Genomic DNA, 72,089 nt, shown 5'->3' with positions numbered 1-72,089 from the left:
TTTTGGATGTGTACCTAGAGTTTAAAGCAGAAAAACAGGAACTTTTAGAATTTTCATTTTTTGACCAAAACGACAGCCCCGGGAGTTATAAAAATGTTGATATATATGTGATTTTTTTTTCTGACTGCGGTTTCAAAACCATGCACCAGAATCCACTTCTTTCAACTCAGTAATACATTTTGGATGTGTACCTAGAGTTTAAAGCAGAAAAACAGGAACTTTTAGAATTTTCATTTTTTGACCAAAACGACAGCCCCGGGGGTTATAAACATGTTGATATGGATGTGATTTTTTTTCTGACTGCGGTTTCAAAACCATGCACCAGAATCCACTTCTTTCAAGTCAGTAATACATTTTAAATGTGTACCTAGAGTTTAAAGCAGAAAAACAGGAACTTTTAGAATTTTCATTTTTTGACCAGAACGACAGCCCCGGGGGTTATAAACATGTTGATATGGATGTGATTTTTTTTCTGACTGCGGTTTCAAAACCATGCACCAGAATCCACTTCTTTCAACTCAGTAATACATTTTGGATGTGTACCTAGAGTTTAAAGCAGAAAAACAGGAACTTTTAGAATTTTCATTTTTTGACCAAAACGACAGCCCCGGGAGTTATAAAAATGTTGATATATATGTGATTTTTTTTTCTGACTGCGGTTTCAAAACCATGCACCAGAATCCACTTCTTTCAACTCAGTAATACATTTTGGATGTGTACCTAGAGTTTAAAGCAGAAAAACAGGAACTTTTAGAATTTTCATTTTTTGACCAAAACGACAGCCCCGGGGGTTATAAACATGTTGATATGGATGTGATTTTTTTTCTGACTGCGGTTTCAAAACCATGCACCAGAATGCACTTCTTTCAAGTCAGTAATACATTTTGGATGTGTACCTAGAGTTTAAAGCAGAAAAACAGGAACTTTTAGAATTTTCATTTTTTGACCAGAACGACAGCCCCGGGGGTTATAAACATGTTGATATGGATGTGATTTTTTTTCTGACTGCGGTTTCAAAACCATGCACCAGAATCCACTTCTTTCAACTCAGTAATACATTTTGGATGTGTACCTAGAGTTTAAAGCAGAAAAACAGGAACTTTTAGAATTTTTATTTTTTGACCAAAACGACAGCCCCGGGAGTTATAAAAATGTTGATATATATGTGATTTTTTTTTCTGACTGCGGTTTCAAAACCATGCACCAGAATCCACTTCTTTCAAGTCAGTAATACATTTCGGATGTGTACCTAGAGTTTAAAGCAGAAAAAACTGAACTTTTAGAATTTTCATTTTTTGACCAAAACGACAGCCCCGGGGGTTATAAACATGTTGATATGGTTGTGATTTTTTTTCTGACTGCGGTTTCAAAACCATGCACCAGAATGCACTTCTTTCAAGTCAGTAATACATTTTGGATGTGTACCTAGAGTTTAAAGCAGAATAACAGGAACTTTTAGAATTTTCATTTTTTGACCAGAACGACAGCCCCGGGGGTTATAAACATGTTGATATGGATGTGATTTTTTTTCTGACTGCGGTTTCAAAACCATGCACCAGAATCCACTTCTTTCAACTCAGTAATACATTTTGGATGTGTACCTAGAGTTTAAAGCAGAAAAACAGGAACTTTTAGAATTTTCATTTTTTGACCAAAACGACAGCCCCGGGAGTTATAAAAATGTTGATATATATGTGATTTTTTTTTCTGACTGCGGTTTCAAAACCATGCACCAGAATCCACTTCTTTCAAGTCAGTAATACATTTTGGATGTGTACCTAGAGTTTAAAGCAGAAAAAATTGAACTTTTAGAATTTTCATTTTTTGACCAGAACGACAGCCCCGGGGGTTATAAACATGTTGATATGGATGTGATTTTTTTTCTGACTGCGGTTTCAAAACCATGCACCAGAATCCACTTCTTTCAAGTCAGTAATACATTTTGGATGTGTACCAAGAGTTTAAAGCAGAAAAACAGGAACTTTTAGAATTTTCATTTTTTGACCAGAACGACAGCCCCGGGGGTTATAAACATGTTGATATGGATGTGATTTTTTTTCTGACTGCGGTTTCAAAACCATGCACCAGAATGCACTTCTTTCAAGTCAGTAATACATTTTGGACGTGTACCTAGAGTTTAAAGCAGAAAAACAGGAACTTTTAGAATTTTCATTTTTTGACCAGAACGACAGCCCCGGGGGTTATAAACATGTTGATATGGATGTGATTTTTTTTCTGACTGCGGTTTCAAAACCATGCACCAGAATCCACTTCTTTCAACTCAGTAATACATTTTGGATGTGTACCTAGAGTTTAAAGCAGAAAAACAGGAACTTTTAGAATTTTCATTTTTTGACCAAAACGACAGCCCCGGGAGTTATAAAAATGTTGATATATATGTGATTTTTTTTTCTGACTGCGGTTTCAAAACCATGCACCAGAATCCACTTCTTTCAAGTCAGTAATACATTTTGGATGTGTACCTAGAGTTTAAAGCAGAAAAAATTGAACTTTTAGAATTTTCATTTTTTGACCAAAACGACAGCCCCGGGGATTATAAACATGTTGATATGGTTGTGATTTTTTTTCTGACTGCGGTTTCAAAACCATGCACCAGAATGCACTTCTTTCAAGTCAGTAATATATTTTGGATGTGTACCTAGAGTTTAAAGCAGAAAAACAGGAACTTTTAGAATTTTCATTTTTTGACCAAAACGACAGCCCCGGGAGTTATAAAAATGTTGATATATATGTGATTTTTTTTCTGACTGCGGTTTCAAAACCATGCACCAGAATCCACTTCTTTCAAGTCAGTAATACATTTCGGATGTGTACCTAGAGTTTAAAGCAGAAAAAACTGAACTTTTAGAATTTTCATTTTTTGACCAAATTGACAGCCCCGGGGGTTATAAACATGTTGATATGGTTGTGATTTTTTTTCTGACTGCGGTTTCAAAACCATGCACCAGAATGCACTTCTTTCAAGTCAGTAATACATTTTGGATGTGTACCTAGAGTTTAAAGCAGAAAGACAGGAACTTTTAGAATTTTCATTTTTTGACCAGAACGACAGCCCCGGGGGTTATAAACATGTTGATATGGATGTGATTTTTTTTCTGACTGCGGTTTCAAAACCATGCACCAGAATCCACTTCTTTCAACTCAGTAATACATTTTGGATGTGTACCTAGAGTTTAAAGCAGAAAAACAGGAACTTTTAGAATTTTCATTTTTTGACCAAAACGACAGCCCCGGGGGTTATAGACATGTTGATATGGATGTGATTTTTTTTCTGACTGCGGTTTCAAAACCATGCACCAGAATGCACTTCTTTCAACTCAGTAATACATTTTGGATGTGTACCTAGAGTTTAAAGCAGAAAAACAGGAACTTTTAGAATTTTCATTTTTTGACCAAAACGACAGCCCCGGGAGTTATAAAAATGTTGATATATATGTGATTTTTTTTTCTGACTGCGGTTTCAAAACCATGCACCAGAATCCACTTCTTTCAACTCAGTAATACATTTTGGATGTGTACCTAGAGTTTAAAGCAGAAAAACAGGAACTTTTAGAATTTTCATTTTTTGACCAAAACGACAGCCCCGGGGGTTATAAACATGTTGATATGGATGTGATTTTTTTTCTGACTGCGGTTTCAAAACCATGCACCAGAATCCACTTCTTTCAAGTCAGTAATACATTTTAAATGTGTACCTAGAGTTTAAAGCAGAAAAACAGGAACTTTTAGAATTTTCATTTTTTGACCAAAACGACAGCCCCGGGGGTTATAAACATGTTGATATGGTTGTGATTTTTTTTCTGACTGCGGTTTCAAAACCATGCACCAGAATGCACTTCTTTCAAGTCAGTAATACATTTTGGATGTGTACCTAGAGTTTAAAGCAGAAAAACAGGAACTTTTAGAGTTTTCATTTTTTGACCAGAACGACAGCCCCGGGGGTTATAAACATGTTGATATGGATGTGATTTTTTTTCTGACTGCGATTTCAAAACCATGCACCAGAATCCACTTCTTTCAACTCAGTAATACATTTTGGATGTGTACCTAGAGTTTAAAGCAGAAAAACAGGAACTTTTAGAATTTTCATTTTTTGACCAAAACGACAGCCCCGTTTATAAACATGTTATAAACATGTTGATATGGATGTGATTTTTTTTCTGACTGCGGTTTCAAAACCATGCACCAGAATCCACTTCTTTCAACTCAGTAATACATTTTGGATGTGTACCTAGAGTTTAAAGCAGAAAAACAGGAACTTTTAGAATTTTCATTTTTTGACCAAAACGACAGCCCCGGGAGTTATAAAAATGTTGATATATATGTGATTTTTTTTTCTGACTGCGGTTTCAAAACCATGCACCAGAATCCACTTCTTTCAAGTCAGTAATACATTTTGGATGTGTACCTAGAGTTTAAAGCAGTAAAACAGGAACTTTTAGAATTTTCATTTTTTGACCAAAACGACAGCCCGGGGGTTATAAACATGTTGATATGGATGTGATTTTTTTTCTGACTGCAGTTTCAAAACCATGCACCAGAATCCACTTCTTTCAACTCAGTAATACATTTTGGATGTGTACCTAGAGTTTAAAGCAGAAAAACAGGAACTTTTAGAATTTTCATTTTTTGACCAAAACGACAGCCCCGGGGGTTATAGACATGTTGATATGGATGTGATTTTTTTTCTGACTGCGGTTTCAAAACCATGCACCAGAATCCACTTCTTTCAACTCAGTAATACAGGCCCTTATTCTGGTTGGTGCGGCCAGAGCCGCACACGGGGCTCCGGCCGCACAAACCAATCCCCGCCCACCCTACGGATCGCCACGGCCGTCCGTACACGGACGGCTGGCGATCCGCATAAAAATGGTGGAGGCGTACGCCTCCACCATGGTGGGAGCTGCCCCCTGCATTCGATGGTCGTCGACCATCGAAGGCAGGTCCGCACGCCCCGGCAGCTCCCGCAAGCTGAGACCACACGGACAATCGTCCGTGTGGTAGCTTGTATGGGGGCTGAAAGTTGACATCCGGCGACGTCAGCTTTCCGCCCCCATGAGTTGCGTCATGCCCTCATTACCATGCGTACGCCCCGCGTTTGCATGGGAACGCCCATGAAACGCGGGGCGTATACATAGGGAAATGAGGGCATGAAGCCCCTCACTCCCCTATACGCCCCCTTTGCGGCGTACTAACGTTATGTGCGGCGAATTCGCCTGCACATGCGCAGATTGACCTCTGCGCATGTGCAGACGGAAAACATCGGCGGTACGGCCGCACGCGGGCCGTACCGCTCGAAACAGAATAAGGGCCACATTTTGGATGTGTACCTAGAGTTTAAAGCAGAAAAACAGGAACTTTTAGAATTTTCATTTTTTGACCAAAACGACAGCCCCGGGAGTTATAAAAATGTTGATATATATGTGATTTTTTTTTCTGACTGCGGTTTCAAAACCATGCACCAGAATCCACTTCTTTCAAGTCAGTAATACATTTTGGATGTGTACCTAGAGTTTAAAGCAGAAAAACAGGAACTTTTAGAATTTTAATTTTTTGACCAAAACGACAGCCCCGGGGGTTATAAACATGTTGATATGGATGTGATTTTTTTTCTGACTGCGGTTTCAAAACCATGCACCAGAATCCACTTCTTTCAAGTCAGTAATACATTTTGGATGTGTACCTAGAGTTTAAAGCAGAAAAACAGGAACTTTTAGAATTTTCATTTTTTGACCAAAACGACAGCCCCGGGAGTTATAAAAATGTTGATATATATGTGATTTTTTTTTCTGACTGCGGTTTCAAAACCATGCACCAGAATCCACTTCTTTCAAGTCAGTAATACATTTCGGATGTGTACCTAGAGTTTAAAGCAGAAAAAACTGAACTTTTAGAATTTTCATTTTTTGACCAAAACGACAGCCCTGGGGGTTATAAACATGTTGATATGGATGTGATTTTTTTTCTGACTGCGGTTTCAAAACCATGCACCAGAATGCACTTCTTTCAACTCAGTAATACATTTTGGATGTGTACCTAGAGTTTAAAGCAGAAAAACAGGAACTTTTAGAATTTTCATTTTTTGACCAAAACGACAGCCCCGGGGGTTATAAACATGTTGATATGGATGTGATTTTTTTTTCTGACTGCGGTTTCAAAACCATGCACCAGAATCCACTTCTTTCAACTCAGTAATACATTTTGGATGTGTACCTAGAGTTTAAAGCAGAAAAACAGGAACTTTTAGAATTTTCATTTTTTGACCAAAACGACAGCCCCGGGAGTTATAAAAATGTTGATATATATGTGATTTTTTTTTCTGACTGCGGTTTCAAAAGCATGCACCAGAATCCACTTCTTTCAAGTCAGTAATACATTTTGGATGTGTACCTAGAGTTTAAAGCAGAAAAAATTGAACTTTTAGAATTTTCATTTTTTGACCAGAACGACAGCCCCGGGGGTTATAAACATGTTGATATGGATGTGATTTTTTTTCTGACTGCGGTTTCAAAACCATGCACCAGAATGCACTTCTTTCAAGTCAGTAATACATTTTGGATGTGTACCAAGAGTTTAAAGCAGAAAAACAGGAACTTTTAGAATTTTCATTTTTTGACCAGAACGACAGCCCCGGGGGTTATAAACATGTTGATATGGATGTGATTTTTTTTCTGACTGCGGTTTCAAAACCATGCACCAGAATGCACTTCTTTCAAGTCAGTAATACATTTTGGACGTGTACCTAGAGTTTAAAGCAGAAAAACAGGAACTTTTAGAATTTTCATTTTTTGACCAGAACGACAGCCCCGGGGGTTATAAACATGTTGATATGGATGTGATTTTTTTTCTGACTGCGGTTTCAAAACCATGCACCAGAATCCACTTCTTTCAACTCAGTAATACATTTTGGATGTGTACCTAGAGTTTAAAGCAGAAAAACAGGAACTTTTAGAATTTTCATTTTTTGACCAAAACGACAGCCCCGGGGGTTATAAACATGTTGATATGGATGTGATTTTTTTTCTGACTGCGGTTTCAAAACCATGCACCAGAATCCACTTCTTTCAACTCAGTAATACATTTTGGATGTGTACCTAGAGTTTAAAGCAGAAAAACAGGAACTTTTAGAATTTTCATTTTTTGACCAAAACGACAGCCCCGGGAGTTATAAAAATGTTGATATATATGTGATTTTTTTTTCTGACTGCGGTTTCAAAACCATGCACTAGAATCCACTTCTTTCAAGTCAGTAATACATTTTGGATGTGTACCTAGAGTTTAAAGCAGAAAAATTGAACTTTTAGAATTTTCATTTTTTGACCAAAACGACAGCCCCGGGGGTTATAAACATGTTGATATGGTTGTGATTTTTTTTCTGACTGCGGTTTCAAAACCATGCACCAGAATGCACTTCTTTCAAGTCAGTAATACATTTTGGATGTGTACCTAGAGTTTAAAGCAGAAAAACAGGAACTTTTAGAATTTTCATTTTTTGACCAGAACGACAGCCCCGGGGGTTATAAACATGTTGATATGGATGTGATTTTTTTTCTGACTGCGGTTTCAAAACCATGCACCAGAATCCACTTCTTTCAACTCAGTAATACATTTTGGATGTGTACCTAGAGTTTAAAGCAGAAAAACAGGAACTTTTAGAATTCTCATTTTTTGACCAAAACGACAGCCCCGGGAGTTATAAAAATGTTGATATATATGTGATTTTTTTCTGACTGCGGTTTCAAAACCATGCACCAGAATCCACTTCTTTCAAGTCAGTAATACATTTCGGATGTGTACCTAGAGTTTAAAGCAGAAAAAATGAACTTTTAGAATTTTCATTTTTTGACCAAAACGACAGCCCCGGGAGTTATAAAAATGTTGATATATATGTGATTTTTTTCTGACTGCGGTTTCAAAACCATGCACCAGAATCCACTTCTTTCAAGTCAGTAATACATTTCGGATGTGTACCTAGAGTTTAAAGCAGAAAAAATGAACTTTTAGAATTTTCATTTTTTGACCAAAACGACAGCCCCGGGGGTTATAAACATGTTGATATGGTTGTGATTTTTTTTCTGACTGCGGTTTCAAAACCATGCACCAGAATGCACTTCTTTCAAGTCAGTAATACATTTTGGATGTGTACCTAGAGTTTAAAGCAGAAAAACAGGAACTTTTAGAATTTTCATTTTTTTGACCAGAACGACAGCCCCAGGGGTTATAAACATGTTGATATGGATGTGATTTTTTTTCTGACTGCGGTTTCAAAACCATGCACCAAAATCCACTTCTTTCAACTCAGTAATACATTTTGGATGTGTACCTAGAGTTTAAAGCAGAAAAACAGGAACTTTTAGAATTTTCATTTTTTGACCAAAACGACAGCCCCGGCAGTTATAAAAATGTTGATATATATGTGATTTTTTTTCTGACTGCGGTTTCAAAACCATGCACCAGAATCCACTTCTTTCAAGTCAGTAATACATTTCGGATGTGTACCTAGAGTTTAAAGCAGAAAAAACTGAACTTTTAGAATTTTCATTTTTTGACCAAAACGACAGCCCCGGGGGTTATAAACATGTTGATATGGTTGTGATTTTTTTTCTGACTGCGGTTTCAAAACCATGCACCAGAATGCACTTCTTTCAAGTCAGTAATACATTTTGGATGTGTACCTAGAGTTTAAAGCAGAAAAACAGGAACTTTTAGAATTTTCATTTTTTGACCAAAACGACAGCCCCGGGGGTTATAAACATGTTGATATGGATGTGATTTTTTTTTCTGACTGCGGTTTCAAAACCATGCACCAGAATCCACTTCTTTCAAGTCAGTAATACATTTTGAATGTGTACCTAGAGTTTAAAGCAGAAAAACAGGAACTTTTAGAATTTTCATTTTTTGACCAAAACGACAGCCCCGGGGGTTATAAACATGTTGATATGGTTGTGATTTTTTTTCTGACTGCGGTTTCAAAACCATGCACCAGAATGCACTTCTTTCAAGTCAGTAATACATTTTGGATGTGTACCTAGAGTTTAAAGCAGAAAAACAGGAACTTTTAGAATTTTCATTTTTTGACCAAAACGACAGCCCCGGGGGTTATAAACATGTTGATATGGATGTGATTTTTTTTCTGACTGCGGTTTCAAAACCATGCACCAGAATGCACTTCTTTCAAGTCAGTAATACATTTTGGATGTGTACCTAGAGTTTAAAGCAGAAAAACAGGAACTTTTAGAATTTTCATTTTTTGACCAAAACGACAGCCCCGGGAGTTATAAAAATGTTGATATATATGTGATTTTTTTTTCTGACTGCGGTTTCAAAACCATGCACCAGAATCCACTTCTTTCAAGTCAGTAATACATTTCGGATGTGTACCTAGAGTTTAAAGCAGAAAAAACTGAACTTTTAGAATTTTCATTTTTTGACCAAAACGACAGCCCTGGGGGTTATAAACATGTTGATATGGATGTGATTTTTTTTCTGACTGCGGTTTCAAAACCATGCACCAGAATGCACTTCTTTCAACTCAGTAATACATTTTGGATGTGTACCTAGAGTTTAAAGCAGAAAAACAGGAACTTTTAGAATTTTCATTTTTTGACCAAAACGACAGCCCCGGGGGTTATAAACATGTTGATATGGATGTGATTTTTTTTTCTGACTGCGGTTTCAAAACCATGCACCAGAATCCACTTCTTTCAACTCAGTAATACATTTTGGATGTGTACCTAGAGTTTAAAGCAGAAAAACAGGAACTTTTAGAATTTTCATTTTTTGACCAAAACGACAGCCCCGGGAGTTATAAAAATGTTGATATATATGTGATTTTTTTTTCTGACTGCGGTTTCAAAACCATGCACCAGAATCCACTTCTTTCAAGTCAGTAATACATTTTGGATGTGTACCTAGAGTTTAAAGCAGAAAAAATTGAACTTTTAGAATTTTCATTTTTTGACCAGAACGACAGCCCCGGGGGTTATAAACATGTTGATATGGATGTGATTTTTTTTCTGACTGCGGTTTCAAAACCATGCACCAGAATGCACTTCTTTCAAGTCAGTAATACATTTTGGATGTGTACCAAGAGTTTAAAGCAGAAAAACAGGAACTTTTAGAATTTTCATTTTTTGACCAGAACGACAGCCCCGGGGGTTATAAACATGTTGATATGGATGTGATTTTTTTTCTGACTGCGGTTTCAAAACCATGCACCAGAATGCATTTCTTTCAAGTCAGTAATACATTTTGGACGTGTACCTAGAGTTTAAAGCAGAAAAACAGGAACTTTTAGAATTTTCATTTTTTGACCAGAACGACAGCCCCGGGGGTTATAAACATGTTGATATGGATGTGATTTTTTTTCTGACTGCGGTTTCAAAACCATGCACCAGAATCCACTTCTTTCAACTCAGTAATACATTTTGGATGTGTACCTAGAGTTTAAAGCAGAAAAACAGGAACTTTTAGAATTTTCATTTTTTGACCAAAACGACAGCCCCGGGGGTTATAAACATGTTGCTATGGATGTGATTTTTTTTCTGACTGCGGTTTCAAAACCATGCACCAGAATCCACTTCTTTCAACTCAGTAATACATTTTGGATGTGTACCTAGAGTTTAAAGCAGAAAAACAGGAACTTTTAGAATTTTCATTTTTTGACCAAAACGACAGCCCCGGGAGTTATAAAAATGTTGATATATATGTGATTTTTTTTTCTGACTGCGGTTTCAAAACCATGCACCAGAATCCACTTCTTTCAAGTCAGTAATACATTTTGGATGTGTACCTAGAGTTTAAAGCAGAAAAATTGAACTTTTAGAATTTTCATTTTTTGACCAAAACGACAGCCCCGGGGGTTATAAACATGTTGATATGGTTGTGATTTTTTTTCTGACTGCGGTTTCAAAACCATGCACCAGAATCCACTTCTTTCAAGTCAGTAATACATTTTGGATGTGTACCTAGAGTTTAAAGCAGAAAAACAGGAACTTTTAGAATTTTCATTTTTTTGACCAGAACGACAGCCCCGGGGGTTATAAACATGTTGATATGGATGTGATTTTTTTTCTGACTGCGGTTTCAAAACCATGCACCAGAATGCACTTCTTTCAAGTCAGTAATACATTTTGGATGTGTACCTAGAGTTTAAAGCAGAAAAACAGGAACTTTTAGAATTTTCATTTTTTGACCAGAACGACAGCCCCGGGGGTTATAAACATGTTGATATGGATGTGATTTTTTTTCTGACTGCGGTTTCAAAACCATGCACCAGAATCCACTTCTTTCAACTCAGTAATACATTTTGGATGTGTACCTAGAGTTTAAAGCAGAAAAACAGGAACTTTTAGAATTTTCATTTTTTGACCAAAACGACAGCCCCGGGAGTTATAAAAATGTTGATATATATGTGATTTTTTTTCTGACTGCGGTTTCAAAACCATGCACCAGAATCCACTTCTTTCAAGTCAGTAATACATTTCGGATGTGTACCTAGAGTTTAAAGCAGAAAAAACTGAACTTTTAGAATTTTCATTTTTTGACCAAAACGACAGCCCCGGGGGTTATAAACATGTTGATATGGTTGTGATTTTTTTTCTGACTGCGGTTTCAAAACCATGCACCAGAATGCACTTCTTTCAAGTCAGTAATACATTTTGGATGTGTACCTAGAGTTTAAAGCAGAAAAACAGGAACTTTTAGAATTTTCATTTTTTGACCAAAACGACAGCCCCGGGGGTTATAGACATGTTGATATGGATGTGATTTTTTTTCTGACTGCGGTTTCAAAACCATGCACCAGAATCCACTTCTTTCAACTCAGTAATACATTTTGGATGTGTACCTAGAGTTTAAAGCAGAAAAACAGGAACTTTTAGAATTTTCATTTTTTGACCAAAACAACAGCCCCGGGAGTTATAAAAATGTTGATATATATGTGATTTTTTTTTCTGACTGCGGTTTCAAAACCATGCACCAGAATCCACTTCTTTCAAGTCAGTAATACATTTTGGATGTGTACCTAGAGTTTAAAGCAGAAAAACAGGAACTTTTAGAATTTTCATTTTTTGACCAGAACGACAGCCCCGGGGGTTATAAACATGTTGATATGGATGTGATTTTTTTTCTGACTGCGGTTTCAAAACCATGCACCAGAATGCACTTCTTTCAAGTCAGTAATACATTTTGGATGTGTACCTAGAGTTTAAAGCAGAAAAACAGGAACTTTTAGAATTTTCATTTTTTGACCAAAACGACAGCCCCGGGGGTTACAAACATGTTGATATGGATGTGATTTTTTTTCTGACTGCGGTTTCAAAACCATGCACCAGAATCCACTTCTTTCAACTCAGTAATACATTTTGGATGTGTACCTAGAGTTTAAAGCAGAAAAACAGGAACTTTTAGAATTTTCATTTTTTGACCAAAACGACAGCCCCGGGGGTTATAAACATGTTGATATGGATGTGATTTTTTTTCTGACTGCAGTTTCAAAACCATGCACCATAATCCACTTCTTTCAACTCAGTAATACATTTTGGATGTGTACCTAGAGTTTAAAGCAGAAAAACAGGAACTTTTAGAATTTTCATTTTTTGACCAAAACGACAGCCCCGGGGGTTATAGACATGTTGATATGGATGTGATTTTTTTTCTGACTGCGGTTTCAAAACCATGCACCAGAATCCACTTCTTTCAACTCAGTAATACATTTTGGATGTGTACCTAGAGTTTAAAGCAGAAAAACAGGAACTTTTAGAATTTTCATTTTTTGACCAAAACGACAGCCCCGGGAGTTATAAAAATGTTGATATATATGTGATTTTTTTTTCTGACTGCGGTTTCAAAACCATGCACCAGAATCCACTTCTTTCAAGTCAGTAATACATTTTGGATGTGTACCTAGAGTTTAAAGCAGAAAAACAGGAACTTTTAGAATTTTCATTTTTTGACCAAAACGACAGCCCCGAGGGTTATAAACATGTTGATATGGATGTGATTTTTTTTCTGACTGCGGTTTCAAAACCATGCACCAGAATGCACTTCTTTCAAGTCAGTAATACATTTTGGATGTGTACCTAGAGTTTAAAGCAGAAAAAACAGGAACTTTTATAATTTTCATTTTTTGACCAAAACAACAGCCCCGGGGGTTATAAGCATGTTGATATGGATGTGATTTTTTTTCTGACTGCGGTTTCAAAACCATGCACCAGAATGCACTTCTTTCAAGTCAGTAATACATTTTGGATGTGTACCTAGAGTTTAAAGCAGAAAAACAGGAAGTTTTAGAATTTTCATTTTTTGACCAAAACGACAGCCCCGGGAGTTATAAAAATGTTGATATATATGTGATTTTTTTTTCTGACTGCGGTTTCAAAACCATGCACCAGAATCCACTTCTTTCAAGTCAGTAATACATTTCGGATGTGTACCTAGAGTTTAAAGCAGAAAAAACTGAACTTTTAGAATTTTCATTTTTTGACCAAAACGACAGCCCCGGGGGTTATAAACATGTTGATATGGTTGTGATTTTTTTTCTGACTTCGGTTTCAAAACCATGCACCAGAATGCACTTCTTTCAAGTCAGTAATACATTTCGGATGTGTACCTAGAGTTTAAAGCAGAAAAACAGGAACTTTTAGAATTTTCATTTTTTGACCAGAACGACAGCCCCGGGGGTTATAAACATGTTGATATGGATGTGATTTTTTTTTCTGACTGCGGTTTCAAAACCATGCACCAGAATCCACTTCTTTCAACTCAGTAATACATTTTGGATGTGTACCTAGAGTTTAAAGCAGAAAAACAGGAACTTTTAGAATTTTCATTTTTTGACCAAAACGACAGCCCCGGGAGTTATAAAAATGTTGATATATATGTGATTTTTTTTTCTGACTGCGGTTTCAAAACCATGCACCAGAATCCACTTCTTTCAAGTCAGTAATACATTTTGGATGTGTACCTAGAGTTTAAAGCAGAAAAAATTGAACTTTTAGAATTTTCATTTTTTGACCAGAACGACAGCCCCGGGGGTTATAAACATGTTGATATGGATGTGATTTTTTTTCTGACTGCGGTTTCAAAACCATGCACCAGAATGCACTTCTTTCAAGTCAGTAATACATTTTGGATGTGTACCAAGAGTTTAAAGCAGAAAAACAGGAACTTTTAGAATTTTCATTTTTTGACCAAAACGACAGCCCCGGGATTTATAAAAATGTTGATATATATGTGATTTTTTTTTCTGACTGCGGTTTCAAAACCATGCACCAGAATCCACTTCTTTCAAGTCAGTAATACATTTTGGATGTGTACCAAGAGTTTAAAGCAGAAAAACAGGAACTTTTAGAATTTTCATTTTTTGACCGGAACGACAGCCCCGCGGGTTATAAACATGTTGATATGGATGTGATTTTTTTCTGACTGCGGTTTCAAAACCATGCACCAGAATCCACTTCTTTCAACTCAGTAATACATTTTGGATGTGTACCTAGAGTTTAAAGCAGAAAAACAGGAACTTTTAGAATTTTCATTTTTTGACCAAAACGACAGCCCCGGGAGTTATAAAAATGTTGATATATATGTGATTTTTTTTTCTGACTGCGGTTTCAAAACCATGCACCAGAATCCACTTCTTTCAAGTCAGTAATACATTTCGGATGTGTACCTAGAGTTTAAAGCAGAAAAAACTGAACTTTTAGAATTTTCATTTTTTGACCAAAACGACAGCCCCGGGGGTTATAAACATGTTGATATGGTTGTGATTTTTTTTCTGACTTCGGTTTCAAAACCATGCACCAGAATGCACTTCTTTCAAGTCAGTAATACATTTTGGATGTGTACCTAGAGTTTAAAGCAGAAAAACAGGAACTTTTAGAATTTTCATTTTTTGACCAAAACGACAGCCCCGGGGGTTATAAACATGTTGATATGGATGTGATTTTTTTTTCTGACTGCGGTTTCAAAACCATGCACCAGAATCCACTTCTTTCAACTCAGTAATACATTTTGGATGTGTACCTAGAGTTTAAAGCAGAAAAACAGGAACTTTTAGAATTTTCATTTTTTGACCAAAACGACAGCCCCGGGAGTTATAAAAATGTTGATATATATGTGATTTTTTTTTCTGACTGCGGTTTCAAAACCATGCACCAGAATCCACTTCTTTCAAGTCAGAAATACATTTTGGATGTGTACCTAGAGTTTAAAGCAGAAAAAATTGAACTTTTAGAATTTTCATTTTTTGACCAGAACGACAGCCCCGGGGGTTATAAACATGTTGATATGGATGTGATTTTTTTTCTGACTGCGGTTTCAAAACCATGCACCAGAATCCACTTCTTTCAACTCAGTAATACATTTTGGATGTGTACCTAGAGTTTAAAGCAGAAAAACAGGAACTTTTAGAATTTTCATTTTTTGACCAGAACGACAGCCCCGGGGGTTATAAACATGTTGATATGGATGTGATTTTTTTTCTGACTGCGGTTTCAAAACCATGCACCAGAATCCACTTCTTTCAACTCAGTAATACATTTTGGATGTGTACCTAGAGTTTAAAGCAGAAAAACAGGAACTTTTAGAATTTTCATTTTTTGACCAAAACGACAGCCCCGGGAGTTATAAAAATGTTGATATATATGTGATTTTTTTTCTGACTGCGGTTTCAAAACCATGCACCAGAATCCACTTCTTTCAAGTCAGTAATACATTTCGGATGTGTACCTAGAGTTTAAAGCAGAAAAAACTGAACTTTTAGAATTTTCATTTTTTGACCAGAACGACAGCCCCGGGTTATAAACATGTTGATATGGATGTGATTTTTTTTCTGACTGCGGTTTCAAAACCATGCACCAGAATCCACTTCTTTCAACTCAGTAATACATTTTGGATGTGTACCTAGAGTTTAAAGCAGAAAAACAGGAACTTTTAGAATTTTCATTTTTTGACCAAAACGACAGCCCCGGGAGTTATAAAAATGTTGATATATATGTGATTTTTTTTCTGACTGCGGTTTCAAAACCATGCACCAGAATCCACTTCTTTCAAGTCAGTAATACATTTCGGATGTGTACCTAGAGTTTAAAGCAGAAAAAACTGAACTTTTAGAATTTTCATTTTTTGACCAAAACGACAGCCCCGGGGGTTATAAACATGTTGATATGGTTGTGATTTTTTTTCTGACTGCGGTTTCAAAACCATGCACCAGAATGCACTTCTTTCAAGTCAGTAATACATTTTGGATGTGTACCTAGAGTTTAAAGCAGAAAAACAGGAACTTTTAGAATTTTCATTTTTTGACCAAAACGACAGCCCCGGGGGTTATAGACATGTTGATATGGATGTGATTTTTTTTCTGACTGCGGTTTCAAAACCATGCACCAGAATCCACTTCTTTCAACTCAGTAATACGTTTTGGATGTGTACCTAGAGTTTAAAGCAGAAAAACAGGAACTTTTAGAATTTTCATTTTTTGACCAAAACGACAGCCCCGGGAGTTATAAAAATGTTGATATATATGTGATTTTTTTTTCTGACTGCGGTTTCAAAACCATGCACCAGAATCCACTTCTTTCAAGTCAGTAATACATTTTGGATGTGTACCTAGAGTTTAAAGCAGAAAAACAGGAACTTTTAGAATTTTCATTTTTTGACCAGAACGACAGCCCCGGGGGTTATAAACATGTTGATATGGATGTGATTTTTTTTCTGACTGCGGTTTCAAAACCATGCACCAGAATGCACTTCTTTCAAGTCAGTAATACATTTTGGATGTGTACCTAGAGTTTAAAGCAGAAAAACAGGAACTTTTAGAATTTTCATTTTTTGACCAAAACGACAGCCCCGGGGGTTACAAACATGTTGATATGGATGTGATTTTTTTTCTGACTGCGGTTTCAAAACCATGCACCAGAATCCACTTCTTTCAACTCAGTAATACATTTTGGATGTGTACCTAGAGTTTAAAGCAGAAAAACAGGAACTTTTAGAATTTTCATTTTTTGACCAAAACGACAGCCCCGGGGGTTATAAACATGTTGATATGGATGTGATTTTTTTTCTGACTGCAGTTTCAAAACCATGCACCATAATCCACTTCTTTCAACTCAGTAATACATTTTGGATGTGTACCTAGAGTTTAAAGCAGAAAAACAGGAACTTTTAGAATTTTCATTTTTTGACCAAAACGACAGCCCCGGGGGTTATAGACATGTTGATATGGATGTGATTTTTTTTCTGACTGCGGTTTCAAAACCATGCACCAGAATCCACTTCTTTCAACTCAGTGATACATTTTGGATGTGTACCTAGAGTTTAAAGCAGAAAAACAGGAACTTTTAGAATTTTCATTTTTTGACCAAAACGACAGCCCCGGGAGTTATAAAAATGTTGATATATATGTGATTTTTTTTTCTGACTGCGGTTTCAAAACCATGCACCAGAATCCACTTCTTTCAAGTCAGTAATACATTTTGGATGTGTACCTAGAGTTTAAAGCAGAAAAACAGGAACTTTTAGAATTTTCATTTTTTGACCAAAACGACAGCCCCGAGGGTTATAAACATGTTGATATGGATGTGATTTTTTTTCTGACTGCGGTTTCAAAACCATGCACCAGAATGCACTTCTTTCAAGTCAGTAATACATTTTGGATGTGTACCTAGAGTTTAAAGCAGAAAAACAGGAACTTTTAGAATTTTCATTTTTTGACCAAAACGACAGCCCCGGGGGTTATAAACATGTTGATATGGATGTGATTTTTTTTCTGACTGCGGTTTCAAAACCATGCACCAGAATGCACTTCTTTCAAGTCAGCAATACATTTTGGATGTGTACCTAGAGTTTAAAGCAGAAAAACAGGAACTTTTAGAATTTTCATTTTTTGACCAAAACGACAGCCCCGGGAGTTATAAAAATGTTGATATATATGTGATTTTTTTTTCTGACTGCGGTTTCAAAACCATGCACCAGAATCCACTTTTTTCAAGTCAGTAATACATTTTGGATGTGTACCTAGAGTTTAAAGCAGAAAAAATTGAACTTTTAGAATTTTCATTTTTTGACCAGAACGACAGCCCCGGGGGTTATAAACATGTTGATATGGATGTGATTTTTTTTCTGACTGCGGTTTCAAAACCATGCACCAGAATGCACTTCTTTCAAGTCAGTAATACATTTTGGATGTGTACCAAGAGTTTAAAGCAGAAAAACAGGAACTTTTAGAATTTTCATTTTTTGACCAAAACGACAGCCCCGGGAGTTATAAAAATGTTGATATATATGTGATTTTTTTTTCTGACTGCGGTTTCAAAACCATGCACCAGAATGCACTTCTTTCAAGTCAGTAATACATTTTGGATGTGTACCAAGAGTTTAAAGCAGAAAAACAGGAACTTTTAGAATTTTCATTTTTTGACCAAAACGACAGCCCCGGGAGTTATAAAAATGTTGATATATATGTGATTTTTTTTTCTGACTGCGGTTTCAAAACCATGCACCAGAATCCACTTCTTTCAAGTCAGTAATACATTTTGGATGTGTACCAAGAGTTTAAAGCAGAAAAACAGGAACTTTTAGAATTTTCATTTTTTGACCGGAACGACAGCCCCGCGGGTTATAAACATGTTGATATGGATGTGATTTTTTTCTGACTGCGGTTTCAAAACCATGCACCAGAATCCACTTCTTTCAACTCAGTAATACATTTTGGATGTGTACCTAGAGTTCAAAGCAGAAAAACAGGAACTTTTAGAATTTTCATTTTTTGACCAAAACGACAGCCCCGGGAGTTATAAAAATGTTGATATATATGTGATTTTTTTTTCTGACTGCGGTTTCAAAACCATGCACCAGAATCCACTTCTTTCAAGTCAGTAATACATTTCGGATGTGTACCTAGAGTTTAAAGCAGAAAAAACTGAACTTTTAGAATTTTCATTTTTTGACCAAAACGACAGCCCCGGGGGTTATAAACATGTTGATATGGTTGTGATTTTTTTTCTGACTTCGGTTTCAAAACCATGCACCAGAATGCACTTCTTTCAAGTCAGTAATACATTTTGGATGTGTACCTAGAGTTTAAAGCAGAAAAACAGGAACTTTTAGAATTTTCATTTTTTGACCAAAACGACAGCCCCGGGGGTTATAAACATGTTGATATGGATGTGATTTTTTTTTCTGACTGCGGTTTCAAAACCATGCACCAGAATCCACTTCTTTCAACTCAGTAATACATTTTGGATGTGTACCTAGAGTTTAAAGCAGAAAAACAGGAACTTTTAGAATTTTCATTTTTTGACCAAAACGACAGCCCCGGGAGTTATAAAAATGTTGATATATATGTGATTTTTTTTTCTGACTGCGGTTTCAAAACCATGCACCAGAATCCACTTCTTTCAAGTCAGTAATACATTTTGGATGTGTACCTAGAGTTTAAAGCAGAAAAAATTGAACTTTTAGAATTTTCATTTTTTGACCAGAACGACAGCCCCGGGGGTTATAAACATGTTGATATGGATGTGATTTTTTTTCTGACTGCGGTTTCAAAACCATGCACCAGAATCCACTTCTTTCAACTCAGTAATACATTTTGGATGTGTACCTAGAGTTTAAAGCAGAAAAACAGGAACTTTTAGAATTTTTATTTTTTGACCAGAACGACAGCCCCGGGGGTTATAAACATGTTGATATGGATGTGATTTTTTTTCTGACTGCGGTTTCAAAACCATGCACCAGAATCCACTTCTTTCAAGTCAGTAATACATTTTGGATGTGTACCTAGAGTTTAAAGCAGAAAAACAGGAACTTTTAGAATTTTCATTTTTTGACCAAAACGACAGCCCCGGGAGTTATAAAAATGTTGATATATATGTGATTTTTTTTCTGACTGCGGTTTCAAAACCATGCACCAGAATCCACTTCTTTCAAGTCAGTAATACATTTCGGATGTGTACCTAGAGTTTAAAGCAGAAAAAACTGAACTTTTAGAATTTTCATTTTTTGACCAAAACGACAGCCCCGGGGTTTATAAACATGTTGATATGGTTGTGATTTTTTTTCTGACTGCGGTTTCAAAACCATGCACCAGAATGCACTTCTTTCAAGTCAGTAATACATTTTGGATGTGTACCTAGAGTTTAAAGCAGAAAAACAGGAACTTTTAGAATTTTCATTTTTTGACCAGAACGACAGCCCCGGGTTATAAACATGTTGATATGGATGTGATTTTTTTTCTGACTGCGGTTTCAAAACCATGCACCAGAATCCACTTCTTTCAACTCAGTAATACATTTTGGATGTGTACCTAGAGTTTAAAGCAGAAAAACAGGAACTTTTAGAATTTTCATTTTTTGACCAAAACGACAGCCCCGGGAGTTATAAAAATGTTGATATATATGTGATTTTTTTTCTGACTGCGGTTTCAAAACCATGCACCAGAATCCACTTCTTTCAAGTCAGTAATACATTTCGGATGTGTACCTAGAGTTTAAAGCAGAAAAAACTGAACTTTTAGAATTTTCATTTTTTGACCAAAACGACAGCCCCGGGGGTTATAAACATGTTGATATGGTTGTGATTTTTTTTCTAACTGCGGTTTCAAAACCATGCACCAGAATGCACTTCTTTCAAGTCAGTAATACATTTTGGATGTGTACCTAGAGTTTAAAGCAGAAAAACAGGAACTTTTAGAATTTTCATTTTTTGACCAAAACGACAGCCCCGGGAGTTATAAAAATGTTGATATATATGTGATTTTTTTTCTGACTGCGGTTTCAAAACCATGCACCAGAATCCACTTCTTTCAAGTCAGTAATACGTTTTGGATGTGTACCTAGAGTTTAAAGCAGAAAAACAGGAACTTTTAGAATTTTCATTTTTTGACCAAAACGACAGCCCCGGGAGTTATAAAAATGTTGATATATATGTGATTTTTTTTTCTGACTGCGGTTTCAAAACCATGCACCAGAATCCACTTCTTTCAAGTCAGTAATACATTTTGGATGTGTACCTAGAGTTTAAAGCAGAAAAACAGGAACTTTTAGAATTTTCATTTTTTGACCAGAACGACAGCCCCGGGGGTTATAAACATGTTGATATGGATGTGATTTTTTTTCTGACTGCGGTTTCAAAACCATGCACCAGAATGCACTTCTTTCAAGTCAGTAATACATTTTGGATGTGTACCTAGAGTTTAAAGCAGAAAAACAGGAACTTTTAGAATTTTCATTTTTTGACCAAAACGACAGCCCCGGGGGTTACAAACATGTTGATATGGATGTGATTTTTTTTCTGACTGCGGTTTCAAAACCATGCACCAGAATCCACTTCTTTCAACTCAGTAATACATTTTGGATGTGTACCTAGAGTTTAAAGCAGAAAAACAGGAACTTTTAGAATTTTCCTTTTTTGACCAAAACGACAGCCCCGGGGGTTATAGACATGTTGATATGGATGTGATTTTTTTTCTGACTGCGGTTTCAAAACCATGCACCAGAATCCACTTCTTTCAACTCAGTAATACATTTTGGATGTGTACCTAGAGTTTAAAGCAGAAAAACAGGAACTTTTAGAATTTTCATTTTTTGACCAAAACGACAGCCCCGGGAGTTATAAAAATGTTGATATATATGTGATTTTTTTTTCTGACTGCGGTTTCAAAACCATGCACCAGAATCCACTTCTTTCAAGTCAGTAATACATTTTGGATGTGTACCTAGAGTTTAAAGCAGAAAAACAGGAACTTTTAGAATTTTAATTTTTTGACCAAAACGACAGCCCCGAGGGTTATAAACATGTTGATATGGATGTGATTTTTTTTCTGACTGCGGTTTCAAAACCATGCACCAGAATGCACTTCTTTCAAGTCAGTAATACATTTTGGATGTGTACCTAGAGTTTAAAGCAGAAAAACAGGAACTTTTAGAATTTTCATTTTTTGACCAAAACGACAGCCCCGGGGGTTATAAACATGTTGATATGGATGTGATTTTTTTTCTGACTGCGGTTTCAAAACCATGCACCAGAATGCACTTCTTTCAAGTCAGTAATACATTTTGGATGTGTACCTAGAGTTTAAAGCAGAAAAACAGGAACTTTTAGAATTTTCATTTTTTGACCAAAACGACAGCCCCGGGAGTTATAAAAATGTTGATATATATGTGATTTTTTTTTCTGACTGCGGTTTCAAAACCATGCACCAGAATCCACTTCTTTCAAGTCAGTAATACATTTCGGATGTGTACCTAGAGTTTAAAGCAGAAAAAACTGAACTTTTAGAATTTTCATTTTTTGACCAAAACGACAGCCCCGGGGGTTATAAACATGTTGATATGGATGTGATTTTTTTTCTGACTGCGGTTTCAAAACCATGCACCAGAATGCACTTCTTTCAAGTCAGTAATACATTTTGGATGTGTACCTAGAGTTTAAAGCAGAAAAACAGGAACTTTTAGAATTTTCATTTTTTGACCAAAACGACAGCCCCGGGAGTTATAAAAATGTTGATATATATGTGATTTTTTTTTCTGACTGCGGTTTCAAAACCATGCACCAGAATCCACTTCTTTCAAGTCAGTAATACATTTCGGATGTGTACCTAGAGTTTAAAGCAGAAAAAACTGAACTTTTAGAATTTTCATTTTTTGACCAAAACGACAGCCCCGGGGGTTATAAACATGTTGATATGGTTGTGATTTTTTTTCTGACTTCGGTTTCAAAACCATGCACCAGAATGCACTTCTTTCAAGTCAGTAATACATTTCGGATGTGTACCTAGAGTTTAAAGCAGAAAAACAGGAACTTTTAGAATTTTCATTTTTTGACCAGAACGACAGCCCCGGGGGTTATAAACATGTTGATATGGATGTGATTTTTTTTCTGACTGCGGTTTCAAAACCATGCACCAGAATGCACTTCTTTCAACTCAGTAATACATTTTGGATGTGTACCTAGAGTTTAAAGCAGAAAAACAGGAACTTTTAGAATTTTCATTTTTTGACCAAAACGACAGCCCCGGGGGTTATAAACATGTTGATATGGATGTGATTTTTTTTTCTGACTGCGGTTTCAAAACCATGCACCAGAATCCACTTCTTTCAACTCAGTAATACATTTTGGATGTGTACCTAGAGTTTAAAGCAGAAAAACAGGAACTTTTAGAATTTTCATTTTTTGACCAAAACGACAGCCCCGGGAGTTATAAAAATGTTGATATATATGTGATTTTTTTTTCTGACTGCGGTTTCAAAACCATGCACCAGAATCCACTTCTTTCAAGTCAGTAATACATTTTGGATGTGTACCTAGAGTTTAAAGCAGAAAAAATTGAACTTTTAGAATTTTCATTTTTTGACCAGAACGACAGCCCCGGGGGTTATAAACATGTTGATATGGATGTGATTTTTTTTCTGACTGCGGTTTCAAAACCATGCACCAGAATGCACTTCTTTCAAGTCAGTAATACATTTTGGATGTGTACCAAGAGTTTAAAGCAGAAAAACAGGAACTTTTAGAATTTTCATTTTTTGACCAAAACGACAGCCCCGGGAGTTATAAAAATGTTGATATATATGTGATTTTTTTTTCTGACTGCGGTTTCAAAACCATGCACCAGAATCCACTTCTTTCAAGTCAGTAATACATTTTGGATGTGTACCTAGAGTTTAAAGCAGAAAAACAGGAACTTTTAGAATTTTCATTTTTTGACCAGAACGACAGCCCCGGGGGTTATAAACATGTTGATATGGATGTGATTTTTTTTCTGACTGCGGTTTCAAAACCATGCACCAGAATGCACTTCTTTCAAGTCAGTAATACATTTTGGATGTGTACCAAGAGTTTAAAGCAGAAAAACAGGAACTTTTAGAATTTTCATTTTTTGACCAAAACGACAGCCCCGGGAGTTATAAAAATGTTGATATATATGTGATTTTTTTTTCTGACTGCGGTTTCAAAACCATGCACCAGAATCCACTTCTTTCAAGTCAGTAATACATTTTGGATGTGTACCTAGAGTTTAAAGCAGAAAAACAGGAACTTTTAGAATTTTCATTTTTTGACCAAAACGACAGCCCCGGGGGTTATAAACATGTTGATATGGATGTGATTTTTTTTCTGACTGCGGTTTCAAAACCATGCACCAGAATGCACTTCTTTCAAGTCAGTAATACATTTTGGATGTGTACCTAGAGTTTAAAGCAGAAAAACAGGAACTTTTAGAATTTTCATTTTTTGACCAAAACGACAGCCCCGGGGGTTATAAACATGTTGATATGGATGTGATTTTTTTTCTGACTGCGGTTTCAAAACCATGCACCAGAATGCACTTCTTTCAAGTCAGTAATACATTTTGGATGTGTACCTAGAGTTTAAAGCAGAAAAACAGGAACTTTTAGAATTTTCATTTTTTGACCGGAACGACAGCCCCGGGGGTTATAAACATGTTGATATGGATGTGATTTTTTTCTGACTGCGGTTTCAAAACCATGCACCAGAATCCACTTCTTTCAACTCAGTAATACATTTTGGATGTGTACCTAGAGTTTAAAGCAGAAAAACAGGAACTTTTAGAATTTTCATTTTTTGACCAAAACGACAGCCCCGGGAGTTATAAAAATGTTGATATATATGTGATTTTTTTTTCTGACTGCGGTTTCAAAACCATGCACCAGAATCCACTTCTTTCAAGTCAGTAATACATTTCGGATGTGTACCTAGAGTTTAAAGCAGAAAAAACTGAACTTTTAGAATTTTCATTTTTTGACCAAAACGACAGCCCCGGGGGTTATAAACATGTTGATATGGTTGTGATTTTTTTTCTGACTTCGGTTTCAAAACCATGCACCAGAATGCACTTCTTTCAAGTCAGTAATACATTTTGGATGTGTACCTAGAGTTTAAAGCAGAAAAACAGGAACTTTTAGAATTTTCATTTTTTGACCAAAACGACAGCCCCGGGGGTTATAAACATGTTGATATGGATGTGATTTTTTTTTCTGACTGCGGTTTCAAAACCATGCACCAGAATCCACTTCTTTCAACTCAGTAATACATTTTGGATGTGTACCTAGAGTTTAAAGCAGAAAAACAGGAACTTTTAGAATTTTCATTTTTTGACCAAAACGACAGCCCCGGGAGTTATAAAAATGTTGATATATATGTGATTTTTTTTTCTGACTGCGGTTTCAAAACCATGCACCAGAATCCACTTCTTTCAAGTCAGTAATACATTTTGGATGTGTACCTAGAGTTTAAAGCAGAAAAAATTGAACTTTTAGAATTTTCATTTTTTGACCAGAACGACAGCCCCGGGGGTTATAAACATGTTGATATGGATGTGATTTTTTTTCTGACTGCGGTTTCAAAACCATGCACCAGAATGCACTTCTTTCAAGTCAGTAATACATTTTGGATGTGTACCTAGAGTTTAAAGCAGAAAAACAGGAACTTTTAGAATTTTCATTTTTTGACCAGAACGACAGCCCCGGGGGTTATAAACATGTTGATATGGATGTGATTTTTTTTCTGACTGCGGTTTCAAAACCATGCACCAGAATCCACTTCTTTCAACTCAGTAATACATTTTGGATGTGTACCTAGAGTTTAAAGCAGAAAAACAGGAACTTTTAGAATTTTCATTTTTTGACCAAAACGACAGCCCCGGGAGTTATAAAAATGTTGATATATATGTGATTTTTTTTCTGACTGTGGTTTCAAAACCATGCACCAGAATCCACTTCTTTCAAGTCAGTAATACATTTCGGATGTGTACCTAGAGTTTAAAGCAGAAAAAACTGAACTTTTAGAATTTTCATTTTTTGACCAAAACGACAGCCCCGGGGTTTATAAACATGTTGATATGGTTGTGATTTTTTTTCTGACTGCGGTTTCAAAACCATGCACCAGAATGCACTTCTTTCAAGTCAGTAATACATTTTGGATGTGTACCTAGAGTTTAAAGCAGAAAAACAGGAACTTTTAGAATTTTCATTTTTTGACCAGAACGACAGCCCCGGGTTATAAACATGTTGATATGGATGTGATTTTTTTTCTGACTGCGGTTTCAAAACCATGCACCAGAATCCACTTCTTTCAACTCAGTAATACATTTTGGATGTGTACCTAGAGTTTAAAGCAGAAAAACAGGAACTTTTAGAATTTTCATTTTTTGACCAAAACGACAGCCCCGGGGGTTATAGACATGTTGATATGGATGTGATTTTTTTTCTGACTGCGGTTTCAAAACCATGCACCAGAATCCACTTCTTTCAACTCAGTAATACATTTTGGAGGTGTACCTAGAGTTTAAAGCAGAAAAACAGGAACTTTTAGAATTTTCATTTTTTGACCAAAACGACAGCCCCGGGAGTTATAAAAATGTTGATATATATGTGATTTTTTTTCTGACTGCGGTTTCAAAACCATGCACCAGAATCCACTTCTTTCAAGTCAGTAATACATTTCGGATGTGTACCTAGAGTTTAAAGCAGAAAAAACTGAACTTTTAGAATTTTCATTTTTTGACCAAAACGACAGCCCCGGGGTTTATAAACATGTTGATATGGATGTGATTTTTTTTCTGACTGCGGTTTCAAAACAATGCACCAGAATCCACTTCTTTCAAGTCAGTAATACATTTTGAATGTGTACCTAGAGTTTAAAGCAGAAAAACAGGAACTTTTAGAATTTTCATTTTTTGACCAAAACGACAGCCCCGGGGGTTATAAACATGTTGATATGGTTGTGATTTTTTTTCTGACTGCGGTTTCAAAACCATGCACCAGAATGCACTTCTTTCAAGTCAGTAATACGTTTTGGATGTGTACCTAGAGTTTAAAGCAGAAAAACAGGAACTTTTAGAATTTTTATTTTTTGACCAGAACGACAGCCCCGGGGGTTATAAACATGTTGATATGGATGTGATTTTTTTTCTGACTGCGATTTCAAAACCATGCACCAGAATCCACTTCTTTCAACTCAGTAATACATTTTGGATGTGTACCTAGAGTTTAAAGCAGAAAAACAGGAACTTTTAGAATTTTCATTTTTTGACCAAAACGACAGCCCCGGGGGTTATAAACATGTTGATATGGATGTGATTTTTTTTCTGACTGCGGTTTCAAAACCATGCACCAGAATCCACTTCTTTCAACTCAGTAATACATTTTGGATGTGTACCTAGAGTTTAAAGCAGAAAAACAGGAACTTTTAGAATTTTCATTTTTTGACCAAAACGACAGCCCCGGGAGTTATAAAAATGTTGATATATATGTGATTTTTTTTTCTGACTGCGGTTTCAAAACCATGCACCAGAATCCACTTCTTTCAAGTCAGTAATACATTTTGGATGTGTACCTAGAGTTTAAAGCAGTAAAACAGGAACTTTTAGAATTTTCATTTTTTGACCAAAACGACAGCCCCGGGTGTTATAAACATGTTGATATGGATGTGATTTTTTTTCTGACTGCAGTTTCAAAACCATGCACCAGAATCCACTTCTTTCAACTCAGTAATACATTTTGGATGTGTACCTAGAGTTTAAAGCAGAAAAACAGGAACTTTTAGAATTTTCATTTTTTGACCAAAACGACAGCACCGGGGGTTATAGACATGTTGATATGGATGTGATTTTTTTTCTGACTGCGGTTTCAAAACCATGCACCAGAATCCACTTCTTTCAACTCAGTAATACATTTTGGATGTGTACCTAGAGTTTAAAGCAGAAAAACAGGAACTTTTAGAATTTTCATTTTTTGACCAAAACGACAGCCCCGGGAGTTATAAAAATGTTGATATATATGTGATTTTTTTTTCTGACTGCGGTTTCAAAACCATGCACCAGAATCCACTTCTTTCAAGTCAGTAATACATTTTGGATGTGTACCTAGAGTTTAAAGCAGAAAAACACTAACTTTTAGAATTTTCATTTTTTGACCAAAACGACAGCCCCGGGGGTTATAAACATGTTGATATGGATGTGATTTTTTTTCTGACTGCGGTTTCAAAACCATGCACCAGAATCCACTTCTTTCAAGTCAGTAATACATTTTGAATGTGTACCTAGAGTTTAAAGCAGAAAAACAGGAACTTTTAGAATTTTCATTTTTTGACCAAAACGACAGCCCCGGGGGTTATAAACATGTTGATATGGTTGTGATTTTTTTTCTGACTGCGGTTTCAAAACCATGCACCAGAATGCACTTCTTTCAAGTCAGTAATACATTTTGGATGTGTACCTAGAGTTTAAAGCAGAAAAACAGGAACTTTTAGAATTTTCATTTTTTGACCAGAACGACAGCCCCGGGGGTTATAAACATGTTGATATGGATGTGATTTTTTTTCTGACTGCGATTTCAAAACCATGCACCAGAATCCACTTCTTTCAACTCAGTAATACATTTTGGATGTGTACCTAGAGTTTAAAGCAGAAAAACAGGAACTTTTAGAATTTTCATTTTTTGACCAAAACGACAGCCCCGGGGGTTATAAACATGTTGATATGGATGTGATTTTTTTTCTGACTGCGGTTTCAAAACCATGCACCAGAATCCACTTCTTTCAACTCAGTAATACATTTTGGATGTGTACCTAGAGTTTAAAGCAGAAAAACAGGAACTTTTAGAATTTTCATTTTTTGACCAAAACGACAGCCCCGGGAGTTATAAAAATGTTGATATATATGTGATTTTTTTTTCTGACTGCGGTTTCAAAACCATGCACCAGAATCCACTTCTTTCAAGTCAGTAATACATTTTGGATGTGTACCTAGAGTTTAAAGCAGTAAAACAGGAACTTTTAGAATTTTCATTTTTTGACCAAAACGACAGCCCCGGGGGTTATAAACATGTTGATATGGATGTGATTTTTTTTCTGACTGCAGTTTCAAAACCATGCACCAGAATCCACTTCTTTCAACTCAGTAATACATTTTGGATGTGTACCTAGAGTTTAAAGCAGAAAAACAGGAACTTTTAGAATTTTCATTTTTTGACCAAAACGACAGCCCCGGGGGTTATAGACATGTTGATATGGATGTGATTTTTTTTCTGACTGCGGTTTCAAAACCATGCACCAGAATCCACTTCTTTCAACTCAGTAATACATTTTGGATGTGTACCTAGAGTTTAAAGCAGAAAAACAGGAACTTTTAGAATTTTCATTTTTTGACCAAAACGACAGCCCCGGGAGTTATAAAAATGTTGATATATATGTGATTTTTTTTTCTGACTGCGGTTTCAAAACCATGCACCAGAATCCACTTCTTTCAACTCAGTAATACATTTTGGATGTGTACCTAGAGTTTAAAGCAGAAAAACAGGAACTTTTAGAATTTTCATTTTTTGACCAAAACGACAGCCCCGGGGGTTATAAACATGTTGATATGGATGTGATTTTTTTTCTGACTGCAGTTTCAAAACCATGCACCAGAATCCACTTCTTTCAACTCAGTAATACATTTTGGATGTGTACCTAGAGTTTAAAGCAGAAAAACAGGAACTTTTAGAATTTTCATTTTTTGACCAAAACGACAGCCCCGGGGGTTATAGACATGTTGATATGGATGTGATTTTTTTTCTGACTGCGGTTTCAAAACCATGCACCAGAATCCACTTCTTTCAACTCAGTAATACATTTTGGATGTGTACCTAGAGTTTAAAGCAGAAAAACAGGAACTTTTAGAATTTTCATTTTTTGACCAAAACGACAGCCCCGGGAGTTATAAAAATGTTGATATATATGTGATTTTTTTTTCTGACTGCGGTTTCAAAACCATGCACCAGAATCCACTTCTTTCAACTCAGTAATACATTTTGGATGTGTACCTAGAGTTTAAAGCAGAAAAACAGGAACTTTTAGAATTTTCATTTTTTGACCAAAACGACAGCCCCGGGGGTTATAAACATGTTGATATGGATGTGATTTTTTTTCTGACTGCGGTTTCAAAACCATGCACCAGAATCCACTTCTTTCAAGTCAGTAATACATTTTGAATGTGTACCTAGAGTTTAAAGCAGAAAAACAGGAACTTTTAGAATTTTCATTTTTTGACCAAAACGACAGCCCCGGGGGTTAAAAACATGTTGATATGGTTGTGATGTTTTTTCTGACTGCGGTTTCAAAACCATGCACCAGAATGCACTTCTTTCAACTCAGTAATACATTTTGGATGTGTACTTAGAGTTTAAAGCAGAAAAACAGGAACTTTTAGAATTTTATTTTTTTGACCAAAACGACAGGTCTTGAGCTTATAAAAATGTTGATATGGATGTAATTCTTTTTCTGACTGCGGTTTCAAAACCATGCAACAGAATTCACTTCTTTAAACTCAGTAATACATTTTGGATGTCTACCTAGAGTTTAAAGCAGAAAAAACAGGAACTTTTAAAATTTTCATTTTTTTACCAAAACGACAGTTCCGGGGCTTATAAAAATGTTGATATGGATGTGATTTTTTTTCTGACTGCGGTTTCAAAACCATGCAACACAATCAACTTCTTTCAACTCAGTAATACATTTTGTATGTGCACTTAGAATTTAAAGCAGAAAAACAGGAACTTTTAGAATTTTCATTTTTTGACCAAAACGACAGGTCCAGGGCTTATAAAAATGTTGATATGGATGTTATTATTTTTCTGACTTCGGTTTCAAAACTATGCACCAGAATCCACTTCTTTCAACTCAGTAGTACATTTTGGATGTGTACCTAAAGTTTAAAGCAGAAAAATGATGGCATAATATGTAAAAAGGAATATGAATATCTTTATGTAGAAAAAAACAGATTCCTATCTTTTTTTTTTAATTCAGTGTTTTCAATCAATTTTCTGTAAATAACAAAATGCCTTAAACTACATTAGACATACTTTACATAGACAACATGCTGCAGTACAACGTATGAACAACATATTTCATACAGGCATTAGATATAGATTATAGTCAGGAGTTGTGGAGTATCCTCATGTCAAGGAGATAAAAACCAAAAGACCCGAAGGCGCCATTGGGGCACAGTTAGTTATATATAAGCTGGAGTGTATATAACAAAGATTGTTGGTGCATCAAATATAATAAATAGCCTGTAACAAATAGGAATAAAAAAGCAACCTCCCCATAACCCCTCAAAACAAACCTACCACATAACCCCCCCACCCTGTACAATCCACCCCCAACTCAGGCGTACTTGGATCCCATAAAGAAACCTTCCTAGAGGATAAAGTAAATTAATGGCCCTTAGCTTCTATGGTAGCTAATTGTGCCAAAAAAACTAACCTACCCCTTCGATACTACCCACCATTAATATACTAACTACACTAATGCTAATCTAACCTACCCCTTCCCTTCCCACCCACCCAAGTTCTAAAGGATATATATATGGATATCTGACAGGGGCTGAAATAAGACTAATGGCCTTAACAAGGCTAGGAGCAGCTCTCCCACAGCATTAGGAGGTAAAGTATCATAACCCTCAAAGTCAAAATTTTAGAATGCTGACCTGGCGCAAATTTTAGCCCTTTGTTTAATATCTGGGCTTGTTATTTTGATAATTCCTTTTTTGAAAGATTGATGAATCCTGTATTGTCTGATCTCTCTGGAATAATGCCCTCATTCTCTTTTTTGGGGAGTTTTCTACTCTCCACTGCCACCCCACACTTTTTTGCTGTCCTGCTCACACCATGGCAGGGGGCCCAGGTGCGAGCAGGACAGCAAAAAAGTAGTTCCCCGTGCTTGCTCGCACCGTGCATCTGCACATGCACAGATGCAAAACATCGGTCCCTTGTGTGAAAGCGCGGGGGCACAAACCAATAACCAATAACTAAAAACCCCCTCTATGTGTGTAAGCAGCACTACGCCTGTGCACACTAAAAAGTGCTTCTCCTGTGGCCATTATGTGTAGGAGGTGCTCCTACTGTTGGTATAATGTGCACAAGCTGCTCTACTCCTGTGGGCATTATGTACGTCTAAATGACAATTGGGGGAGGGGGTACAGAAACATATACTTGCTTTGGGCACCATATCCCCTAGCTACAGGTCTGATTAAAAGGTAACTTACATAGTAACATCATAACATAGTAATTTAGGCTGAAAAAATACGTTAGTCCATCGAGTTCAACCTATCTAACCTGTAACTACTGACTTGAGTAAGTCATATCTATAGGATTCCCTTAGTGGCCAAAAATACATCCAGTTTTGATCTAAATTCATTAATAGTAGTTGCTGTAACCACCCCCCACCACCCCCACCCCCACCACCGGCAATGAGTTCCAGAATGTTACTGCTCTAATGGTGATGAATCCTTCTTAATTCAGTTCGGAATTTATTTTCCTCGAGCCTCAGTACATGCCGGCGTGTCTTAAGTATAGACCTGTTATTAAACAATCATCTTCCAGTTCCATATGATTCCCAATCCTTTATTTGAACATACTAATAATATCACCTCTCAACCTCAGTTTCTCCAGTGAAAACATATTCAGTCTGGTTAACCTATTGTTGTATTCTAGTGATTCAAGACCTTTTTATAGCTTAGTCGCCCTTCTCTGTACCTGTTCCAATTCATTTATGTCGTTTTTAAGGTGAGGTTCCCAGAACTGAACACAATATTCCAAGTGTGGTCTCACCAATGGTTTGCAAAAAGGCACTATCACATTGGCATCCCTTGAATCCATACCCCTGTTAATGCATGTCAGTGTTCAGTTTGCTTTTGCTGCTGCACTTGAGCAGTGTGCACTATTACCCAATTTTTCATCTATGATGACCCCCATGTCCTTCTCTACAGTAGAATTCCCTATAATAATTCCATTTAGTCTTTAAGTAGCTTGTTCATATTTGTTCCTTGCTCGATTTCACAAGAAATGGGAATTATATTTACATTATTTACCAATGACGACTAGAGACAGTGTCCATGCTTCAAAACCTCACTTAATTGGAAATTGATATAGAATTATATTATAGACCTTTTTATTTCATTTAATTTGTCTGTTTCCACCTTTTCTTTTGACTCATTGATGGGCTGAAACCATGTTTCCCTCTGACACCCCCACCCACCTCTACCCTTAAAACTTTTTACTCTTGTTTTCTCTTTCTCTTGGCTCTGAACTCTTTCCTTCTAATTTTTCAATATTGAAAATGCATGACCTTTCTGTAACTGTCATTACTTATAATACTGTTCTTACGGTATTCTGTGCTACTGTATTTGTTTTTTTACCTTTTTGATTTCTTGCAATGCTAAAACTCTCAATACTGTATATGTATCAATGTAACTCTGTTTTTAGTATTTTCATGCCGATAAAAAGTGTTAAAAAAATAAAAGCCCAGGAAAGACGTATAGAATTTTTGCTAATGTGGAACGTTTTTGGTTAGATGTTATTTTTAGTATGTTTATATTTTAAGTACAGATACTAGTATAAAGGTTAATTATCCATAGCCTCAGTTACTAGGGAATGCTAGATTTCTAACAGATGGAAACTTCTGAATATATGTTGTTTGTTCTCCTTGAACTGTCACATTTCCTCAGGTCATTAAGCTGATCAATGTCCTATCACATATAGTTCTATTCCTATATAAGTTCTCCTAAAAATGCAACAGGAAAACACTATTAATAATGACTTTCCTGTGGCTTGTATACTGTTTGGCGTTTGTCAGCACAGCTTATGGTGAGTTTAGTTTATTAATTTTTAATATTATAGTGTACTTTATGACACAGTGTCTCCATATCTATTTAAAATTAAATATTTTAAATATTTAAAATTCTGAATGGCAAATATTTCAAATAGATAGAACCTCTTCAACTTCCTACTGTATTTGCAAACTCAGAGAGGGGTATTCAATGCCGCAGCGAGCGGCTGGCGAGGGGGTTAAACAGCGAGGATTGCTGAAAACCAGTGATCCTCGCTGTTTAACCCCCGCGCCGGCCGCTCGCTCTATTCAACGTACTGGGGAAATCCTCGCCGTCACAGGACGGCGAGAATTCCCCAAAACAGCGAGACCCGCGGCTACTGCAGAAAACTTGCAGTTTTTAGCTGCGGGTCTCGCTGCTTCTGGAGCCACATCCGCCAATTCCCCTTCGCTCAAAAAACGGAGCGAGGGGGAATTGGCGGATGCGGAGGCTGTGTTGAATGCTGTCAGGGTGAGTGGTGACAGCGAGCAGGAAGCCCTGCTCGCTGTCACCACTCGCAAACAGCATTGAATACCTGCCAATATATATTGGTAATATGTTATCAATCTGTGATACTTTACCCTTTAAATACCAACCATGCTGTGAGAGATCCTCAAATTACCCGATAAAAATGCCAGCTTCGCTCACAGCAACTTCTTTTGTAGTATAAATAAATAAAAATACAGGCATTAAAATTAATTGAAGTTTAGTTAAATATTGCACCTAAAAAAAGAAAAGTCACTGTGAGCACTGCAGGTATATTTAGCGGATTTTTTGAGGATCTCTCTCTCCAACATTGGCACTCAAAGGGTTTAAATATAATATATATATATATATATATATATATATATATATATATATATATATATAGAGAGAGAGAGAGAGAGAGAGAGAGAGAGAGAGAGAGAGAGAGAGAGACAAATGTAATAGGGTGTGAGAATCAGAAAGTGAGAGATTTTGGGAGAGTTTTCAAATTTTCTAAAGCAGTAATCATTTACACTGAAAAACCAGGCTGCTTTTGTCATGTAATTGATTTTCGCTTTTAAAAAAATGGTAAAACTCTCCCAAAATCTCTCACTTTCTGATTCTCACTCCCTATTACATTTGTCCCATACTCCCAATCCATATCTCATAAAAAGTACATGATTTGGTATTAACAAGGAGTACTCTTTCAGAAATGTCCTGGTAGGATATTTTCAGGGCCCGCACAAGGCTTTTTTTTGACACCCTAGGCCAAACTTTAACTTACTGCTACCACTACCAATACTGACTTTCCAAAGTGTGATGGTGATGTCTTAGAAGTCCAAGCAACTGCTATTTGCATTATGTTCAACAAGGATGTCTTTATCAGAGTCATACCTAATTGTGTCATAGTCAAAATCAGGATTTCCCCCACAGATGCTGGAGCTTCTAGGCAGCTGCCAAAACTGCCTAATAGCAGAGCTGTCCCTGTGTTTATCTATGCCATTGAAATAGGACAAACAATGCTTATAATCTATACTGTATAGTGGCAAAGCCTTTATTTCTTCCAGGCTGTGGAATACCCCAAATATCCCCAGTAGTGTCTGGTTATGCCAGAATTGTGAATGGTGAAGAGGCAGTTTCTGGATCTTGGCCATGGCAAGTCTCCCTGCAGGTACTTTAACATAAATTACAAAATAACACGATTTTTATGGTGTTTAATTATATAATATTTAGTTTACAATTATGGGAACTGATTGACTAAAGATTGGGTCACAAACTGCCCTAGGACAAGTACCTTCCAACACTAAATTTATCTGAACATTTTTAGGTACTTGTTTCCTAGCACGGCGCCCGTCTTGAGTGGTCGCATACCTTAACTTAAGGTATGCGATGGACGCGACCGACACGATTTTAGGGCTATTTTTAGCCTTTTCCCCGGCAATGAAAAAATCACGTCCATCGCGTCCATAGCATACCTTAAGTTAAGGTCCCGATGCGACCGACGCGATTTAACATTGAATGCATTGTATTTAATGTTAAATTCCTATGTAAAATCGGGTCCATTGTATGCCAATATAATGGCATACAATGTGACCGATGCAATGGACCCGATTTTACATAGGGAACAATGTTAAATGGCCCAATGGACCCGCTTTTTGATTGTTTACCCACCCTGATGGGTATTTTACATGACAAATGCCCCCCCTTTGTTAACGCCACCCCACGATGAATGCCATCCCGAAGCGTGGCGAGCGCAGCGAGCCCGCGAGGGGTGGCGGTACGCGTCCTTCGACCTTTTCATACCCCCACTATCCACATCGGCGTGGAGTTGATTTTATATAGTGTGGCAATCGCATCGAGCCACCGAGCCCGAAGCGTGGCGAGCGCAGCGAGCCCCGCGAGGGGATACGTAATACCTGTGAAGTAATGCGCGTCGGACTCGGTGGCTTCGGGTTGGCGTTTATGGGGTGGCATTAACAATGGGGGGGCATTTGACCCATCAGGGTGGGGATACAATGAAAATTGGGGTCTGGGGGGCATTTAACATTGGGGCCAATGTAAAATCGGGTCTCAGGGACCATTTTACATTGGTTCCAATGTAAAAATCGCATTGATCGCATCACATGCAATTTGGTTGCATGCGATGCGATCAACGCGATTTTTTGGGACCCGATGGATACAATTTCCATCGCTGGCGCCGTGCTAAGAAACAAGTACCCATTTTTTTTATGTCACATGTGTAGTGCAAAATGGTTTTGCAAAGGTCTAAATTTGCTTTTTATTTGGGCAATAATTTCAGCTGGGGGGGCCGCTTAACACTTCCAGTAAATGTTCGAGGGCCGCGCTCAGGAAAAGTGGGTGTGACCATGCAAAAGGGGGTGTGGTCACATAAATACATACACACACACACACACATATATATATATATATATATATATATATATATACACATACACACACACACATAAACTAATTGTCTGGCAGCTCCTTATTTTTATTTATTATTATTTTTCAGGGCCGTGGTGCCTTAGCGAGGGGAAGCCAGGAGAGGTCAGGGGAAGCCAGGAGAGTCACGCGGCCGCCTATACCTGACTGCGCCCGCCCAGCATTATTGGGAGTGTGGAAGGGGACGTGGTCGTGCTGCAGCCGCACCAACCAATGGCTGGGAGGCGGCTGCCACGTCACCGCATCCCCTCCCACACTCCCAGTCGCAGTAATGCTGTATAAATTATATATAATTATAAATTAGATAATTGACAACTAATTTGACATTGTGGCCATTTTTTGCCTTCTGGGGTCCTACTGCTACTTAGTCATCTTCCATTTCCTCTCCAGCATTTGTACTGTAATATGCTTAAAGCCTTGACAAAACTATTTGAGATGTGTTCAGGAACCTTGCTATTTTATGGAGATAAATATTATTCTTGGCAATAATCTGCCAAAGTATAGCATTTCCTTGGCAAACTATTATCATTATTCTTTAAGGGAAATGCATCCAACTGTTTACCATAATATATTATGGACTAGAAACACATATTTAAATAAAATGGTTTATCAAAAACGTACCCACTTATGTTAGGCTTCCTTTGCACAGTGGGGCTGAGCAAGGGGAAGCCAGGAGTCACGCGGAGCGAGGGGAAGCCAGGAGAGTCAAGCGCCTGCCAAAAACCGGACTGCGCCCGCCCCGCACAGAATTACTGGGAGTGAGGGAGGCGGCGTTGTCACGTGATGGCCACACCAACCTATCGCGGGGAGGCGACTGACGAGTCACAGTGTCCCCTCCCACACTCCCAGTCATGCTGTACGCGGCAGGCGCAGTCAGGCATTGGCGGCAGTGGAACAGGTGGCACCGCACTTGTTTTAGCCCTGCGGCTTCCAGTTAAATGACAAGCGGCTAATGCTAGTCGGGCCGCTTGTCATAGGGACAGAGGTCAGTGTGGCGGGTCTGACTTGAGCGTCCCGCGGGCCGCCTGTTGCCCACCTCTGTACTTAACTAATAGTGGGGTAGATGTATTATAGCGGCGCTTAATGCTCATTTATAACAATTCCTGCTTCACCTCATTAATGAGGCAAATCAGGAAGGTATATCAACAATATGTATTCACATCTTGTCCTCCGAAGTGAGAAGCATAAACTCCTCCTTTCGGCGATGTATCCTGGAGCTGATGTGCTGATGTGCTGCTGGGAAGGAGCCCCTGGCCGGCTGCCACCCTGCTGCTGTTTAGTGGATAGTGGCAGGGAGTGGAACGCAATGCTGCTGAGTGCTGACTGTTCATACATTTTCCCTGCATATTGGCTATCATGTAAGACAGAGGTGCTGTCATTTAATGTGTATGTTTCATATACACCTTCTAAACACAGCCTGAATATAATTTTATACAATTAAAAATTGCCATTTGGATATAGGAGACTCAAGCTGTATTACATGTTTTAAAAGCTGAAAGTTTTAGCTCAATTAGAGTTAGTTTTTATTAAAAGAGAATGCTGTTAAATTAATATAACAAATAATGAAACAAAATAAAAAAACAACATCAGCAATTGTTTTATTTATCTAGAGGTCTTAAACTTGGTACTCATTAGATGATAAAGAGCAGGGTATATACTTTGCTGTCTTGTGGAGCAGCTCAATTAGAAATAATAGTACATTTATGGAAAGATGAGCGCTATTTTTGGTCGTGGGAGGAAATTTTAATAAAGTAAAGAGACACCTGCATGGGGATGGAATATGAGTAAGAGCAAGTAATTTTGGCAGAAAAGTGTAGAGAGTAGCTGTAGATATAGGTGATGAAAATAAAAAATAAATAAAATTAAATAAAATAATATAAAAAATGAAAATAAAATAAATTAAAATAAATAAATATAAGAGTAAAAATAAGAATAAAATAAATTAAATAAAATTGCGATGAAAGAAGGGAAAGGAAACCAATAATAAATGTATACCATGAGTTTACAATGTTTACACTCCTTATGTAGTACTTTTTGGAAATTCCATGGCCTGGCTCCGTGGTGGATGGTGCGGGGAGCTGGCGGCAGTTGAAAGAAAGCCGCGTCTTCTCCTTTCAGTCCGTTCGGCTCCAGTGTGGGGAGGAAGTCATGGACTGTAGGAGGTGCTGGCGGCAGTTGGAAGTGAGCTGCGTCTTCTCCTTTGGTCCACTCAGCTGGCAGTGACGTCACTCCTTGGCCGCTGCTTGTGCTTTGAAGTCGGGTGGGCAGGGCAGAGGCAGGGCGCTCCACGGTGCAGGCTGATTATCAATGTGTTTAGTGCTAACGCACTTTTTCAAGATATCTTTAGCTGCTTGTTTGTTCCTTTATATAGGGTAAAAACGTATTTAAATAAAAAAAATAAAAATAGTTTTTCAGCTGCTGGGGTGTTAAAGCGTCTGCCGCAAGTCGGATGCCAGGTTAATAAGGCCATAGGTGGTGTGGGCCTCACAAATCTCATCTGATATAAATGAGGGTTCAGACCCTGCTTCTTTCTTACAACTGTCTGAGCAGATTCAGGAAGCCTCAACTTTTCTGATAGGCTTCCTCTGACATTTGTATAGTTGCAGCTAGAATTTCTGCGCTATCTATTTCAGCCCATAGAGCCCTCTGGCTACGCCGAATCTAAATGAGCAGTGTAGGCCCTGGCTTTCAATGGGGAGGTCCTGTTCGGCCAAGAGCTGGATAAATGGATATCCCAGTCGATAGGAGGTAAGTCTCACTTCCTCCCTTCAGCAGCACCGCCTCCTTCTCGCAGGACCACCCAGGTTCCATCCTTTTGGTCATTTCATCCCTCAAACAGATTTACGGGTCAATCCAGAGGTGGTGCTTCATCACAACGAGGTTCCAGAGGTCACGGCAGAGGTGCCTCTACAACCACACTAGACCCCAAGACCACTAAGCCTACAGAATGATGGTCTTCTGTCCCATCTGGGGGACCCCAGGGTGGGATCTCGACTGCGGAACTTCAGTCTCCTTTGGCTCCAGTCCTGTCAGGACATCTGAATAAGGGATCTTGTGGCCCTAGGCTACAAGATTTGTTTTAGTCTGTGTCCCCAAACAGGATTTTCAAGACAGGGCTGCCAGTTCCTCCAGAGAACGGGCAACAGTTATTGCCAGCCATTGTCGAATTAAGAGACACAGGAGTAGTGGTTCCAGTTCCTACAGAACAGCATACCCAGGGCTACTACTCCAGTCTTTTTCTTGCGCCAAAGCCGCATGGCTCAGTTTGCCCCATTCTCAATTTAAAGGATTTGAACCCGTACTTGCAGGTGGTCAAATTCAAGATGGAATCCCTGCAGTCAGTGATACAGGGGTTGGAACAGGGAGAGTCCCTGGTATCTATCGATATCAAGGATGCGTACTTACTCATCCCCATCTGGCCCCCTCACCACACATTTCTTTGGTTTGCGGTGCAGGATCATCACTGGCAGTTCCAGGCACTACCATTTGCCTTATCGTCAGCACCTTGGATTTTCACCAAGGTGATGGCGGTGATGATGGATGTTCTCTGCACTCAGGGGGTGACAATCATTCCCTATCTAGACGAACTTCTGCTGAAGTGTCTTTCCCGGGAAACCCTGCTAGAGAACACTCTTCTCACACAGAAGACCCTCATATCTCATGGGTGGATTCAACATGGGTCGAGAAGTCACAGCTTCACCCAGCTCAGCGTCTTTTGTTTCTAGGGATGATCCTGGACACAGTCCAGATGAATATCTTTTCACCATCTGACAAGATCCAGTCCTTACAAACCTTGGTCAGGCCTGTCCTGCGTCACAGACAGGTGTCCGTTCACCTTTGCACCAGGCTCCTGGGGAAGAGGGTATCCACTTTCGAGGCTATACAGTACGGCCGGTTCCACTCTCGCCCGTTTCCGCTGTCGCTTCTACATCAGTGGTCTGGATCTCATCTACACCTACAGCAGATGGTGACCCTATCCCCTCGAGTTTGCCTGTCCTTGCTTTGGTGGCTCAACACCTCCAACCTCCAGCAAGGAAAGAGATTTGTGATTGGACCCTCCTCACCATGGACGCCAGCCTCCTGGGTTGGGGAGCAGTCACCTTGGAACACCAGTTCAAGGGGTTATGGACACGACAAGAGAGTCTCCTTTCGATCAACGTTCTGGAGCTAAGAGCCATCTATTAAGCTATTCTCCAGGGGAAACATCTCCTTCCAGGCAAGGCCATCCCCATCCAGACCGACAACTCCACGGCCGTGGCGTATATCAACAAGCAGGGAGGCACCCGCAGTTGCGCAGCCATGAAGAAGGTAAGCAGGTTCCTGCTCTGGGCGCAGACTAACACTCTAGCCCTGTCGGCCATTTTCATACCTGGAGAAAAAACTGGGGGGCTGACTTTCTCAGTCGGCAGGATGTACATCAGGGGGAGTGGTGCTTACACCCTCAGATTTTTCAGAGGATGATCCATCGGTGGGGCTTTCCTCAGGTGGACCTGTTGGTGTCCCAACACAACTTTCAACTCCCCAGGTTCTTCGCTCAGACGCGAGACCCACAAGCAAAAAGGGTGGACGCGCTAGTCGCTCCATGGCCCTTCGTTTGTATACCTCTTTCCACCGTTCCCGTTGATACCTCAAGTTTTTCAATGCATCTGGAGAGAGGGAGTCATGGCTCTGTTTATAGCACCAGACTAGCCACGTCGGTCTTGGTACACCAATCTGACAGCACTGCTGATAGATGAGCTGTGGCCCCTGCCTCTTCAGGATGATGTTCTCAGCAAGGGACCCTTCATCTTCCCAGATTTAAATCATCTTCAATTGACGGCGTGGCTGCTGAAAGGTCCATCCTGAGGCGTACTGGTATTCCTAGAGCGGTGATACCCACTATGCTAGGTGCAAGGAAAGACGTCACCTCAGCGCACTATCACTGCATATGGAGTTCTTATGTGGTTTGGTGTGAGAGGCGTGGTTTCCACATCCTTGTTCAAAAAAGGTGAGACTCCTCCATTTTCTACAGGAAGGATTGAATTTGTGGCTGAGGCTGAATACCCTGCAGGTACAGGTCTCAGCTCTCTCCATCTTTTTCCAAAACAAACTGGCCTTCCTTCCTGAAGTGCAGACCTTTTTCCAGGGGGTGGTACGTTTAACAAGGTCCCCTGGGACCTTGACTTGGTCCTCCAGTACTTGCAAAGTTCAGTGTTTGAGCCTTTGGAGGAGGTGGACCTTTGCTATCTCACGTGGAAGGTTGTCCTTCTACTGGCTCTGGCATCTGCCAGGAGGGTATATGAACTGGGGGCTCTTTCTTGTCGTTCCCCCTTCCTTTGGTTCCATTCTCACAGAGCGGAGCACCGTACTTGTCTGTCTTTTCTACCAAAGGCAGTATCTGCCTTTCACTTTAACCAACCCATTGTGGTTCTAGCATTTACAGATGACTCGCCGGGGGCAAGATCACTGGATGTTGTTAGGGCTCTGCGCATCTATGTATCTCGCACAGCCCCCATTAGGAAGTCTGACACTGTTTGTCACCTACGACCCATTACGTCATGGGTGGACAGCTTCGAAGCAAATGCTTTCTAGGTGGATTTGGCTGACCATTCATCAGGCATATGTCACCTCTTCTCGGACTCCTGCTTGCATCACAGCGCATTCAACCAGATTGGTGGGTCCCTCTTGGGCAGCTGCTCGAGGGGTCTCCATCCAGCAACTCTGTCGAGCTGTTACCTGGTCGGGCAGTAGAACTTTTGTTAGGTTCTACAGGTTTGATACCTTTGTGGCTCCTGCTTCAGTGTTTGGCCGCATGGTATTCCAGGGTTCTCAGCACTCACCCACCCGGGTTGGAAGCTCTGGGACGTCCCCAGTGTAACTCCAGCGACAACTAGTGGATGAAGGAGAAAGAGGGATTTTATACTTACTATAAATCCTTTTCTCCTAGTCCACAGGTGTCACTGGACGCCCGCCTGGCCCTAGGGCAGGTTTATTTCAGGGTCCTTCCTTGGAGTTTTCCCTGTTACGGTTTATTACTGTTTGTTTTTATGTTACATGGTCTGTTGACTCTGTATGTGTCTGGTTGTGTGTTTTCTCACTGTTTCTTCTTTACTTATGTATTGAATAATGTTATGAGGTGTTTAACCTCCTTTTCGGAAGTGTATTTTCTCTTTCTGCTCCCTTCCGGGCACAATCTTTAGGACTGCCTGAGAGGGGAAGTAGAAGGGGATGAGTTGGCCACACTAATTTTATATTTAAAGTGCCCATGCTCCCTCTGGTCGCCTTCTATTCCCCACTGTAACTCCAGTGACACCTGTGGACTCGGAGAAAAGGATTTATGGTAAGTACAAAATCCCTCTTTTAGGCCATCAAATTCCATTTCTTTCAGTGGCATAACCACTGTGCTAATTGTTAAGTTATTTTATTTACATTATGATGTGATATGAAGATTCATGTATATAATTTTATGTATGAGTCATGTTACCACTTCTGTGCATTAAATGTCTGCACAATTACCTATATTATTCCTAAAAATGCTCTACTGCTGTTTTGTTTTACAAAATGTCTTTGTTTTTTTTACAAAATACTGACAATACTTTAAAGTTTATTTTTATATTTGCTAATTTTAAAATATTTATGTTTTGTGTGTTGCAGGATAGGACAGGATGGCATTTTTGTGGTGGTTCCCTGATTAGTAGTAACTGGGTGGTAACTGCGGCTCACTGTGGTGTTTTGTAAGTTTCATTTGTGCTCCATGTCATTGCACACGATTTATAGTTGCAGCTTCAGTGTCATTCAGTGAATAATGAATATACAGTAAATGAAATGGTACTGTAGTCAGGTGTAGAAAGAAGTAACTTAAACAGCCAATGAACACAATTATAATTACAGTACACCCTTCTAGAAGATGTACTGTATATAAAAAATGGTTACATAAACGGCAAAATAGACCCTTTTTGATATAATTTAACCTAAAAAAGGCTTAAAGTTGTGGTTGCCTACATTATAGGGCCCCTTACACTTGTGAGATTTTGTGAGATTTTGTGAGATTTGATCCAATTCAGGTGGATTGAGTCAATTTATCTGACAAGATCTGATGTGCCTGTCTGACAAAATCTTATGTGCCTTATGTGTAGGACACAATCCACAATCCTGTGTCATTGGGTATAACCAAGAGATTGAAAGAGAGTGATCCTTCTGCACATAGGATAAATCTCGAGTCAATCAGGTTCAATTTGTTGATCAATAAGTTGAACAAGTGTAAGGGGGCCTTACGTTTCATTTGTGAAATTCCTCTATTTAAGTAAAATTTTGGTTAGTGTTTTTATAAGGTTTTCTTTTGAATTTAGTAAGTCCAAGTTTGAAAAGATTATCAATGGTTTTACTGTGTTGCATAGCAACACCATATGGAATTTCAATGTACTGTATAGTAAGATTGTAAAGAAGCCACATCTTCAGATGCTTTAGCGCAACATAAATTGCCTGTTAAGAAACTGTTATTAAATAATATACAAAATAGTTTTTGTGTATTGTGAATACACAAAAACTATTCTGTATATTATTTAATAACAGTTTCTTAACAGGCAATTTATGTTGCGCAAAAATATGGGCTAATAATGATGACCAATAAGTCTGGATGACAAGGCAACATATTTTGGAGTACATATAAATACTGCACCAGGAACAAAATATTACAAGGTACTTGTGTAGCTTCACGGCGCCAGTGAGCACTACTCTGTGATTGAAACTTGGCAGCTTGCCAGACAGCCTTACTTTACTAAGCTACGTTATCAGCGTAGCGCCTGTTTGAATCCTGGCAGCTTGCCAGACTGCCTTACTTGTGTCATCTACGTTATCAGCTTCCGTAGCAGAGTAGGCAGTACGTAGTTAGCGTAAGTGTCCCTGTCAAAATCGGCGAAATAGCGTTGAGTTTTAGCGTAGTGAGAAACAGCGTCTAGTTCACCTTAGCCATAAGTAGCGTCCCAGTCAGAAAAAGCGTCTAAGTCAGTCAGCTAGCGTAGTCAGTCACAAGTAGCGTAGTGTAGTCAGCGTAGTGTAGTCATCATACTATGTTATCAGCATAGCTGCCTTACTTGCCTTACAGCTTGAACTATTTTTTTTGTGGAACTACAGGTTGTCAGTGTAGTGACTGACTCCGCGGCAGCACAGCGCTGACAGGTTGCTACGTTACTTGTGTAGTTTCATGGCTCCAGCTTGAACTATATTGTCAGCGTAGTGACTTCGCGGCAGCCTAGCGCTGACAGGTCATTGTGGTACTTATAGTTCCACAGAGAAATATACAGCCTGACACACCGCTAACAAAGGGGGCGTCTGGATTTTGCGTCTACTACTTAGCTGTCGACCTTGTTTTTTTTCCACTATCCACGCCATCCCGAAGCGTGAAAAGGTCGGTAGGATGCGTACGGCGTCCCCTCGCGGGACTCGCTGTGCTTGCCACGCTTCGGGATGGCGTGGATGGTGGGGGTGTTTCAGGAACACATTCACACCTGTAAAATCATACACCTGAGACAGTAATGAGACATGTGTTAACTGTTACCTGTTTTTTAGTAAAAGATAAAGAAGAAGAATGAGGAAAAATGATTCAATAACAATACAATTAATTTTAAGAACAATAAAAGACATAAAAAAGAAGAAAATCTAGAAAGAAGTCATTATTAAGGAACTGCAGTGCCATCATCACCACCACTTGAACTGGAAGCAGCTGCAGAAGTGGATGCTGTTGACTCTGGCTCTGCGGCGTCGACTTTGTCTACTTGGGGGAGCAGGGTCTGTGCATGAAGGATGCACCTACACTCTTCCCCCAGATAAACTACTGGAGATACGAGTCCAGGTGATGATGCGCGGTCCCCCTTTGGCGCTTATTGCGCCACTTGCAAGCACCCCACAACCGTTCTGTGTTCTGGGTGTAAACCCTGGTGTCGGGATCCACAAAGTGGTACCTGTGGTTGACCCTGGCATGGTGGTACCCAGCCTGCTCCAACTGCTGTGTGTTATACACCCTCCAGCAGTCACTGTAGATCGTGGTACCCAGTTCCACGTGGGCCTCACTGGCTGCCATTACCATGCTGGCATCATGCCGCTCCTCTGCCATGATAAAGAACTGGCCTGTCTCCCTCGAGATGCCCCCGAAGACCCACTGCTGGGGCAGCATGCAGCCAACGTGGCTCTTTCGCTGTACGTAGAGGCTCCCATCCACCTCCACGATGGTGCCTGGCCCACCAATGCGCTGGTGAGGCTGCGATAACAGATCAACAGTGCAGGCCTCCCGCATTAAATTATTGTCTTCTGCGATATTACCAGGTGACGCTCGCGAACCGGATGCTGGTCAGCTCTTCAGCCCAGCAGTAGACGAAGCAGATCAGGGTGACAAATATCAAATGACACCCACTAAACCACTGAGCTGACCTGATGCTGACTTTTTTGCGGCAGCTGCGGATATGGCAGCGCCACATCCGCTCCCTCACACTCAGCCTCATGAGGTGACCATTGGGGCAGGTCTGGGTGTGTGGCAGAAATTGGTGGCCCTGCAGGAATGTCACCGCCTCCTCCTCCTCCGTCTGCGGCAGAGAGAAAATAGTCTGGTTCGCCATCATATACATCCGTCTCTCACACAATCCTACTGCTGACTGACTACGCTAACTGCTTACCGCTCTGACTATGTTACAATCCTACAGCTGACTGAGTACAGTATGCTAACAGCTCAATCTACCAGCTGACTGACTTAGACACTGTTTCTCACTGGGATGCAACTTCTGACTATGGTGAACTAGACGCTGTTTCTCACTACGCTAAAACTAGATGCTAAATTTAGACAGTATTTCGCAGACTTAGACAGTGACGCTTACGCTAACTACGTACTGCCTACGCGGTACTTTGTACGCTACGGACGCTAATAACGTAGATTCTACAAGTAAGGCAGTCTGGCAAGCTGCCAGGATTCAAACAGGCGCTAAGCTGATAACGTAGCTTAGTAAAGTAAGGCTGTCTGGCAAGCTGCCAAGTTTCAATCACAGAGTAGCGCGTGCTGGTGCCGTGAAACTTCACAAGTACCTATTACAATACCAGCCTTTTTTTGCTCTAGATCATGCTGTTGCTCAGTGATCTACTGTTGGTGATATGTGCAAAGCATTGACAGGAAAGCATCAATCTGCAAAGGTGGGACATCCTATGAGGATCCTAGCCATTATTTGCTGTAAACTGCAGCTGGTAGAAACCGGTGGAAATGGTTATGGGTTTTTAGAGTGCCAATGGGCTTGAGCATACAGTATGTGAAAATGCAATGGAGGAGAGATCATACGCACCATTCTTCCATTGTCATATATTGTTTAAGAGAGGGGTAGATGTAATCTTTTATACAGGCGCACATACTGTAGTTCATAAATCATTCCTGGTTTAATGTCGTCAATGATAAAATGTATATTTTTGCTAACTACAGGTGGATATTGGGAGTTTCATACTGATTTAGCTAAACATCAATAATAAAGATCAATAATAACATCATCAAAACCTTTCTTATTTTGAATATCTCTGGAGAATTGAATTCAGCTTTATTTTGTTTTCTTATTTTCCTTTTTATAGGAGCACTGACCGTGTTGTTCTTGGGGAACATGATAGAAACTCAAATGCTGAAGCAATCCAGTCTCTGGCTGTAGGAACAGTGGGTATAGCATGTTTCCTGCTTATGGCTTTCTGTTTTCAGTCAAATATTTATAGACATTTCAATACAATTTCCATAAATAGGTTTCTGTACAATAATTCATGTATTATAATGTACTATAGTACAATATGATTGAGCGTTGACTTAGTTTCTATCCAAAATACTGCTGTATCACAGGGTTTACCGTCCCCTGATTGGTAGAATCAAGAAAAACAAATTGAAACAGCACTTCTTGGATAGAAATACTAATACAAATGTATTATAGAATACACTACAACAATATATTGGCCAATGTAAAAAAAAATCAATTAATTGAATTTTAGCTAAAATAATACATTTAATAACACAATAGCAATCTGATTGATTATATGTTGTTCTGCTAAGAATGCCCATAAAAATTGTTAGCCTCAATATAAATTGAGTTTGTGCTCAAATAAGCTTTTCCTCCAATTAATGGGTTAATAGTTGTAGTTTTTAGATGTTTGTTAGTAAATATCTATTGCACATCCAATTAGCAAATTAGTATTTGTTAGTTGTTTTTATATTGAAAAAATCCTAAGTCTCTTCCAGTCATACTGTAAGTGGACTCCAGTACTCCATTCACGGCACAATGCCCTCACGAATCCTTCAGAGTCTCCCCGGCTGCTGGTGCTTTTCCATTTATGCAATCCTTTTCTGGGATTTTCCACTCTGAATCAGGTACTGGGCGGGCCAATATGGTTGTCGCGTCTCCGGTGTCATTTCTCCACCTGGACGGACTCGGTGGCTTCCTCAGAGGGTTTAAAATGCCATTGCCACTGCTCCAATTAAAATAGCGGCTTTTCTCTGCACTGCGCATATGAAATTAATCATGGACAAGACTCATTTTGAGCAGTCTTTTGCGCGCAAGGCCTAATTTTGACCTCCTTTGGCATAGCAGTGCATGTGTAGTTAGTCACGTCCAAAACTGATTTTGAACAGTCTCTTGCGAGTCAGGCCTCGTTTTCACCTCCGTTAGCCGCTACGCATCAATACTTTATCAGTTCTTTTGCTGTATATTTGTATACAATTCTAAATTGCAACATATCAATCAAATTGTTTCCAGACTTTCATACATTATATTTAATTTGTGATACAAACTCCATGGGGGAAATTTAATAGGATGAGAGATTCAGAAAGTGAGTGATTTGGTAAGAAATCTCCAGGTTTTATTAAAGCAGAAATCATTTACCCTGCAAAACCTGTTGGATTTTGTAGAGTAAATGATTGACGCTTTAAAAAAACTGGAAATTTCTTACCAAATCACTCACTTTCTGAATATTACATTAACCCCATGTTTATATTACTACAGTCTCTTAACTTTTAATATGTCTGTCTCCACAGCAGCAACTTAAAAAAAACAATTAATCTTTGCACCTTGACTGTTAAAAGGTAATACACTAATAACCAGATATTCTCAGTATTAAAAATAAACATTATATAAATACAATTTTGAAACAAAGCAGCAAGCATGTAATTACTCCTTATTATTCTAAATATTGTTTGAAGAATTTCACTTTATTGCAAATACAGTATTTATTTATTCCCTTTTACTTAATTATTATAGTTGTACTATATAATATGTTCTCTATATTAAGGTACTGTTTTACTTAAATTTTTCCTGTGTGTAAATATAAAGAATATTGGAGAGAATGATCCCGAATGAATCCACAGTTATATATAACACATTATCACATATACAGTCATATCTTAGTATACATGGTTCATATTAAACAGTTGAAAGAGCCTACACAGAGTTATACTGTGTTCTAGACATTATTTAACTCATTCATATAATTAAGACCACTAGGTGTAAGGGAGTTTAAACAGAAGATCCAATATGCTTCTCTGCTGCATAATTTACCATATCGATCACCTCCCCTACACATGGACTTTATTTGTTCTATTGCATTAAAATAAATGTTCTCAACACTTAAACTTTGGCATATATATATATATATATATATATATATATATATAAATATAAATATACAACGGTGCCTCCACTAGAAATGGAATGTAAATATACAACGGTGTGGCACTCGTAGCCAAAACAAAGTACAATAGTCAAGCCAAATAGCAACAACGTTTCAATTTATCAATTGTCTTCAGGTAACCTGAAGACAATTGATAAATTGAAACGTTGTTGCTATTTGGCTTGACTATTGTACTTTGTTTTGGCTACGAGTGCCACACCGTTGTATATTTACATTCCATTTCTAGTGGAGGCACCGGCAGAGTTTTCCTGAGTTACAGGGAGTGCCAAACCTCTGGACTATATATATATATATATATATATATATATATATATATATATATATATATAGAGAGAGAGAGAGAGAGAGAGAGAGAGAGAGAGAGAGAGAGAGAGAGAGAGAGAGAGAGAGAGAGAACAGCAGGTAATTGGCACTCCAGAATAAGAAAACCCAATTGCCGCGGTGCCTTCCAATGGAAGATATATAGCAGTCAAACACTCAGCAAAAAAAACGGCGATGAGATGAATCAGGCGGCACTCCACGGGCTTGTGCAATAATTAAAGTTGTATTAGTGCATAAAAATGACGGGCAACGTTTCAAGACCGGTGAGGTCTTTTCATCAGGTCCTCAATAGCTCAAAAATGATTATTGTCCGTGCATTTTTGAGCTATTGAGGACCTGATGAAAAGACCTCACCGGTCTTGAAACGTTGCCGTCATTGTTATGCACTAATACAACTTTAATTATTGCACAAGCCCGTGGAGTGCCGCCTGATTCATCTCATCGCCGTTTTGTGTGCTGAGTGTTTGTCTGCTATATATATATATATATATAGATATATATATATATAGATATATATATATATATCTATATATATATATATATCTATATATATGTATCATACATTACCAGGGAGGTCCAGGAACAGAGCATTTACTCCCTGAAGGAGAGGGTAAGGTACTAACTCCTCCCCATTTTTGAGTGCCCCGCTTTTTCAAGGGCCCTTACTAAAGGTTCCTCGCCATAGGATCTCTCTCTGAGATATAGAATTTTAAAGAATTACAAAGATTTTGGTGTTGGTTTTAGACCGACATACCGCTCATTCTTGTGTACCCCTGAGGAAGTCTCTTCGGAGACGAAACGCGTCGGGTTTTTCCATGCGGTTATCCATTCAAAGAATCTAAACCCACAGATGTCTTTTCCATGTTTTTTAAATAAATGTTACTAAAAATGTCAAATTGTGTATTTGTCTAATCTTATCACACAATAAGGTGGTGGTAATCTCATTAGTGCCCTCTACATTCTTTTTCCTGGTTTCTGTGTTGTCTCCCGCTAACAGGGGAGATTTTGTAGAGGTAGCTGCTATCTGCTATTGGAAGCGCTATCGGGGTCAACCCCCACTTGCATATATATATATAGATATATATAGATATATATAGATATATATATATCTATATATATATATATAACGATACAACTCTGCCGGCACTCAAATATCCAACTGTGCAACTGGCCCTGGTGCCCGAAGGTATAATTCAATATATCAGTCCAAGAAAGCAAGGCACTCAGGAGGCAATATAGTGAAGCACAAAAAGGTGTATTTAGATCATAAGAACAAGCTTTCGGGGTATCAGCCCCTTCGTCAGGTCAAACACCTACAGAAAGGGCTATTTTTGTGCAGGCTCCAGCAGGAACTGAGGCCCTTATTCTAGTTCACTCTTTCTAACAAAATATTTCTTAGATGGACAAAACCATGTGCACTGCAGGTGGGGCAGGTGTAAAACCCCACCCAAATCTAATTATCTCTGCACAAGTAACACTTGCCTCACCTGCAGAGCACATGGTTTTGTCCATCTAAGAAATATTTTGGTAGAAAGAGTGAACTAGAATAAGGGCCTCAGTTCCTGCTGGAGCCTGCACAAAAATAGCCCTGGCTGTAGGTGTTTGACCTGACGAAGGGGCTGATACCCCGAAAGCTTGTCCTTATGATCTAAATACACCTTTTTGTGCTTCACTATATTGCCTCCTAAGTGCCGTGCTTTCTTGGACTGATATATATATATATATATATATATATATATATATATATATATATATATAGTGTTTAGAAAGAGGGTGAGTTTTAATCCCCTTCAATATGTTTCTTCTGTGTTCCAAATATCGAACATGAAGACAACGCGTTGTGTGGCCCAAATATTGTAGGCTGCACCCGCATTGAATCATATAAATTACATATGGAATTTTGCAGTTCAAAAAGCTTTTTATTTTAAATGTTTTTTTTTTTTTTGGTAACAAATGACTAGAACTCCGTTGATTTTTTTCCCTCCCTGGCACAAGTAAGACACTGATGATTTCCGCATCTATGATAGCCATTCATTTTTTGGAAGCCAATTACTACAGATGGAGCCCCTCTCAAGTTTGCAGGGGCTGGCGATTCTATCACCAGCCCCCGCCAGCCGTTGGAAGGGGGAGCGCGCGCATGAGATGCTCACATGCGCTGTTCTGACGGAGCTCCCGACCGCCATCTGCCTCCTCCCTTGTTCCCATCGCCAGTACCCATCACCTCCCCGAACCCCCCTAACCCTGCCCATCTGCCTGAAGCAGAGACAGGCAAGGTCCCCCTGCCCAGCCGTCGACTAACTGGGATGCACGTGCGTGCGAGACACTCACACTTCCCAGTCTAATGGAGTCCCTCTCCCCCCACACTCGCCAGCGGGGATGTTCTGGCGAGCGCCGGTAATGAAAGAGAGGGGATCCATCTGTAGTTAATTTAATTTGTTCAATTTTAGGTACATTTGAGAAATTGCTTTTTATTAGCCTAGATTTTATATTTTTCCACTTTCTAAAAATGACTTTTCCTTTTGGCTCTAATATAGTTTTCAAAACGTCATCCTTCGTTAATACAGAGGAGTTTTTATGAATTTTTTTTTTCTGGGGCACAGATATTAAATTGTGCAGTGAATATAATATACTTCACTGTATATACCTTTTATTTTTATTTCCATTTAGTAGGAGATATTCTCTTTCCACACGATCTACTTTATTAAATGCTTTTATTACCAATTCATCTGGATAGTCTTGTTCTGCAAAATAAATCATTATATCCTTAACCTGTTTATGAAATATCTCTTTATTTAAACAATTGTGTTGCACTGTAATCATCTGCCCCTTTGGTGCATTATCTTTCCATGTTTTGGCATGTGCACTGGTGTCGTTTAAATAATGATTTTCATCAACCTTTTTTATGTAGGTCGCTGTTTCCAGTCTATTTCCCTTTGCAGTAAGCGCCACATCCACAAAAAGCATATTTGGGAAAAATCATAAGTGTGTGTGAATTTTAGAGCAAAATAATTATCATTCAAACTAGATACAAAGTGCTCTAAAGAAGTGATATCTCAATCCCAAACAATAAAAAAGTCATCAATGAATTTGCCTTAGAGAACCAGGTTCACCTCATACCTCTCACACCACACATGCTTCTTCTCAAAGGCCCCCATGTATAGGTTCGTGAAAATCGGGGCCCATTACAGCCAGTCTTTAAATAAAATCTGGAATCAAAAAGAAAATAATTGTGCTTCAAAATAAAATTAATAGATTGTAAAATGAGTTCACGTAGGGAGACTTCAATGCCCTCATCATCTCTCAGATATTTTTCCATAATGTTTCCCCTAGGTCATGTGGGATATTAGAGTAGAGTGCCTCTACATCACAAGTCAGGTGTATATCATTTTCTTTCCATTCTACATTTTTAACTAAATTTAGGAAATGTTTGGTGTCCCTGATGTGGGATCTCAGACTCTCCATGTGATTCTCGTGAGAAAATCTACCCCAGAAATAATTGGACACCCAGGTGGATTGGAAAGTGACTTATTTGTTACTAAAGAAATATTTAAAAAATAAAAAGCTTTTTGAACTGCAAAACTCCAAATGTAATTTACATTATTCAATCCCGGTGCGGCCTACAATATGTTGGTCACACAATGCGTTGACTTCATGTTCGATATTTGGAACACAGAATAAACATATTGAAGGTGATTAAAACCCACCATCTCTCTAAATATATAGGTACAGTAGATGCCCAAATTTAAGTGTTGAGAACATTTCTGTTAACACAATAGAACATGTAGGGGAGGTGATCGATATAGTAAATTATGCAGCAGAAAAGCATATTGGATCTTCCGTTGAAACTCCCTTACATCTAGTGGTCTTAATGATACGACTGAGTTAAATAATTTTTAAAATTTTGAACAAAGTCTAACTCTTTGTAGGCTGTTTCAACTATTTAATATGAACTAAGTATACTAAAATATGATGTATATGTGATAATGTGTTCTATTTAACTGTGGGTTATTTGGGTTTCTTCTCTCCAATATTCTTTATATATACAAAGGAAAAATATAAGTAAAAAATTAAGATAATATAGGCCCTTATTCTGATCGGTGCGGCCGGAGCCGCATATGCGGCTCCGACCGCACCAGACGAATCCCCGCCTTCCATACGGATCGCCACGGCCGTCCGTACGCGGCCATGTGGCGATCCGCATGATTGTGGACGGGGATACGCCTCCTCCATGGTGGGAGCAGCCCCTGCATTCGATGGTCGCCGAACATCGAATGCAGGGCCGCACGCTCCACCAGGTCCCGCAACACAAGACCACACGGACACTTGTCCGTGTGAAATCTTGTATGGGGGCGGGCAGCTGACATCCGGCGATGTCAGATGCCCGCCCTGTACCCACGCGTCATAGCCTCATTAGCATGCGTACGCCCCGCGTTTGCATGGGAACGCCCATGAAACGCGGGGCGTATGCATATGCAAATGAGGCTTCGTAGCCCCTCACGCCCCTATCCACCCCCTTTGCGGCGGACAAAATACGTGTACGGCGATTTCGGCTGCACATGCGCAGAGTGGCCTCTGCACATGCGCAGACCGAAAACATCGGCGGAACGGCCGCATGCGGCCGTTACCGCTTCAACCAGAATAAGGGCCATAGAGAACATATTTTACGCTAAAAGTATAATAATTAAGTTAAAGGGAATGGAAATAATTCTAGATAAATATATATACGATAAAGTGAAATTCTTCAAAAAATATTTAGAATAATAAGGAATAATGACATGCTTGCTGTTTTGTTTAATAATTTTAGTTACAGTATATAATGTTTATATTTAATTGTGATAATATGTGGTTATTAGTGTATTACCTTCTAAGAGTCAAGGTGCAAAGATTGCATATTTTAAATAAAAGTCGCTGCGGAAACTCAGGAATATTAAAAGTTAAAAGAACGGAGTAACCTAAACATGGAGTTTGTATAACAAATGAAATACAATGTGTGAAAGACTGGAAACAATTTGATTGATATGTTGCAATTTAGAATTGCATACAAATATACAGCAAAAGAACTGATAAAGTTAGATGCGGCGTGGCCAACGGAGGTGAAAGTGAGGCTTGACTCGCAAGTGACTGCTCAAAATTGGTCTTAGCCGTGATTAACTGCACATGTGCAGTGCAGAGAAAAGACGCTATTTAAATCGGAGCAGTGGCAATGGCAATTTAAACCTTCTGAGGACGCCGCCAAGTCTGTCCAGGTTGAGAAATATGTTTAGGTGACACTGAAGATGCTACAAACATATCAGCCAGCCCAGTATCTGATTCAGAATGAAAAATCCCAGAAAAAGATTGCACAACTGGAAAAGCATCCACCAGCCGCCAATAGCCGATGGAAGAGGGCACGCACACGAGACACTTGTACACCCTGATTCATCATAGCCTGCCGCCGCCAGTCCCTTGCACCTCCCCACAACCGCCACTGGCTCACTCCACTCGCTACCTGTCTCCCTGAAATGAAGATAAGCAGGGACATCACTCCCCGCTGCTGTGCTGATGGGGACACGCGTGCATGTGAGACTCTCGCGTGTCCCCGTCAGACGGAGTGCCTCTGCCAGCCTGCGCCCGCTCAGGGAATCTGGCTATTCCCTTAGCTGGCTGAGAGGCGCTACATCTGTAGGTTATTTAAAATGTTTCTGTCCAAAGTTCCTATAAGGGGAAAGGTTAGTGAGTGCTTTTTTTTTATTATTCCATTTACTCATATACTTTACTGCAATCATACCATGCTTACTACTCATTTTTTCAGCCAGAGTATTCAGGGGGGGTCTCCCCCTTTGTGGACTGGCCTTGCCCCATTATAACTTCACCTTACATGCACAATTCCCTTATCCAGCTATCTAGACCATTTTTTTTTTACCAAAGTAAGAAATAGGACCAATATTTCATAACACTGAGTATACCAACAAACATTACATTTAACGAGATTACAATATAATAACAGACTCTTCCCTTCAACTAGGGATACTGACAATAACTGTGCACAAAAGTTCACTTTGTCACAAAAAGCCCTATTCTCTGACTGTATGTTCTATACAGAGACCATATACATGATGCACTTCAGCGTACAAACTTTATCTTCCACAAGGATCAGTTTACAATTCAGGCACAGCTGTCTATTCACACTTTTACAGTATACACAGAACTCTCCTAGCAGCTATGCACCTTCCTTTTAGTTAAATGTTAATGACAATACTCTATTTGGTAATCATGTAACACATTATAAACTTATGAGAATAAAACAAAAGGTTAAGACCCAAAAAACATGAAATATGAAATGCACTGGGTTATTTTCATTAAAATCCACAGTCAATGTCTAATAGTCAATAAACAATAGATCAATCACTTTGTCAAAAATTAATATAGAAAAATAATTATGCATTCACTTGATCCTTACCTCGTAAAAAGAGGTTAGTTTGTTGGAATGGGAGCCGCTGGTGGTCAAGTAAGGTCTACATGTGGAAGAGGAGACTCCATTCATCAATCGATGTGTTTCTGACCCCTATGTAAGCTTTTTTCAAAGGCACACTTGTTCTAACACATGCAGTTCTAAGTAGCATTATACCATTAGCTAAAGGAAAGCATATATATTCTTTTCTACAGATAATACTAATGAAACATTTTAAACCTCGATGCATTTAGCCTATATTGTGGGATCCATATTTCTCTGAAAAACTATTAGCGCTCTCTTCCTTTTATTTTTATTTTCATTTTTATGATCCACAAATTGAGCTAACATTTAAGCACTGTCAAAAAACCTAGATGCTCAAATGCAGTTACTTCACCAAACTCAGCTGTTGGCAAACACCACCATCCGCTCCACTGACTGAAGCACTTGTACAACTGCCTACTGCCATTGAAGTCAGACTTAACTTTATTGCAAAGAGGCAGGCAGCAAGAGGATTTTTTTTTGTAATTTGATTGACAGTGGGTGGTGGCGGGTGTTTGAGGCAGCATTGCAGTGTTTAAGGTGAGTAGTCTGGACATTGCAAGCATGTCTGGGCCATTTTTGTAGCGGCTGCCTGTCACACGTAGCCACTGTGATGCAAAAGATGGCGGTGGTGCACCTGTCTTTGTAGCCAGGCTGTGCTTGTATGGATCGACCCTAATCGCTGTGTTCACTATGATTTCAGTGATTCCAATAAGATTTCAGTGGTTCCAATTAGATTGTGATTGAATTGCTGAATGCTCTTAACATGCTAGGTGGACTTTCCTTATGCTGAGTGGCCCCCAACATGCGATTGATAGCAGTAGCAGTTTCTGCTACTGAGTGTTTGGAAGTAAATTGTTTGTCTGTATTTAAATAGGGCCTCATCTATGTGTCTTCACTGTCTTCAACATCCACTTTTCGAAAGTATTCATCCTCAATATAAGCACACATTAGCACCATTACACTTATTGCAAGTAAACCATAAAAATCAGACGGATCTCAGGAATTTACTTTTGAATTGGCCACAATTTTTTCTTCACACCTATGCCGTACTAACAGCATCTTATGGCTGTAATAGATACAAATCTCCTATAGTTGCTCAAAGTTGGTATGCTCAGCTTGGAAGCATACTGTACTGACACAAATCCCAAGATTTGTCTTGAAAATGTACATGATTTAAACAAATACATTTATTACCAACACAAAACGACATCACCAAAGAGGAATTTATACATCGATGCATCCATTTTGTGCTTGTTGCATTTCATTATTTTTTTAGTAAAGTTTACTCTATTTTGCAGTATTTTTTGTAACACAAGTACAGTCGAAAGATACATGCAAACATTGAAATGATTTCTTCAGTTTTATCTTCTTCTTCTGTTTAAGGTCTTTACTCACCCCAACTGGGACACCAATACCATTAATAATGACATTTCCCTGATTAAACTGGCCACTCCTGCTGTTCTTGGTAGAACTGTATCACCAGTGTGCCTGGCAAATCCTGGTGAGGTATACGATGATGGTCGTATCTGTGTTACCAGTGGATGGGGACTGACCAGATACAATGGTAAGAACCAGTGATTTACTGGATGTTGGTCATCAGGTTGTGCTAACACTGCTGTTCACAGGATCCAATGTTCCTTATTCATTAAGGGGACTATTAATCATAGGTGCCAATTCTGTGGGTGCTCAGGGGCCCAAGCACCCACAAAAAATTATGAGCACCCTTGGGCCCATAACCTCCCAAGTCCCCCTTCCAGGCCACATTTACTGGCTGATATACAGCCGCTGCACCTGTACTGCCGAACCTGCTGCCTGTGATATGCGAGGCAATATGCCAGGAGGAGTGTGCTGCCTAATGTGTGTTCTTTTTGTACACACACTGCCCTTTTTGTGTAGTATGTGTGCTTACAGTGGGCAGTATTAGTCACTATTATGTATTGTATATACAGTGTGCAGTACAAGCTATTGCTTATTGTGTGTAATTTGTGATTCAGGACCGTTCAGGTCAGCATATTGCAGGGCCACGCCCCCTCCCCAAATTACATGCCCCTCTTCATGAGGCCACACCTCCTTGAGCACCCTCCAGCAAAAACATAATTCGGCACACCTGCTATTAATCACAGGGAAAAGCACTACTTCAGACCACATTTCCCATTGAAAATACATACTGAACTGTCTTGTCTATTCTGTTGAAAATCTCCTAATGCTACATTATCCAGAATACATTTTATACAGAATATTATTTATTTGAATAAAATAGTCCAAATCCACAAATTGTAGAATCCGTGCCAACCAGTATATCCATTTTAAATCATTTTTATAAATGATTTTCAAACGTCAATCATGCATAAGGTGTTCAAATTGATTGTATATGTTTAGAATTGATTTAAAAGCATAATAAATTGTATAAATAGTGTGTATGTTTGTGTCACAGCATTTCTTACTCCCAGCAAACTCCAGCAGACTGCTCTGCCTGTGCTGTCTAATACTCAATGCAAGACCTATTGGGGTGACAACATCAGTGACGTCATGGTCTGCGCTGGAGCTAAAGGATCATCCTCTTGCATGGTTTGTTCTTACTTAAAAACAAACAGTTCATTGCTATTTAAATTCAACATTTTTCTATTGTGGTTTTTGTGAAGTAAAAATAGAAAGAAAAAAGGTATAAAAATAATAACTAAAATGAACATTTAACATATAAAAGTGGTGTACAGTGTACAAAATTTGCTGATTTATTTATTGAGTACTTGTTTCCTAGCACGGCGCCCATCGTGGGTCATCGCATACCTTAAGTTAAGGTATGCGATGGACGCGACCGACACGATTTTTGGCTATTTTTAGCCTTTTCCCCGACAATTAGAAAATCGGGTCCATCGCATGCCATTATAATGGCATGCGATGCGACCGACGCGACCGACGCGATTTAACATTGAATGCATTGTATTCAATGTTAAATTCCTATGTAAAATTGGATCCATTGTATGCCATTATAACGGCATACAATGCGACCGATGCGATGGACCCGATTTTACATAGGGAACAATGTTAAATGGCCCACTAGACCCGATTTTTGATTGTATACCCACCCTGATGGGTAATTTGTATGTGAAATGGCCCCCCATTGTTAATGCCACCCCACGATGAACGCCAACCCGAAGCGGTGTTACGCGTCCTCCGACCTTTTCATACAACCACTATCCACTTCGGCGTGGAGTTGATTTTATATAGTGTGGCGAGCGCAGTGAGCCACCAAGCCCAAAGCGTGGCGAGCGGACGCGTAATACCAGTGAAGTCATGCGCGTCCCCTCGCGGGGCTCGCTGTGCTCGCCAATCTATATAAAATCAACTAGACACCGACATGGATAGTGGGGGTATGAAAAGGTCGGAGGACGCGTACCGCCGCCGCTCGCCACACTTCGGGATGGCGTTCATCGTGGGGTGGCGTTAACAATGGGGGGGCATTTGACCCATCATGGTGGGGATACAATGAAAATTGGGGTCTGGAGGGCATTTAAAATTTAGGTCTGGAGGGCAAAATCGGGTCTCAGGGACCATTTTACATTGGTTCAAATGTAAAAATTGCGTTGATCGGGTTGGTCCCGATGGATACAATTAAAATCGCTGGCGCCGTGCTAGGAAACAAGTACCATTTATTGATATATTTACAGTTTCTTATATGGTGCAACAAATGTCATTGCGCTTTACAATTATAGACAGTGAGAGGGAAATTTACTAAGATGAGAATTCTGTTTCACATGAGATGTTGCTATGGGCAAGCAATTTATTTAGCACCTTCTAAAAGATATTAGATATTATCTTATTGGTTGCCTATAGCAACATTCCCTCTGAAATAGAACTTCAATCTTTTTTTTTTAATTCAGTTTTATTTATGCATTTTAAAAAGAACAATACCACATTTAACACTAAGACAAGTACATAAAAAAATCACAAAATCTTGTACTAGTACATGATTACACATAATATGTTAATACATACAATACATACACAAACAATTAGACAGTCACCTACTCCGGCCTAAGTTCCAACTGATTGGATCTTTATATTTTTAAACCAACACCCTGTCCATTATTGCCTCACTCTGGGGTTATCATAACTTTAGGCATTACTTTCTGGGGGCCTATATATCCCCTATTATCGGGCAAATACAATTAGACTAGTATATTTCATACCTAAAACATAATAAAGAGACTCAACAAAACAAAAGGAGAGGGAGAGAGAGAAAAAAGAAGAGGGAGAAAAAAAAAAAAAAAAAAAACAACAAAAAAAAAAAAAACACATCAAGGCTATGAGGATTTAATACCTTTGTCCATCTATTTTCTTTCCTCCCTAATCGTGAATTGTGTTCAAGTGTTGTATTAGTGCTTAAATTACTACTTATGTTCTCTATGCTAAAGAGACACAACAAATAAAAAAAAAAAAAAAAAAAAAAGGAAAAGACCACCTTAACCACAATTCCACACCATAGAGGGGGTTCTCTCCTACCAACGGCTCTGCCCCCATTCACAAACAGAAATCATATGCCAGTGTACAGTATTTCTAAATATATGTGCGCATATTACTTACAAAAACATTCTCATTTGATATACGGCTTGTTGCCCAAATCTCACAAAACATTCTCATTTGATATAGGCATTATTGCCCAGATCTCACATAATATATATGACCACGAGTGAAGAGAACAAACAAAAAAATAAATAAATAAATAAATAAATAAATTAAAAAAAACGCAATTCCACACCATAGAGGGGGTTCTCTTCTACCAACGGCTCTACCCCCATTCACAAACAGAAATCATGTGCCAGTGTATTTCTAAATATATGTGCGCATATTACCTACAAAAACATTCTCATTTAATTTATGGCTTGTTGCCCAAATCTCACAAAACATTCTCATTTGATATAGGCATTATTGCCCAGATCTCACATAATATATATGACCACGAATGAAGAAAAAAAAAAAAATTTCCTCTCTCTTCTCCCCTCCTCCCCTCCCCCTTTCCTCCTCACCCAGCTACTTACCCAAGCAAACACTACACCGCTATTTATCTTAATTGTTGTGACATTTTATAGACACTAGACCGGATCCACAGTCCCCATATCTTCATGTATTTGGGGATAGCGCCTCTAATAGCAAAGTTATACCTCTCATGATTACATATATCATTAACCAGATTCAGCCATTCTTGCACACTCGGTTCCCGGGATGCTAACCAATATCTGCCAATAATAACTTTTGCCACCGCTGCTATATTGGCAACTAATTGCTTCTCCGCAAACGCCCCATGGCCTACTTCCCATACCCCAAAAATCAGGTTTTGCGCTGATAAGAACCTCTGGTTAATTCCAATTTCTCCCAGTATTCTTTTAACCTCATCCCAAAACTTTTGTAAAACCTCACAATCCCATATAAGGTGCCAAAAAGATCCCTCCATCAACCCACACTTAGGGCATCTATCTGATTGGGCACGATCCATTTTTTTTTTAATTTAACCGGGGTAATATAAATGCGGTGTAGAATGTTAAATTGCACCTGTTGAATTCTCATTCCCATAGTGGCTTTACTTGGGGCAGCCAATATCTGTCTCCATTCTAACTCCTCCACACCTGGGACGTCCACAGCCCATTTATCTCTTAAGCCCTGTAGATCGTTACTTTGACTCAAGGACGATAAGAACTTATATAGCTTTGATAGGCGCTTCCCCCCATTCAGTTTCTTAATAAATCCTTTACAGGGATTCTCTATAATATTAATCACCCCTACATCTCCAATTTGTGTAAGTGCACTCTTTATCTGGAAATATCTAAACAACATATTTCCCGGTAAATTATATTCATATTGTAGCTCTGGGAAGGGTTTTAACTGACCATTACGGTACAATTGACCCAATGTTTCAATGCCAACCCTGCCCCAAATTGCGCTACCAACTAGCTCTTTTATATCTTTTAGCATCGGAAGGGAGAATAACGGGGTATCCGCGTCATAACCATCATAGCTGCAGATCTTACAAACCCATTTCCAATTCCGTGCTGCCTGTACTAAGATCGGGGGCACATTACTTCGTAACTCTTTTAACATCAGCCACTGGTTCGGTGTCACATTTTCTTCTGTACAATGTACCAACTCCAATGCTTCCTTGGTAATCTCACCATCCCTCAACCAAGTACTTAAGTGAACCAATTGCGCGGCAACATAATAAGCCTTAATATTGGGGACTGCTAACCCCCCATTGTTCCTATCCCTATACAGGTTGAGTATCCCGTATCCAAAATGCTCGGGACCAGGAGAATTTTGGATAACGGATTATTCCGTATTTCGGAATATTTTAATATTTCAATGATGTATTTTGAAGTATCTTGCATTTATGCTGTATAAACACATAATATACACACAAATATATTTTATTACCACATAAAATACACACAAACATATTTTAATTGTTCAAAAAACAAGGTTTCAAAACGTGAAACAAAATGTTTGTACTATCTCAGCACTGAATTTGAATGCCAAGCAATCATTGTCTTGCACATATATAGTGCCAGTTACATATCATGTCCCCAGTGATGCTGTTACATATGTCCCCAGTGAGTTTTTAGCAAAAAAAAATTTTTTTTTCACTTTCTGGAATGTCCGTATTTCGGAATAATTCGGATAACGGATATTCGGATACGGGATACTCGACCTGTATAGGGTTTCCAGTTTAATCCTAGGTTGCTTGTACCGCCATATAAAGGAAGAGAAAATACTATTAATTTTGTTAAAATAAAGATCTTTACTATAGACCGGTGAATGTTGAAGAACATATATTAACCTAGGTACAGCGGCCATCTTTATTAAGTTCACTCTTCCAATCTGGGTAAGCGGTAATTTAATATCCCTAATCAAAGGAATAAGATTATCCACAATATAATCTGCAGGGCGATTAGAGATATAAACCCCCAGGTACAGTATCTAAATTTCGCAGCTTGTTGTACGGGGAAGTCTACTGACAACCTAACATCCCCTTCCCCCTTCCCCAGGGGCATCAAATATGATTTCCCCCAGTTAATTTTTAAACCGGAGTAATTACCAAATTCCCCAAGCTGGTCCAAAATAGAGGGAATAGCAGCTTCAGGATTGGGTACTCCGACTAAAAGATCGTCCGCATACAACGATACTAAATTAAAGCATGGAGGAAAGCCAGATGCCATACTTTCCATACTTTTCCTCAATAAGCATGCTAGTGGTTCCACTGCTACCGCAAAGAGTAGCGGGGAAAGGGGACACCCCTGTCGGGTACCCCTCGAGAGAGGGAAGGGGGGGTTGTATACCCATTTACTGTAATTCTAGCCCTAGGGTTTTTATAGAGTAGAGAGACCCATTTAACAAACCTCTCCCCAAAGCCAAATCTCCTAAGAGTTACCCATAAATAGTCCCACTCTATAGAGTCGAATGCTTTTATGGCATCGAATGAAGCCACTGCCGCATTGATGTTTCGCGATTCTACAATCTGGATATATGAAAGGACCCTCCTCAGATTAATCGATGTTGACTTACCGGCCATAAAACCAGTTTGATCTGGATTGATAATGTAATTGATAATTTTATTCATACGATTCACCAAAACTTTGGCCAGTATCTTAGCATCAGCACCAATTAACGAGATTGGTCTGTAAGATTCCATCTGAAAAGGGTCCTTACCACTCTTAAGTATCAAAACAATTGAAGCTTCAGACATCGAGGGGGGGGATATCCTCTTCTATCTCCATTGCCTGAAATAGATTCAGAAGCTGAGGACCAAGTATCTAATCAAATCTCTGATATATTTCCCCCGGAAACCCATCTAACCCAGGGGCTTTATTACCCGCTAATGATTTAATCGCTTCTTCTACCTCCCCCAAGGTAATTGGAGCCTCCAACAGATCTCTCATATCTGTCGGGATTCTGGGGACCTCCACCCGTTCTAAATACTTGCCCAGTTCCTCCCACCCCTTGCTTAACTGTGACTTATACGTTTTACAGAAATAATCTGCAAACGCCTGCGCAATCTTTGGGGTGTCCCATACCTCCTCCCTTGACTCTAGCACAATTTTTGTGATTATTGTAGAAGGACGATCTTGTTTTATCATACATGCTAACCATTTTCCAGCCTTATCCGCATTGGAGTACCATCTATGTGCCCCCGTTACTAACCTACTGCAGGTGACATCTTGCAGGTATAATGCCCTTTCTTGTTGGGCATGTTGCCACGCCTCCCTATCTGAATCTAATTTACTCTTAAGGTAATTCACCTCCAGATCACACACCTTCTTTTCCAAACATTCTACCCTCACACAATGTTTTTTTTTAAGTAAGGAAATATTCTTAATCAACAACCCCCGTAAAAAAGCCTTAAATGCATCCCATACCAACAATTCAGAAGCAACCCCCTGATTCAACTGAAAAAATTCAACCATCTGGTTCTCCAACCCCCTCTGATCTTCTAATAATTTGAGCCAAAAAGGCTGTAACCTCCAGTGCCTACATCCAGAGTCTTGTACCAATTCTACCTCCATTACTAATGGTGAGTGGTCGGAGATACCTCGTGCTTTATAATCTATTGATTTAACTTTATCAAGCATATTCTCAGAAACGAATATCATGTCGATACGGGAAAAAACATTGTGGGAGGATGAAAAACACGAAAATTGCTGGCGATCAGGGTATCTTAACCTCCAAGGATCAACCCAGCCTATTGATTTAATAAAGTTAGCAAAGCTTCTAGACTTCCTGCTACCGCATATACTCCCCCTCCTCCATCTGTCCTTACTCGGGTCCAAAATCCTATTAAAGTCACCCAAGCAGATTACTCTGCAGTCAAGTATCCCAGCCAAAAATTTCATTGCCTCTTTGATGACATCATAGGAGAAAGGAGGAGGAACATACACCGCCAGGACACAAAAAGCCACACTATTGATACGGCAATCCAAAAATATATAGCGCCCCCCAGGATCTATTTTCACTGTTCCCGGATCCAGTAACAAAGATTTTTTAAAGAGCAACGAAACACCCCTAGAGTCTGATGAGAAGGAGGCATGATATGCCGTACCTATCCATGGATGCTTGAGGGAAAGTACCCTATTGCCACACAAATGGGTTTCCTGCAAGCAAATAATGTCAGCATCATAAAACTTGCATTGTCTCAATACCATAGCCCTCTTAATTTTACAATTCATCCCCCTAACATTCCAAGTCAAGACTTTCACAGTTGTAATAGTAGGGGAACTATATAGGTCGGGTACCTTCCTGTATTTACCAGAGGATCAAAACCAACCAGTACTTCCTGATTAAAAAGAGTAGAATTTGGGAATAAGTGACACAAATAGACTAACAACCACATATACACAAGCACCCCCCCCCCCACCCTGTATGGCCTACCCCTGTAGACATACCTAGACCCCCAACATAACAAAACAAAGAAATATCGATCCACATCCAGGCCTTACTCAATGGGCCTTCCATACTCCAACCCCGATGGGACAATTAATTAATGGTCACAAAGAAAAGCAAACCCCTCCCCGTCCCTGCCGCCCAACCCTCAACTTATCTTACAAACAAAATTTAAGCTCCAACCTACCCAATTAATATACACAATCAATCAGGCAGAAAAAACACAGAGCATTATTTTGCTAATACTTGTTTCCCCCCCGGGCGAGACTCGTCCAGCCATCTGGCTGCCTCTTCTGGGGAGAAAAAGAACTTGGTGTTACCATCTGCCACCACTCTTAATTTTGTGGGGTATAACATCGAGTAACTTAACCCCAGTTCCCGCAGTCTTTTTTTTACGTCCCAGAATTTTGCACGCTCCTTCTGAACCTCTATCGGGAGGTCAGGGAACATGGAGATCTTCTTTCCATTAAACAATACTTTAGGGTTATCTCGAGCCAAACGAAGAATACAGTCCCTGTCCTTAAAATGTAATATTCTTGCGATGAGGGTACGTGGTGGGGCCCCTGGCACTGGTGGTCGTCCTGGAATCCGGTGGGCTCGCTCAATCGCAAACTGACCTGAAAAAGCCTCTCTGCCAAGCGTTTGAATTAACCAATTCTCTAGGAACTTTTCAGGGTCCCTTCCTTCGACATGCTCATCAAATCCGATGAAGCGCACATTATTACGGCGCAGTCTCCCCTCCATGTCTAAGAGCTTTTTTTGCATATCTTTAAGCTGATTTGATATTGAATTAACCTGGGACTGTAGGGGAGAAACCGTGTCTTCGAACTGTGACACTCGGTTCTCAACTTCTGTCGTTCTTTCTCTGAGTTTTTGTGCATCATTCCTCAGCAGAGATATATCAGACTGCACTTTCCCCAGCTGCTCCATTAGCCGTGATTCACAATTGTTCACAGCGTCCAACACCTGCTGCAAGGTAACTTCAGCTGTTTGTTGAGGACTGCTTCCCTTAACAGGTGTTGTTACAGGTGTATTGGAGTGGGAGCTACTCCCGGCCTGAGTCTGAGTGCGGGCATATTTTTCCAATCTCGTTGCAGCCGTATTTTGGCCAGTTTTACCCATATTCACAAATATAGGTGTAGGTGCCTCGCACCCTCTCTCCAGGATATCAAGGCTAGCAAACAAAAAACCGCTTCAGGAGCAGTGCAAAATATTTAGGGTAGTTCCAGAGAGTCACTTCAGAGGCCGTTTTAACCGCTCACAACTACCCCAGGCTCTGGTCTGCTCTTAGCGAGGGGAGATTCCAACTGAACTGTTCGTCTCTGAGATTATATTACCTTACACCAGGCCTCTCACACCTGGTGTATCTTATCACAGATGTAGAAGGGGCTCGCCTCAAAAAAGAAGAAAAAAGAAAAGAAAAAAAAAGTCCTGCACCAGGCCTTAACACCGTAGCACCAATTCATACAGATGGGAGACAGGGGGGGAGACTCCGACTGCAACTGTTCGTCCCCGGGGTTATATTGCCTTACACCAGGCCTCTCACACCTGGTGTATCATATTGCAGGTGTGGAAAAGGCTCGCCTCAAAAGGAATGAAAAAGAAAAGTCCTGCATCAGGCTTTAACACTATAGCACCAGTTCATGCAGAGAGGAGACAGGGGGGGGGACTTCGACTGCGACTGTTCGTTCCTGGGATTATATTGCCTCACACCGGGCCTCTCACACCAGGTGCCTAAAGTCTCTAGAAATGGAGGGACACTTGCTGGGGATTCTTAATCTGCTGTATTTTCCAACAGACACTTTTAGAGTTTAAACACCGCCAGGCCTCTCACACCTGCTGGGGCAGCTCTTCACAGGGGAAGACACCCCACAATGTGATACCGCAATCCCACCAGTCTTGATTCCAATCAGGTTGGTCTCACTTACTTCACCCAGCAGTGTCCACTGCCCAGGACGTAAACCGCACCGTTCAGGCCTCCCTCGGAAACAGCAGCCACTTCAAATCAGCCTTTTCAGCTTCCACCAACAGCCGTAGTCCTCCCCTGTCAGCCTACAGCTCCAAAGAAGGGAGCTTCGTCACAGCCTCCACACCGTTCCACACGCAGCTCCGGTACGCGTCTCAGCCCTCACAGCCGGAGGCACATCTTCCGCCTCTGACGTCACTCGGAGCGCCTCCACCGCCAGGGACACAGCTGAACTCTGCAGCCGAGTAAAGCACTCATCTGCTGGGCGCTATCACTCACGGGTTGGGAGCACGCATTCTCAGGCAGCAGGGACAGGGAGGTAAGAACGCTCTCCTACTCGCGCGCCTCCGTGACCCGAAATAGAACTTCAATCTTACCTCCACAGATCACATATACAGTATTGAAGATAAAAGGGGGGAATTCAATGTGGGATTCTGACTGTCAGAACGTCCCGACCGTCAGAATCCGGGCTGTTTTTGGTCAGGTCACCTGAAACTCGACAACATGAATTAAATGTTCCACCTGTCAAGTGGTACAAAGTGGTTGTGTCAACGAAAACGACCGTGGATTTTTGAGAAAAGGCCATTTCCGACAAAACAGATCCAACCTATTTTACAGTCAAATCTGTTTTGGCTAAACTGCCTTCAATGCGGTTGGAAATGGCAGCATTGAATAGGCAGAGGGTGCTATTTCCATTGGAAACAGCAACCAACATTGAATACCGCCAAAAATATGCAAAAAATCCCCCAAAAATTAACGATATAATGATAAAGTCATGAATAATAACTTTTATGGCTGTTCTTTAGAATGATGGGCCATACATTGTAGCAGCTTTATTCCTGGATCTACCTTTCCTTGAATCTTTATCATAGAAACATAGAATTTGACGCCAGATAAGAACCACTTGGCCCATCTAGTCTGCCCCTTTTTTAAACATGTTACTTCAAACCATATTTGATCCTTATTTCTTTGTAAGAATATCAATATGCCTATCCCAAGCATGTTTAAATTGTATTTGCCTCAACCACCTGAGGCTATTCCACTACTACCCTATACTACCCTTTCTGTGAAGTAATTCTTCCTCAAGTTTCTCTTGAATCTTCCTCCCTCTAGTGTCAGTGCATGTCCTCGTGTTCTGTTGCTCCTCTTCCTGGGAAGAATGTCTCCAACCTGCACCTTGTTCAAACCCTTGATATATTTGAAAGTTTCTACCACGTCCCCCCTTTCCTTTCAATGCTCAAAAGTATAAATATTAAGATCTTTTAGTCTTTCCTGGTATGTTTTGTGATATACTGTAGGCCATGCACCATTTTAGTTGCCCTTCTTTGTACAGTCTCTAATGTATTTATATCCTTCTGGAGATATGGCCTCCAGAACTGGACACAGTACTCTAGATGAGGTCGTACCAATGACCTATACAGTGGCATTATTACTTCTTTCTTTCTACTGCTGATACCTGTCCCTATGCAATCAATCATCTGACTTGCCTTCTTCATTGCTTTGTTACATTGCATACCTGCCTTTAAGTCCCCTGAAATAGTGACACCTAGATCCCTCTCTTCCTCAGTAGCATCCATTATAGTGCTACAGTATTTATACTATATTTAGTATTTGGATTTTTGAGACCCAAGTGCATGATTTTGCATTTTTTTGGCATTTAACTGTAGTTGCCATGCTCTTGACCATTCCTCTAATCTACCTAGATCATCAATCATTTGTTTTACCCCATTGTTTTATCAACCCATTTGCCCCAGTACATTGTGGTTGTGCTATTTTTGAAGCTTTAAATGATTCAGTTGTTTGCAGGAAATAATGCCATGGTGTTAGCCTAATTATAATAATAGAGTCTTGGATCCCTCTGCATTCTCTGGCAATCACAGTGTATGGTCTTATGAAGCAGCAGCTGCCACATCACAGGACCTTAACTATAGGTGTTTCAGCTGTGCCATCACACAAGTTGCAGGGCCCAGTGGCGTAACTAGATACATGTGGGCCCCATAGCAAAAGATTGTAAGGGCCCCTATTTATCACCTAATGCTGAAAAATGTATACAGCACATGATACTTTGACAGGCAAAGTGGGCCCCTCTCAGCTCTGGGCCCCATAGCAGCTGCACCCCCAGCATCTATGGTAGTTACGCCCTTGGCAGGGCCCCATAGGCAGCACCATCCCTGCCAAACAGCACTGGCGTGACTCTTTAAGGGTGCCTGAAACAACACCCTGCAGCCAGTAGCACTGCTAAACACCCACCCATAGTTTTCAAGATAAGAACTGGTCAGGAATTCCAGAAGCTTGTTGTACTGCCTGGAGCAACTTTAGGACAGGCTTAGGGGTCGGGCCCGTACAGGGCAGCATAGAGCCCCATTTCGGCTCTGCTGACATTTCCATATCTTGAATTGCAGAAACAATTCAATTTCCATAATTGAGAACTGTGTAATAATTGAAAACTGTGCATAGACACTGTGTAGCTGCTTTTCTTAGTAGGAATATTGGCTGCTCAACTGTATTCTATTCAACAGCACAATTTATATATAACTTCTATTTAACCAATATCTGTATTTTATTTTAATCTAGGGTGATTCTGGTGGACCACTTGTATGCCAGAAAGATGGAGCTTGGACATTGGTGGGCATTGTGTCATGGGGAAGCAGCACATGTTCTACATCTTCTCCAGGTGTCTATGCCCGTGTCACAGAGCTCCGGAGCTGGGCAGACCAGATTATTGCTTCCAACTAAAGACATAAAGAGAAACATAGTTCATAATTGGAAAAACAAAACTAAGGATTTATGTTTATTGTTACATTCATTAAACTATTTGTCTTTAATGAGTTTGCTAGTGCTCATTTACACGTGAATATGTTAAAAAATGACTATGTATGTAAATAGATGTAATTTCTCTTTAATAATCTTTATCAAAGTACGGTCACTGCTGCACAATGTTCATCTATAGCAATTGTGATGAATCGAGCCCATACACTGGATCAGATAAAGTCATCTTTATTTTTCATAGCAGGTAAACAGCATACCATGTATTTGGTTATGATGGATACAGCATTTGCAGCATACAGGTCACAGCATAGTATAAGCACTTCAGGAAGTTCCAGTTGTCCGTACCATAGCCCCCACCCCAGCCTATTACTTGATCATCTATTTAACCTTCAAGAGTGTATTTGTTCTTAAGTCAAGAGAACACAGGTGCTGCTAATTACACAACCTTGTTGCTGCCACTGCTTCAAAACATGGTCTGGATCCTCCACATTACTTTCATGTGGAGAGATCCTGTCTCTGCCACACTCTTCCCCATTAGCTTCTAAATTTAGCGAAGTGACTACATTTTCAGGTGAGCTTTCAGCCTCGCCCACCTCTACTTGTGTCATCCGCCTGGGTACACAGCCCTCGACCACTTTCAGAGGTCACCCAGCTCACCTTTTTTCTCCCCCCCCTAGGAAAAAGGTTGACATGATTTTTCGTGTTTTATGGGTGTCTATGTCGACTTGGACACCGTAAAAGTGTACTGCGCCCCTCGCATGGCTCACTTGGCTGTGTATATACAGCATTGAATACTCTGCTCTGTGAACCAGCAAAGGCTGTTTGTGTGGGGGACAGGAAAAGGATGGGGCCACTGCTCTGGGTAAGGCCACACTGTAAATAAAAAAAACACTGGTTGTCAGGTGACCCCCTGTGGGGTCTATGGCCAATGCGCCCTGGCCTTGGCTGCTTACAGTAAGCAATGTTTAATCCCAACTGCGTCTGATACTCTGTAAACCTGGTATATTTAGACATGGTTGACACATTAGTAAAATTGTAGTTTATGTGTCAACAGTCACTATGAATAACAACACAAACAGTCATTATGTATTGTCACATATTGAAAAAGACTATAAGCAGGGATGCCTAATCTTAGGATTTCCTCTCTGGGGGCGGGATGTACTAAGGTTTTCGGGGGTTTTACCACATTTTTAAATGTACTAACACTCGGCCGCCTCGTTTTCGCTGGTCGCGGTATTGCCACCTTTGGTTGGCGATACCCTATAGAAGCCTATGGGCTTCTTATTGCTGCCCACCGCAGATGCCAACCCCACTCCGATGAGTCCCTGGTATACAAACTCAAAACTCCTCCACCCTCCTTCCGGATGCAGGAGGATGGCCTGGACACCGTGGCCTGCTTAGCTGCCCAGGGATGTGACGGAGACCCCCCCCGCACACCACATTACAGGTATTGCGGGGGCCTCCATCACCGCATTGTGATGCTACTCGCATATGTTAGTACATATGAGCTAGCACATGCCTACTTGCCTACTTTTGAAAACTAGTTTCAGGGTGATTATATTTGTTAGTACAATTTTGCGCAGCACCCCATTGAGGGGGCGTGTCATGCTCCACCCAAAGGGAGTGTCTAGTTCCATATAGGGAGAGATTGTGAAAAGAGATTGTGAACGTGGCACCTAGAAGCGTGGGTGTGTACTGCTACATCTGAGAGGAATCGGTACTTGTTTAGTTTCACGGCGGCAGCTCGTGCCGCTCTAGATATGAATCTTGGCAGCTTGCCATACTGCCTTAAGCTACTTTATCAGCGTAGCGCCTGTTTAAATCCTGTCAGCTCGCCAGCTGCCTTACTTCTGTAAGATACGTTATCAGCATCCTATGCT

General features: G+C 39.4%; 1 protein-coding gene across 1 annotated transcript; it reads left to right on the top strand.

Annotated features, from left to right (window-relative positions):
* The first annotated feature begins 33,616 nt into the window (after positions 1–33,616).
* On the top strand, positions 33,617–70,176 carry LOC146045362 (chymotrypsin B-like). Its single transcript, XM_083164130.1, has 7 exons — positions 33,617–33,668; positions 35,203–35,306; positions 43,214–43,293; positions 47,159–47,237; positions 57,432–57,612; positions 58,483–58,616; positions 70,015–70,176. The coding sequence occupies exons 1-7, from the start codon at positions 33,617–33,619 to the stop codon at positions 70,174–70,176; spliced, it is 792 nt and encodes a 263-aa protein (XP_083020256.1).
* The last annotated feature ends 1,913 nt before the right edge of the window (positions 70,177–72,089 follow it).

Source organism: Crinia signifera, chromosome 11 (genome assembly GCF_055691185.1).
Source record: "Crinia signifera chromosome 11, ASM5569118v1, whole genome shotgun sequence".
NCBI lineage: Eukaryota > Metazoa > Chordata > Amphibia > Anura > Myobatrachidae > Crinia > Crinia signifera.
This window is presented reverse-complemented; position numbering and strand designations above follow the sequence as displayed.

Excerpts from the sequence above, each read along its gene's own strand:
- LOC146045362 (XM_083164130.1), top strand. The coding sequence starts at position 33,617 with ATGACTTTCCTGTGGCTTGTATACTGTTTGGCGTTTGTCAGCACAGCT. Across the intron at positions 35,307-43,213 it reads CATGGCAAGTCTCCCTGCAG|GATAGGACAGGATGGCATTT; the intron begins GTACTTTAACAT and ends TGTGTGTTGCAG. Across the intron at positions 58,617-70,014 it reads AAGGATCATCCTCTTGCATG|GGTGATTCTGGTGGACCACT; the intron begins GTTTGTTCTTAC and ends ATTTTAATCTAG.